A 72,089-nucleotide genomic window follows, 5' to 3' on the forward strand; every position below is an offset into this window, starting at 1 on the left:
GTGGGATAATCGGAACTATACGGACTGTGCGGACAGACTGCATGCTGCTGGTGATGATGATGCGGTGTTGAACTGAGACGACGCGCTTGTTCAACCGGTGAAAGAGCTACGTTCGATTTCGTTGTTGAATGCAAATAAAGTTCGGATTGTTGATGGGCTTGAGGCGTGTAATGCGTTGTTGGCGGTGGTGGCTGTTGTTGTTGTGGTTGTTGAGCATTGTAATTGGTGTGTGGTAAAGCATTGGGATAATTTAGTTGTCCAATTTTTAGTTTATGATGAGCATAAGAAGATGGTTTGATATTTAAACCTTCATATACCGTCCCAACTGCACTAGCAGGTCTGGAAGAAGGTGAAGTCAAATGGTGATGCGGATTTTGTTGAATTGCACTTGCCTCGCCCCTTGATTGTGGACGTCCATGATGAGTAGTTTTTGGCAACGGAGAACTTCGCGTATAGTAGTCTTGCTGTAATGTTAAGGCCGGACTAGGCGAACCATTACGCGATGTAGATGAATGGTGAAAATGTGGTGACTCGTTACGGTAGTGTGACCTCTGCGGATGGTACGAATTTTGAATATCACTATAACCGCTCTGCGTTAAATGTTCAGCACTTAAGCCCAACATTTGGGCAGCATATTCCCCTTGAGTTGCAATATCGGCCCCAATGTAACCTTTACCGTCTACACGTTTCATATGATAGATACGTTGTGAATGTGGTCTTTTCTCCCGCTCATACGCATCCCATTGCTCGTTTAGCGATCGATAACACAGCATGCATGTCAACACATACATTTGATTATTCGTAACTTGCGGCACCCCTGTGGGCGGTTCATGACGCTCCAGAAAAGGAAAATAAGGATCGCTCGGTCTTTGGTAATTAGCACGAATGCGTATATGCTCATAGCCGCCTTGACCACCGCATACATAGCACAAGGGTACTACTTCCATAAGCTCCGGCCCAACTGAATGATGGCTGGTAGGCCTGTGGGGTGATTCAATGGCAACCGATTGTTGTGGATGGTACTGATGCGGATAATAATGGGCAGTCGGAGCGTAACTACTGTAATGCTGCTGAGGTGTTGGCGTTCTGCAGGGATTTATTACATTGCCACCTGCAATAGGTGGAGGTTCAGCCGGCGGCAAACCCCCTGTGCGTAATTCATTTTTTATATAAGCTTTGGCTTTTTCCATCATTCACAGTAGTTACTGAAACCTGAAAAGCGGAGCAATGAGTAGAAACAAATATGAAAATATATTCAATTATGCTGTGGTATGTAATCAATTTTTTTGTATGGCATTGTACCTTGACCTAAATAAAGTCCACAACTGCCAGATGGATGGATTTCAATGACACTATAACGGAGGTGTCGTCGCCTTAACGTTTACCGACGTGTTACCAAGAAAGTTCACGCAACATTGAGACAACTAAACAATTTCGCTTATCACTCATTTAGGCACTTTTGTTGTTGCCGTTGCATACGCGGTTATTTCTTTTAAAAATGAAAGATGACGACGACGTTGTTGTTGTGATATCGTAAACATTTGTAAAACATCCAAAAATAAACGAACAAACTACAATAGCCTTTTTAAAGCTAAACAGTACGCAAGTAGTTAAACAGAGCGCGAGATTTCTGCATCAATAGGCAAACATACATAAACACACATATGCATATACACAAAAATTGAAAAATAAAAAAAAAATAAAAACAAAAAAATTGCAACAAAAATTTTTTTATGAAGTGTTTGTTGTTGTTACAGCGTGTGTGCATTTGTTTGTGTTTAGTTAGCTGCATTGAAAAAAGAATAATAAAATATGAAGACAAATGCCACCCGGAGAGTAAAGTTGGGGAAAATATGTGAATGAAGTATATATGTGCATAAAAACAAGCAAACACCGCCTCATACAGCAATAAGAGTCCATGTATGCATAGAACCGTTGTAAGGGCCACAAACAAAAACCGAATACCATTTAATTTAATACGGCTGGAGGGACGATGCACATTTCTATATATTAATAATATTGTAATTAATCAGCACGAGAAAAAAATTTCAAAATTTCAAAATTTCAAAATTTAAAAATCGACACACGCATGCACACACATGCAACACAACCATGCACCAATATGCTTTATACAAATTTTTAAAACCCACTTTTCTATAAACACACAACACAGTCGTCTTCATTGTAAAATGTCGAGCAACCAGTCCACTAGTTAAATATTTCAACAGTTTTTATATATATATTTATAAATGTATATACACACACGTATATATATATATATATATATATATATATAAAATTTCTGGTATATTTTAGTGATGGTTAGTTTTCTTTGGAGGTTGCTATCATATTTTTATAATTATTGAATTTTTTAGAAATTCCTGACACGAACATAATTTTTTTTTCATTTTTTTACACTCACTTTCTTTTCGTTTTTGTTTCGTCACTCACGTTGTAGATTTTCTTTAAAAATACTTGTAATTTCTTAATTATCAAACTGCTACTGTTACTCTAAATGTTATTAAAGATTTTTACATAATTTATAATAACTTCTTTATTATAATTTACAGTTAATTAAAATTTATTTACTAAAGTTTTTCTCTATTAAATTCTTTAATAAAAATCTACGTTGAACTTTTTTCATCGGAATTATGGAACAACAAAGAAGATTGCTGCAGAGCGCTGCCACATGCCGGCAGTTCGTCCTTGATTTTAGTGTTACCAGTGTTTTAAATTAAACCCAGAGTCGTTAACATATCCCATCAAACATGTTCAAGTTTATAAAATCAATCTATACCAAAAACCTAAACCATATTTCTTATCTTATATGCCATTGATTAAAAGAGAAACTTAAAAATATATGCTAAATATAAAATGCAGAAAGAGAAAAAACTAAATAAAATAAAATTTAAATTATATAAAATTATTTTTTTCCTATAAGGGCTTATGTATTGTGATGGCCCTTATTTACATTAGACTCTAAAAAATAGACTAAACTTTACCTGCTAGTAATTTCGTTGTTGAAATGCTTTAGTGGACCAATTTTCATCACAATATATTAAAAAAGAAACGTTTTTTTGATGGGACTCGGGCCCAAGAGATATATCCAAGTATTTCAAATCACGTGGTCTAAATTTGGTCAGGACGATTTCTAAGCCAATTTACTATTATGAATCGATTTTCTATAAAGTATTGAAATTTATACCTTTGTAGCATATAAAAATTCAGCTTTCGTAGGAGAAGGGGTTCAATATAGCAATCAATCAAATCTTCGTATCAATTTGCAGTCTCGAAGTACTATTACAACTCAAGTTTTGTCGAAAAATCTTGAAAATTCCATTTTTTTTTTTATGTAACGACTTTTCAATATAAGGCGATATATGGGGAGTGGTTGAGAAAGTGAATCTACCTGAACTAAGTTCTACATTGTGATTCTTTCCATAAATTAGGTTCTATATTGTGTTTATTTCCACAAATTAAGTTCTACATTGTGATTCTTTCATTTGAGACCTGGAGGTTGAACACAAAAATACATGGACGGACACTAGACGAAAAGGCAGACAGATCCATAGGCAGATTTCAGAATCAGGCTGGTTAGAGCAGGTAGAGAAGAATCAGGATTATGTTCTGAATCGATCGGTGTAGTAAGAGGCGGCTCCGTCTCGTTTTGTCTTGTGGGCTTCCCTAAGTTTGTCTGTGCGCCTATTTCTCTTGTTCTCTTGTGTTCAACCTGTATTTTTAGTATTCGGAAGCGTGTTGGTTCAAAGACGAACAGACGCCCGGATCAGACCATTTTTCCGACCACTTCCCGTACAACGTCTTGTTTTGAAAAGTTGTTATATGATTAAGTGGAAGGATTCATTTTGTCAAAACGCTTCCAACGCCCAGAAGGGATCCAGAGATAACGTCCATATATTCTCGATAAGCAAATCCTGAATAAAATTCTGTCCGTCCGCGCAATATCTGTTGTAAGCATTCTCCTGGCCGCAATAATGAAGCTAAATATAGCAAATTGGGCAGAAACCATGAGAGCTCTTGCACACAGGCCGACATTGAAAATGGGTCAAATAGGTCGGAGGACACGCCTATAGTACCACGTAAACTAAGAACACCTCTTTTTTTCAAAAGGGATGACAAATTGTGTTTTTGCTTGTTGCTCGTAAACTAAAGCAGATAAACCTACGAAAATTTGGACGCACATAGTATGCTGTAGTACCTGCAGGAAAATGATCATGCCTACTCAATATCATAATGCATCAATATATGATTTTTATTTCAGTGCCGTTATAACGCGCAGAAGCAATCTTCAGAATCGCCACAAAATATATAAATTCTTGACGAGTTTCAAATTCGGAATGCAGGTAAGCATATCTGTCCGCTCATCTATCCGTCTGCCTAAATGTGTAGTGTCCGTTATAAAAATTCTTGCTTTCGCAAAAATGAACATATCATATATAAATTTGCAAAGAAATTTAGGAATGACCCAAACTTTTCAACGCAAACGACTACAACGGCCACACGCCCATGCAACAGAAACTGTGGATACTTTTGCTTTTCGCGGTTTTTCGCGGTTTTTGTTTGTTTGTCTTTTTTAAGATAACGTTGACGGACATAAAAGATTCTGTCACGACTGAATACGATTTTCTTGCTTATTTTTTTACTTGAATTTAATAACTTCCTCGTATATAACTGTTTCATTGTCTTCCTCTGCATCTCAAAGAAGTTGTCGAATGTGTGTGTTTTTCTTAAACTGTCAGAATTCTCCGTAAAATTCTGGCCTCTAACTTTATTATCACGTCTTTTCTTTCTTTTGCAAATTTTCGACCCATCATCCAACCCATCTGAGGACATTTACTCACTTGACGTCAAAAAGTGAACTCGAAGAAGAAAATTAATTTACTAGAAGTGATCCATGTGCTAGAATAAGCAAGCATTGGCATGTTGACGGGCGTGGAAGACGAATAAGTATGAAAACTGAGTTTTCGAGGTCGTAACCACTTACCTTAGAACCTGAGTTGCAGCAACCATTCTCCATGTGTTTCCAAAAAAAAATTAATAGACAGCAGTCTTCTCATGACTCTTTTTGCACAAAGGTCACACCGCTACCCCTATGTACGTAATTGTTTTAACTTGTTTACAACACACAGATCTCGAGTCTAGAACTTATTTTGCATTCATATGCAACTGGCTTTGAAGTGGCCTCTATGTTGACTGCCGAAACGACATATTGAAGGTTTTCCTGAGACAGTTTTCTCCAAATAAGTATGCAAGTTTATTTCCATCTGATCTCACTTTAAAGGTCATAGGGATTGCATATCAAAACTGATCTTATGAAGATTTTGGCATTTTCCGATTGCTCGGTGTTCTTATGCCTACTATCGAATGAAGCGAGTATGTTCATTTTGTCAAAATGTTTGCAACACAAACAAGGTAGCTTTAGAGACCCCACAAACTATATCGATCTTTGATCAGCATCATTGTTCTGACTGCAAAAGTTAAGTTATCGGCCTTAAATTTGATGGAAAGTTTGAAAGTCCTTGCGCGCAGGCACGGTCCAAGTCGGTCGAAGGACACTCCCTCGAGTCGAACGTAGGTTAAGGGCACTTCGGTTTTCTAAAGGGAGAAAAACTGCTGTTTTGGTCATTACTCGCAAACCACAGTCGAAAAACCTACAAAAATTTGCAAAAAAAGGGAGAAATTCGGCCGGGCCTATGTAATGTTACATCGTATCAATATTTCTCTTTTTTGTCAAAAATTTTATAACGCGCAGAAGTAGGCTTCAAAAATCCCCTACAGAGTGTGCATTATTAATCACTGTCAAATTCGTAATGCACCTAATCATGTCCGTCCGTCCGTCTGCTGGACCGTGCAGTAGCTATGACAAATTTTTTTAGGTTAGCAAAAATGGGGCTATCGCCTGCAAATTTGGGTGACTGGCTACGATCAGGCAAAGGACGAGCCTACAACGCCATACAAGCTGCGAATTTTTTTTGTGGACATTGTGCTCGATAAAAGTCTGCACATATGTTTAATGGAAATGGAAAAAATCAGTCACGCCCATCAAATATTACAGAGAACGTATATGTACTTTTTTTGTTTATTTTTAGTTTTCTTATGGTGGGTATAAAAGATCCGGCTACAGCTGAATATAATTGTAATTTGTTTATTTTTTTCCTTGTTAAAATCTGGACGCATAGCTTTGTGCACATGTTTGGCAAATTGCCATGTCTTGTAAAGAATAACTGTTCTTTAAGTTCTCTGCCTGAAAACTTACTTTCAAAATATTTTAATATTTTAATTTGCTGTAAACTGAGCCCACATACATTTCCCAGGTACTTTTTTGACTTGTACTTGTACTATGTACTTGCTGTATATATATATATATATGCATACACACATGATAGTTTTTGATTGTGCTACGATGCAATCAAAGGTTAGGACGAAGGGGCTTTACTATTTAAGCTTGTAACCTTGGACTCAGTTGGATGAATAAAGATACATTCATGTTCTGATTTCCCTATAAAATCAACCCGATCGGAATATTTTAAGAACGCAATTATTGTTTATATGCATTAATTAATTTATTTCATTTTTCTTTTTTGCTTTTTCTTTTTTTTTTTTTTTTTTAATATTATTCGGCATACAATTGCACATAATCATAAAACTAAGTTATGGTTTTTTTTTAATTTTGCATTGTTTGGATTTGTGTTAATAATTTAAGATTTTTAAATTAAATGTTTATTCAATTTGTTGTTCTTTGTTCAAATTACACTTTAAGAAAGTGTGTAAATATAAACTATGCGAATACAAACACACATATATACATATATATGTACGCATACATATAACATGTTATGTATATATATATTATATATATTACATTATATATAGACTATTATATAAATATATATATATATATACATATATATATATATATATAGTATATAAACAGTAAAAATAAATACTTATAATAATTTATAAACAAACAAGTTAAACACGCAAGTGAACGAATGAACGCTCAGCAAATACAGAAAAATAAATAAAAACTTATTTTAAATATAAAAAATAAAACAGAAAACAAAAAGAGGTTAAAAAGCAACGAGCACATGAAAAATGATTTATGAAAGGCGCGCTGAGAACAAACGTGAAAGAAAATTTTAGTAAGTTTTGTTAAAACTTAAATGCTACGTTAAGGAATTCAAGTTACAAATCGTATATATTTATATATATATTATTTGTTTTTTTTTTCTGAAACTTCAATTTAAATTTTATATTATTTTAATGTTTAACTGGGCTCTCATTTATGTAAAGAAACTCTTTTTGGCTGCTGATGTAAATATTAATGTTTTGATCCCGTTTACAGTTAACTGGTGATTGATTGTTGTTGTTGTTTTCCTTTGCATTCTTTAATTATTATCAAGTTATGGGTACACAAACCCATTCCATGAAACGAAAGAATAGCGAACAAAACCAATTCTAGGCTGCTGAGGTTACTTTACTTCCCTCCGAGCGTTGCTGTTGTTGTTGATTGTCGTTTGACATAAGATGATTGTGTTCGCTGGTAATGGGACTAGGATGTGTACGTAATTCGGGCGGTAAATAGATTTTTACAACATTAGTGATGTTAACACGACAATTGGGACAATTTTCACATCTGTAATAATTAAAAGAAAACAAGAAGGGCATAAGAGACACTTTTCTTCAAAATTTGCAAATAAATTTGGAAACTTACCTAGCAGCACATTGATCGCAAGCCATAACGTGACAGCAAGGATTAAACATTGTATTAATGGCGCGATCCATGCAAATTTTACAAGTCATAGCCTCTGAAATACGTGTATCCACGCAACGTTCAATGGCCGCTTCGCGTTCCTCCTTTTCACGTATTACCAAATCCAATTTACTGGTCATGGATAAGGCGCCATCTAAACTGACACCACTACTACAAGAAGCCGAATCGTCTGACGTATAACCACCGGCTGCGCCGTTACCATCGTTTACAGCACTAACTAGTCGAGGCAAAAGTCTACCAAGGTCATCGGTTACCGTTTCACTTTGTACCGAAGTTTCTATGCCACGTTCATGAAGAACACGTCTCGCCTGATCGTGCACTTCACGACTGGTTCGTTGTATATCAAATACATAACGTTTACCCAATTCCGTGTCTTCTTTGAACATGGAAGCTATGGTGCCTTTGAGATCACGTGTAAATTGATTGGTTACAACGCCGCGAACTTTATCGCAAACATAGAAAGCATGTCGCTCCGTTATTGAACGGTATAAGCCAGCTGCAATAGCATGCTTAGGTAATTTAATCTCAACTTCTCGCCGATCATTATGATCATCAACGTATTCCAGTTTAAAAGTACGACGAAATGATTTAGCAGCCGCTATAGCACTGAAAGGAATGCTGCAAAGGGAATAAAAGAAATATTTTTTTTTTAATATTTTCTTTTGAACAGAAGCATTCTTTTAGCGTCCACACCTTTAGGCATGTACATATAGTTCTAAGCTTTAACAACATGTATCAAATATTATGGCCGCTATTTAGACGAACAAGGTCCATTTTCCAACTAAGTCAATTTTTGCGATCATGCGGTCAAAATTAAAACAACGGTAGATTTGATTTCGTTGTTCCGCTCTGTTATCCTAATTAAAATATTTATGCCTTCCAGTGTGTCTACAGGATATTTAATGTAATGTGTGACAAATGTTTCTACTGGACAAACTAATAATGTTTGAGGTCTGCTCATTTTTGAAGTGTTTAGAAGTGTTTAAGACAATTATATAATTAAGTTGAGGCGAACACGTTGCCTTAATAAATACCTAAATTAACTCATCATCTTCGCATGAAAGTCTTTCTCTACGCCAGCAAAAAAAAATATACGCACGTAAGCAGAGAATGACTCGGTGCTGTATCCATATGTAAGGTTATTATATGAGTAACCGTTCTAGGCGAAGTGATGAGGATACTTAATAGCGGGCATTGCCTACTACACTGTTTTCGGAATATTTCCCAATAGTTTTTCTTTGCAGAGCAAAACCGGGCGATCGTGACTACAATAGGCTTGCCCTAATTGAAATATTTACCTCCTCTCGAATCTGTGTTGGGCATATGACTTAAACTTTTAATGAGAACATTTTTTCTGCTAGGGCGTATTTCTTCTTACTCTCAAGTTGGCTTATAATTATCTACTACAATCTAAACCCCGGTTAAAATTCCCTAGCTCAAGTTTTTTAAAATTGCGGGATTTGACTAAGTTGCTACAAAGTATTTCTATTTTGAGGCATCAGCGATAGTTTTTTTTCAATTTGAAAGAAGTTTTTACAATTTGAAAGATAACATGATGTCCTTTTGGTATTTAGTAAAAAAGTCATTCTAGTTGTGTTAAAATGGTACGGAAGGTAGGTTTTTCTGGATGTATACAACACTTAGAAGGGCTAGACTCGATTTTTAATACACCAATTGATTCAGAATCAATTTTGGATCGATCTAAGCTCGTCAGTCCGTCAGCCCGTCCTTTTTTATTGTGTTCAACCTACAGGCTGCAAATTTTTGATACTTCTGATCGGATCGCTTTTTCGATCACTTTCCATATAACGCTTTATTTTGCAATATAGTTATATGAATAACGATGGAATACTAATTTTAGAAATGAGTCGCACATATCACGAGCGGCATAAAAAAATACAAATATGCATATATCATGACTTAAACAAAGGGCTATTGTCAAACGATAAATGATTTGCCTAAAACAAATGTTATCTCTTCTTCTTGCCCCTTAGCAAAATATGTTTAAAATAAGCTTTGCTTTTGATAGCGGGGCGGTAATGGAATCTTATAATAAACGTAACTCACTTATTTATGCTATCTCCTATTGTCACTTTAACACCATGCGCTCCAACGGCTATATCACATCGTATCGAGCTTTCATTGGCTGTAACGCCACAGAAAATCTCTTCACCATAACCGACTAGATCTTGGATTTCTTGTAAAAGCCAATATTTTGCTGATTTTGCTGGCATTTTTAGGGTAAATAATTTTCCATGTTCGACAGCGATTTGTCGTAAAAAATCATCAGGTAATTCCGAGTTTTGTTCGTTAAAAGGCCGAATCAGATAGTCTTCATAGATTCTTAACGGTGACGATATCAATAATTTCTCAATAGTTTCATTATCATAGGCAGGTGAAGTATTGGTCGTATTGGCGGTAGACGATGATGAGGATGTATTATTGGAATTTGAAGAATTTGAACTGGTTTTGTTATCGTTACAAACTTTGGTATGGGTTTCGTGGGAATAAGCAGCACCGCCGCTATTAGCCGTCGCCACCGCTTCCAATGATAAACGCGAAGTTGAGGTCAAGGATAAACTATTGGCTGCATATGAGGTAGATGCCTGGCAATGAACATTTTCAATATTTTCCACAGATTTTTGCTTCGATAAGCGACGCTTTTTAAAGGACAACACGTGCTCTTTATCTTTGCCAGTTTTATGTGAACATTGAGCATGTTGTTGCTGCTGCTGTTGTTGCTGTTGTTGTTGTTGTTGGTGTTGCTCTTGTTGCCTGAGTTTTTCTTGTTCTTTACGTATTTTCATCGGACATTCACACTTGAGAGATGCTTCGGTAAAACGTATACCATCCGCTTGGCACATTAATGCCGCCAGCTTGGCGGCATTCGTCCAATTCCGAGCATTTAAGCGACCTTCAAGTAAATCAACTTTCGCTTGCATATAAAACAAGTTACGAGCGCTCTCTTGCAATATAAAGTGCACGGGTACCCAGAATTTAACGCGCAACGCTAACATTAATTGTATGCCACTGCCACTACTATCACAGGTTAAACGATTACGCAAATTAATCCATTGTCGTGTACGCGACTCTTTTTGATTCGGTGACCAATGCTCTAAGCCGAAATATTCCATTTCACAGATAATACCCAAAGCCTTGCAAACCTAAAAAAAAGGAAAATAAATAAATAAAAAATTATTGAAAAAAAAAAAAAATATATATATATATATATAGCCGAGAAAATCTTCAACTGCTATCAAGGTCAAAAAGCAAACGTACGCGCACACAAATTAAATGCATTTAATATCCTTTTGCAAAATGTAGGCAAACAAATGTTTGTAACGGAATAAACGCTATGAACACAACACTTATCACAGTACACTGTCGTAAGCGTGCTTCGGATAAGTATCACCTACCTACCAGTCTCCTCCCCCGCTCATTTGCACACACACACACATGTACACACACACACACACACATTTGTGTTTCTCTCCAACAACAACCTTTTAAACACAAGCTCTTCTAACTTTGAAAATCATGAAAACAAGAATGAAAACAACAACAAGAACAACAACAAAAGAAATATCAACAAAGTATAAAATTATCAACGAGTTATTTAAGTGGTTCCCCCCTCTAGTAGGATCTTATCTTTCATTTTTTTTCCGTTTTTTTTTCCTTCTTTTAGTACATTTCTCTTTGGAATATTTTCAAAAACTAAACATGTGAAGGCTGCGTTCTACAAATCACATAATGTGGTGGTTTTGTAAAACCATAATCATAATCATAATAATGCTTACTCGTTGGTACTGAAGCTGACTATGACATGCCCAAGAGTATTTTATTTTATTCCTTTTTTTGCCATAACCGTAATAGAGCCTATCTATCGAAAGTGCATCCATTCTAGTGCTAGAATAACATCAAGCACTGGTTGTATTACCGCAATTTAAATATCAACAATGAAAAAATCCAATGACACGATAACATTTGTTCTAAAAAAAAAAAAAAAAAAAAAAAAAAAAGATAAAAAAATAGAAGCAGAAGAATTAAGGAAAAACATGACACTATTGGCAGAGCTTTATGGCGGCAGGCGTCGGCTTCGAAATATTGATGCAAAAAACGAAATTTCAATTTAATGGATTTTTCTTGTTTCTTTTTTTCCCACATCATCTTTTAAAGCGTCGTCTACATGCCTTGGGAATCAAATCGAAATGTATTTTAAATGATACGTTATGACAGCGACATTTAATTATTGTAAATGGAGCGAAATAAAATAAAATCTTTTTTACGAAATATTATGTTAAGTGAAAAACTTACAGAGTGCGGTACACCTTACTGCAGAGCAGAGAAAGAGACATTAGATGGCTAAGAAAATGGAAGCTTTTTATTAAGTAATCAAATGCAGTCTTGATTTCCGTTTCGAGTCGTTTCTCAATGTAATAACGCTATCTATAACTCTATAGAGAGGAGTAAGACATCAGTGTTTTGAAAGAGTAAAGGAGTCATGCAGCAATGTTCCGCAAAGCAAGAGACGTTTTTCTTTTTTAATAAATTATTTTCCAGTTTTGGGAGGATAGCCCAATTCTTTCATTAATTGGTTGCAATGTTCTTTGGTTTCTTCTCAAGTCGAAGTTGAGTGCTCTTGAAGCGAAGAAATTGGAAATATTGTGGTATGATTTTTTAGGACGTATATCGTGCGTGGCAGACATGGTCCCCACACATTTTCATCTATTTTCAAAACTAGAAAATTTTTTATTAAATTAGGCTGACAAAAGGGCTGAATTTTGGTCCACTTATGTTTCAATTTTTTCTACATGTAAGGTAAACAAACCGTGAAGGCGACCAAAAATTAATATTGTATTCCTTGTCTCCGTTCTGCAATCTTCTCAGAGCATACTATCTATGCGATGCAGGCTATACTGAATGCACATTGCCTTAAAATAAACGGAACACTGTCAACTCATGCGAAATCAACAGTTCATGTATTTCGTATTGAACCCACAGATGACAGTTTCTGAGATACACTGGCCCACAACTTTTTTTCACTTATTCGTGTGAAATAATGACGACCAGAAAGAAGGGAAGAAAGATTAAGAGATAGGGAGGTGGCCGAGTTCTGCGAACAAAATTCTAAAATTATTGCATAAGAAATGGTAAAAACAATACTTTTTTACAATTGTGTTCACACATGCGACCTAACGCTTATTGAAAGACAAAAACTCATGATACGTAAAGACTTCATGACATGAATTGTTTAAAAATCGAATATGATTCACATATTTTCGAGTTGTGAAAATGATAGTTTTTTTTATGGCAGTTTACGTGCAGCACAACTTCTTGTCAATATGCTTTCTTCTTGTGTCGTAAATAACAAAATTAACTGGATCCTTGAGTGTGCTAAAGCTTATCGATGCAAAATTTTTTGATAATCGCTTAAGAGTGTATTCGCAATAGCAGAGATAAATATGTCTCGTCTCTATGATTATTGTTACGATATCGAAATCATTAAGTTTAATATTAGAAGTGCATATATGATACCAAAATGATTAAATATTTATTCATTATGCCCTATACCACGTATGCAAGTTACAAAGATGTAACAAGTTTACGTGGATGTATGCAATATCCAGAAGGACTTGAGATAATACTCGCCCTTTATTACACCGATCGGTTCAGACTCACTTTCGAAAGCTTCACTGACCGTCTGCCTATCCAGAAAGGCTTGAGGTAGACCCACTGTTTACTATACCGATCGATTCAGACTCACTACCTAACGCCTGTCTACACGTCTGTCCGTCAAGGAGGACTTGATTTAAACCCATCTTTTACTCTAGCGATCGGCTCAGAGTCGTTTTCTCAATTCATTTTCTAAATCGATATAAACTTGTCAGTCTGTCCGTCCGTCTGCTGAACACAAAAAGCAACTAAACAGCTTTTTTCTTATATCAAAACTACAGGTCGCAATTTAAGGGATACTTTGCTGAAATTTGTTGAAGGCTATTGAAAATAGTTCGGATCGGAAATTGTTCTTTACATATATTTAAGGCATGAGAGAAAAAAAGCGCTTATTTACGGACAAAATAACGGGTAAGTAAAGTACGATAGTGCCATTTATGTGATCAATAGAAATTCAGTTATTTTGTGTTACATCCAGTGAATACTTTGAGATAAGCTTGTAAGAGCTTTTAAATCAGTTTTATTTCAATTCTATTTTTTTTTATCTTTATTTTTCAATTTATTTCACGTTCTTTTTTTTTTTTTTATTTACACTTATATTTAATATTAAAATTCTTTTATATATATATATATATATGTTGTTTTTTTTTTATATAGATTTTCATAAAACTTTCTCTTTTACAAGAGATGAAAACATGGAATTGGAAATAATCCAAAAAATTGTGCTGAAAATGCCAGAAATGAAAAAAGGAAATAAAATAAAAAAAACAATTTATAAAATGCATTTTATTTTACAATGTCCTCCATAAATTCAATAACCTCAATATTGCTCAACATACATTTCACCGTAATAAGCAGCAGCAGCACCAGCACATAAACTGAATGAAATGTATTTTCTTTGTATACTAATTGATCATATTTTAGTCGACTATGAAACAACGATTACAGAGGAGTAAAGATTATAAAATATCTGAAAAATGTTTAATTTATACTTAATTTTTTTCGGGAAATCATTGAAAAGTTGTGACTATGTCGTATTATAATGAATTCATTCACGTTTTTCATTGACGTTTTCAAGTATACACTTATGCTTTTTTTGATCAAACTGATCAGAAGCATAAAAAATTTTAATTTTTACTTTCCGCTTCGATTTTTCCGGGTGTTTTAATAAGAGTACGTTTAAGTTCAAGTTAAATGGCAGGCAGATAGATATGAGTCACCTTTACCAAGTCGATGGTTGCACATTCTCATGTCTCGCGTGCTGTTTGACTTTACCTGGTCGTTGCCGTACTGGATGTTGAGATGTCGGTAAAGGCATAACATATACCGATTAAGCACACATCGACTCGGCTGCGGCCACCCTCTATCTTTTTCTCGCGCTCCCCACTTCTTACACGTTTAGGAGAACTGCCTTGGGTAATTGATCGAAATTGATTAGGCATCACTAACTCTCTGTTTCCACTTTTCAGATTTTCGTCATCGGACAGCGACTTGGACACCAAATTTTTTTTCACTTTTTATTTTGAAATAATCGATTGCTTGGAAACTTGTAAAATACTTAGAAGCTCCTAACCTCTTTTGATTCAATGTAAGCGATTCCGTACAAAAACACAAAAGTGATGAATAGAGTCATTAGGAGAAATCGCAGTTTAGTTCAAAATTTTTCTTCTTTCTCTAATGGAGAAACAGTGCAAACATATGCTTAACATGAAAGGAGATTCTCTTCATCGCACTAGGATCAGTAAACGCCACGACACAGACGCTGAAATTAATTTTCTTTTTTGCTGATTTAGTTAATTCATTTGAGACCGTAACAAGTTTGATATCACTTTAAACTGGAATTCATTATTTCTTTGTCATCAGTTTATTTTGGCATACCTTCTACAAAATTAGTGGGAAATAAAAAGTCTATACATTTAGCTAAAGAAATATAAAATTTATTGGTTTCTCTTAATTGCATCTAATAGATTGGTCATCCAACTTTTCCTCAACGCGAATCGTGTCATTTATAATATGTAATGCTAAGGTCTGGTTAAAAAGGATATTATATGGACAAAAAGTGTCATCATTATTATTATTATTATCATAATTTATTCTGACTAAACAAATAAATTGTAGAACTTAACGTGGCACTGATGAGCGCTAGTAACCAAGTTTCAGGATTTCCTGCAGAAGACATCCATTAAAGGTTAAGCTTTTTCTAACGATCAATATTAGACCAATTGGAAAAGATCTTACGTATATGTATTTAGAGCTTTGAAACATCCCTTAGTCAATATATGTGACATTGAGTTGTGGTAAGAAACACCTGTGTCACATATATGTGCCGATTGGTAGCGAGCAGGTCAGCATTAGGTTCTTTAGCCATTTTCAAGACGTCCACAGGCTTAAAGGCTCCCAATGCAAACTTTCGAGAATAGGAAAAGTTTTGGCATTCGTAAAGTGTTTGCTGAATCGGAAGATTTAGTCCCCCAAAAGACTTTAAAAGAGAAATTGAATTATAACTATTTCTGATCGCTTGAAATAAGATGATAAATAGTTAACTTCTTTCCGGAATTCATTAAAGCTCGGCGCTTTTGTATTCTTTTTTTTAAGGATTGGTATTATCGCACTAAAAATACTTCAGTTTTTTTAAATTTCTATGAACGCAAACTAAAGCAGCGCTTTTCCATGTTCTAAAGGTAGATTATTGCAAGGGCATTTAGCGCGGTGCGTTGAGGTACGAGGTAGCATGTCATTTAACGTACGTACATCTTCTGGCCTGCTTAGGAGGAGTGACCGAGAAGGTCAGGAAAGCTAAGAAATTAGTCGTAATAAAGGTTTATTTCTTGGACAGATCTCTTTGATTCTTACGTGACAGAAAAAGCCATCTTTTTATACCCACCACTGTAATTGTATTTTTTTCATAACTTATGTAACATCCAAAAGAAAGCTTCAGAGACGCTATAAACTGCACTTATTCTGGATCAGCATGAAATTCGGAGTGGGCTTAGCCATGTCTGTCCGTATGCGTGTCCGTGCCTCTGTGTATTGTTGGCACTCTCTTCGTCGCGAAAACGAACACATCCATCTCGAATTTGTGTAGAAACATTGGAAAGTATTTGCACGCAGGTCGGTAGTGAAAATGGGCTGAATTGGTCACAGCAGAAAGACGCAGTGGGGCATAAACTGGACGGAATTCCGTTTTTCTTAACAAAAATTTGTGAGTTTTTGCTCGTTTCTCGAAAATGATTAAAGTCAGAAGGCTGAAATTGTTCTCGTTTACTATACGAAACACTCTACTCTTTATGTCGAGAAATGAAACAATCGGTCATGCCCACACAAAGTTACAAGCAATTAAATTTTATTTTTTCGCTTTTTGAGGTTTTATTCTTGTTTATCATAAGGCAATGATCCGCCTGAGTAGCCGAAGGGGAGAAATCTCGACTAGCAAGTCAATGGTCGTGGGTTCGAATCTCAAGTGCGGTAGAGTTTTTAATAAAAGCCGATAGCCTTAGATGCTAGTGCTTTTAAGAGTTTAGTCTTAGAATTTATTTCTGTGGCGAAATTAATAATAATAATAATAATATCATAAGGCAAACTAGACAGAATTGTCTAAAACTATCTTGTGCGCACTCCTCAAACGAAGATATATAGTCTTCATAAAAATAGGTTAATTTTAAAGGAATATAGTAGACACCACGATTATTTCTTCGTTAATAATACCAGCGATATGGGTATTAAATAAAAGAGAACTTGGAGACTAGAATGTGAAAAGCATAGTGGTGTGGTGGATATACGAGGTTCGGTCCCGCCCAATATAATTTCCTTACTTGTATTTCCTATGCTGGGATAAGAAACAGATTTGTTGAATCGAAGCAACCTTAGGTAAATTTTATGTTCGTTTTCGAATTTACTCACAAAATTTTCCCCGAACTTAACATAGCTTTTTAAGTAAAAAAAAAAAATTTTTTGTCTATGGGAGCCATCAACATCTCCTATATACATCAGCTAACTTTAGTATGGTACTTTCTCTAGATTTCTTGAAATAATTTAAGAGTGTTTAAGTTTCTTATGCAATTTATGAAGGATCGTCTCCACTCAGGCGAAATCATTTGTAATAAAAATGTCGAATTGGACACAACTTCGCTATTCTGTGCAAGGGCATTCTATCAGAATTAAATCCTAAGAAATGTAATTAAAATGAATTTTGATTATCTTCACGAAAACTAAATCAATAAGATTTCCGTTTAAATTTATAAACCAAAAGATTGCTAGGATTGCTTTAAATGAATCCCAGTCTTCACTTAGGCTGATGCTATACATATACATACTTTCAAGCTAAACTTGTCAGGTATGCGTGCAAAACTTGCTGCTTTTGTAACGAGTGTAAATAAGAATAACAGCAAGCGGTTCTACTTCTTTTTTTTTTTCTACTTCTTAATTACGATTACGTGCAATACAACACAAGCATGATTAAGTGGTATTCCTGCATAGGAGCCTGCAAAAGCTTATTTATTACCCTTATTACGTTACGTACAAATGAAGTGGTTCAGCTTGTCCTTATGGGGAATGTATATAAGTCATGAATGATGACAATAACCTTTAAAATGTCACGTATCACGTTGTATCATTTTTATCGGTAGATAATCATAACCGCAACAATAATAAAGACGGTAAGGCCAAGAATGTATATCCCACACATGCACACTCGCAATCATAGAAAAAAGAAAATTATACCGAAGTGGGAACAAACGCCAACAAATTTTACTCAAATGCTTATACATTTCGCTTTAGTTCGTTTGGTATTTATAGGCTTCAGCATTATTACAATGCTAGTGCTCTCCTACAGCAGTAAATTATTTTCCACCGGCCTTAATTTATTTTGTAGAGAAAAATAAAAAAAAAGCTTAAAAAAAAAACCACATTAACAACAGCCATTAATACGATCACTCGTAGAACGCGTGCCATTAAGCACGTTACGTTTTCAAAATGTAATGATATAAAGACAGAACGAGAAAGAGGGAGAGAGAGAGAGAGAGATAGAGAGATAGCGTCAGTATATACGTATAGATAAAACTAAAACAAAATTAAAGAAAGAGAGAGTAAGGAAAAACTATACAAAAAAAAGCCCAATAATTTTTTTTTAGTTTTTATCTTTGTTTCTAAAAATCGATTTACCCTAAAAGAAAATTATTAAAGTCGTATTATTTTACAATTATCTGTGGACATTAAAAGAATTAATAGCAAAAAAAAAAAACTATATGTAAACAAACTTCTCTAATAACTTCCTATGACGAGCGAGTTCACAATGTGAATAATTTTTATATAAGTAACTATACAATGAACGTATGTACAGATGTATGTATACAAATTTTAATATACATATCTAAACGTATGTGCACGCATTCGCTACACATTATTAAATTAAACACTCGGTCGGTGTATTTATTTACGATGACGATCTCAATGAAAACAAACGTGAGCAACAGCGATCAAAGTCCACATTTTGTTTGGGTCGTGGTCCAAAGTCCAAATCAAAAAACAAAACATGTTTTCGTGTTTTTACGTTCACGTATAAGTGAATGTGTTGCGTGAGCATGTATGCGTTCATGTGTGTGTTACACTGCTAATACATTCTCCCTAACTAACACTATCTGACTTACCTACTCAAACTATTTGGTTTTATCTCTATTTGGTTTTTGTCTTTTTTTATTTTGTTCCTCTCTGCGAAGGGGGGACTCTTTTTTTTTTTTTTTTTACATAAGCTCTTAAATTTAACATAAGCTATTGAATTAAATTTACAGTTAAGTTAAGACATGAACATATTCATTCACTCACTCACTCACTCACTCACTCACCCACCCACCATTTTCCATTCTCCTCTCCGATAAAATAGACTTCTATTCAATTATCATTTTTTATTTATATAAAACCATTACCGTAAATTGAAGAGATGCAGTAGAAAGAGTTCACTGTTGATTAATAATTCTCTTCTCATCAATCCTCTTTTTATCTCTCTCTCTCTCTCTCTCGCGCTCTCTCCCTCCTTTTGGATATATAGTTTCTATAAATGGCTCTGTGCATTGTATCATGTCTGCTAAGCGTGCAAGCAATCATCATTTTACACAAGCAATCCACATTAAAGACATGATACACAGTCGCGATCAGTGTATGTAGATGAGTTTGCATATCTTTTTTTATATCGGAAAAAAAGTAAAAATAAAACAATGAAATACAGCTGTTTTCCCGTAATAGTCTCATTATTAATTTCAGAAAAAGAAGAAATAAAATAAAAATCCTTACGTTTTCCTAAGAAATTTTTGCAAGCAAAAATAATTATTTAAAGCGAACCTGGTACTATTTATGTAATTAGATTTTAATTGTAAGATTTAGAGAATAACATCATTTGAAATGTAATTAAAGTTTACGATCGACGTTAGCTTGTCAGCAGTAAGATACAACGCAGGTTTGACGTGCATTAACTTGGAAAAAATAAATAAATTTTACAATTAGAAAGTTTTCTCGAGAATTAGGCAAAAAATATTTTTTGTCCTCTGGTCTTGTCGGCAAAAATCCAATCTTTTAAAATATCTGGTAATATCTTTTTACCATTTTTTGCAGATATCGTTCAATTAGTTAGGAATCAGTCATTCGTAAAAATTGCCTTCTCGCTCTTCTAAACATCTTGATCTCGATAAACTATTTTCGATTGTACTCTTAGTAAATCAAAATCTTCCACTTGTGGGCTTGTCAACTGCTTTTAATCGCAAAAACATTGAAATATTGATCAACCTTTTATGTTAACTTCTTAGTGATAACCTAATCGTACTGCGATTCAGCTATAGGCTATTTAAGGGCATATTTTATTCAATATTGTTTTCGCTCCCTCCATGAAAACATAGGCCTGTTCATCTAATAATTCTTTTACTGCATAGATATTTTAACTTTTGAATTTTCAGAAAAGAAAAAACGAAAAATATTCTTCGAATCTGTTTGCTGAAGTTTGTAGTTTCTTTTATTCATGTCTTTGTATTTTGTAAAGGATCTGGAATTAATGGAAAGCTTTTTATCTTAGGCCCGGTTTATCTTCTCATGACTCAATGATTTCTAAGTAATTAATAAACAACGTAGCATAATATAATAGTTCCCTTACGTCGAAAATAACCGCGTAACAAAAGATCGATCATTATCACGAGAAAAAAAGAAGAAAACATATAACATAATAAATATAGCAATATGATATTTAAAATAAGGTCACTAAGGAAATTTTAGAATGAAACCGGTTATAGCCTTCTTAAACTGAAATACCTTTCGAGGTTGTAAATATAGTAAATGAATATAGCAAATGTCAACTGGTCTTTACTGAAATAGTTGCAAATAAACAATAATGGTACTAATGAAATGTATACCATATTTACGGGTACGAAACGAAAATGAAGTAGTATTATTATTCAGTGACTCTCTAAGCATTTTCACTTATGCTATAACCGAAATCACTTTATATCATATTCTTGAAAGCTAAGAAATATTTTAAGGATTTCAAATATTATTTACTATGCATAATTATAACCGTCCCATAACTAGAATCGTCCTATTTAATTAAAACTTAAAATGTATGTCATAATTGCGGACATGAAAAAGCTAAAATATAATGCCTATTTTCTAATAGAGAGAACAATTTTACGGCCATTATAAGCAAAATTTTAAATAACTTAAACTCAGTTTTTTTTCTTTTTAGGTGAGAGAATTTAATCGTGCGACGTATTTTTCTTGAAATTTGTATTAAATGATCAAATTGTTTTTGTCTAGCAGCACGATTGACAATAAGTAACAACCTGAACTTTAGATAGTTATAGTAATATTCTTCAATAAAAGTAAGTGCATAGGTTTAAAAAGTACTAAATCTGACTCATCCTGTGATTAGTTTGGGATTTTCTTAGCTGTGAAATATCAGAAAAAATAAATACTTAAGCAATTATATGAATCAGCCATCTGTCATGAAAGTTCGTTTTAAGCGAACTTTTCAAACAAAGTTAAGATTGTAAAATGCAAGTTTCGTTCTGTCTTCATGCGCGCACACACACACACACTCACACACACACACACATACACACACATGTAAATATGTAACTTTTGAAAAGATGTGTTTTCATGGCTACATTAACACCCACGCCTGAATTTTCATTATGCCCGATTTACGTAAACTTTATAGGGAAATTCGACAAATGCAGAAGGATTTTTCAACGCATTTAAACAGGTGAGCTCATAAATCATTTGATGAACTGAAGTCATCGTAATAGTCTAAAATAGTGACAAGAAAGAGCAGACAATTCCGTTAGTAATATTTACATAAAATGATATACAAATTATAACTAAAACGTTCTTTTAGTGCATAAACATTTAATCCATTTCAGTATATCGTGGAAGCAACAACATATTTCACATCAGAATAAATATCTACGTAGAGATGGAGAGTGGGAGAGGGGACGGGGACATTTGGACATAACGTTTATCAAATCGCTTTTAAGAATCGTTTTAGGTTCCAGTCCACTTCATACCATTTCACAGGGTTGCAATTCACACAATTTCATTTTACACGATTGCTTACGCTTATCCAACGTCTTTGTCGACCGTGTAGGCTAAGATACTTTCTCTTTTTCCGTACATCTCTAGCTTTGTTGTTATTCTTCCCTTTGCTTGTTCCTATTGCGAATAGCGATCACGCTTCGTTTATTTCAAAAAACTTTATCTCGTTTTGCGTGTTTCCAAACGTAAACTAGAATTCTCAACGATTCTTGATTGAAAACCCTTTTGCTGTTTCTAAAATTTCGTGGTTTTGTTTTATGCAATCATATCATCTGTGTAAGTTGAAGCATATGTGTAAATAGGAGATGAAAAAATGTTAAGAAAAGTTTAAGTTTTACGCTTACTTGCCTATAAAAAAAAAACCGTATAAAAGTTAATTTGTATAAATCGTTTTGTTTTAAAAATTTTCATTTTACCTCCCTTGTTTTTTTTTTTTTGATTTTTTTTTTTCATTTATTCACACATTTTACCGCTGATGTCATCAGCCGTACCTTTATCTTAAATAAAAGAAAAAAATATTCGTTTTTTTATAAATGTAGCAAATATTGTTTTCTTATTTGTACAAAGGCATAAAAAAAACTCAAACAAGCATACACATATACGCATACACACATACACACACAAACACAAACACAAAACAGCTAATATAATAAACTTTGTTTTTTTTTTTTGCATCCATGCCGCTAAAATTCTACAAAATATGTGCATATATGTGTGTGTCAGTTTGCGTGCATATAAAGATGTGAGTATATGTTTTTGTTTGGTTGGACTTTGGACCCGTTGGTATTTCATTTAAGAGTTGTTGTGCCGCAAAATAATTTGTATTATTGCTGCTGTTATTACCCCCTGTGTTGGTTGGCTAGTGCTGCTCTGGTTGCCATGCTACGGTCCTATTATTCACATTACTGATGGTGACATTATTGTTGTTGTTGTATTTATTTCTCTTCTTTTTTTTTTTTTTCTTGTTATTTCTTATTTGTTTATACACATATCATTATGGCTGTTCCTTTGCAGGCTACAGCGCTGCTGTTATTAATTGCTTCTGCATATATTTTTGATAAACTAAAAAATATTGAGCTTTACATTTTAAATTTGTGAAAGCCTGAATGTTTGCGAATTCTCATATATTAAAAATTTAACATTTATTTTTCACTTTTCATACGATCACCTTAAAGCTCAATACTTATAGTAAAGTTTAAAATATATTAACAAAGTATTACATAATCAAATAATAAAAAAAGCAGTTAGACCGCTTTTCTTCTGCAATAAAGAGAACAAAAAAAATAAAATTATCAACAACAATAATACGATCATAACAAAGCATCAACATTTTACATAATGAAAAGATATACAAATGCCCGGCATTAAGGGCACTCTTTAATTATGGAGAAGTTAAGTTTTTATTTATTCTATAGATTTTTTGTATTCATTGCCGAAGAAAAAAGGGTACACTAAATTTTTATTCTTTTGTGCCAGTTTACCAATAAACAGGTTCCATTAGAACGAAGATTGTTTAATTGGTAGATTGTTTAAAATTATTAATTAAGCGGAAAATCAAATTTTGGTTAATTTTTTCTTTTCGTCAATTTGCGCTTGTGCACCCATTTGTGATATTTGATGCTAATAAATGTTACTTCTATTAAGAGCGTAATATTTTTTAGACATCACAATGTCTATATGCATGTACATATATATATATATATATGTATATTTATACATTGGTCAATTGGAAACTTAAAGAATATATAGTTTTTTGAGTATGAAGTTTCACACGATATGTCGATCCGTCCGTCCATTTATTGACTTGCTGTCTTTTAGTAGCATATTATCTTTCTTTTCTTTTTTTATATTTAAAAAATTATATCGACTTTGCATTTTATGCTTATATTAGTTATTCATACCAAATATGTTCAGTAAGTATTCATTGGACGTTAGGGTCTTCTGGGGAAAATATCCACCACACGACACTAAGAAAATCGTTACATATATGTGAAGTCGAGCTGTGCTAAGGAACGGCTATATCACACATATATAGCGAATCAAGACGAAACATTCACAATACATAAAACAAAAAAATTATACTTATGTATAGCAGGTTATGAAATTCAGTAATTATATTTCATTATCTAAGATTTAGAAGGTCTTCACGATTGTTAAAAAAAAAAAAAGATTACCGAGATATTGATGATGATGATGATTAATGACGCGATCGAAGCAATCTGGCTACTTCACCAAGTTTACTTTAGCAAGTTAAGATGTTCGTAAAGAGTGTGTCGTTGGGCTTATATCGACAGGTGTTAAAATAAATTTTACAAGAACACGATCACAACTCTTAAGAAGCTTGAAACAGTAACGGTTTCACTTTAAGTGGATTAAATTTGTTTACTGTTTAAAGAATTTATGCTACTGAGCTACTAGCGGATACCAGATAAACAAACGGATTGGCTCCATTTCGCTCTAAATAGTATAGAGTTTCTTGTTGTTTCTACAATGAAAGCGGTTCAGACCTGAACACGATATAATTTTTCTAAGATATAAGTCGCCGACTTTTAAAGAAACACATTCTTAGCCAAGTCGAACCATTCGCTGATGTGATCTAAACATTTTTCTTGATCCCCGAAACGTTAACGATTAAAGTCCTTTTGAGCCCAAAGAGGGCTTCCTTCGCCATAACGAGCTTCTTGATAGATCGCCAAATTTTACATTTACTTAAAATACTTCTACAATTGCATATGAATTCAACTTTCTATTCTTTTTAATTTTTTTTTTCTTCTGCTTTTTGGGCTAAACGTTTTTATTTGATTTTCATTTATTTAATGATTTGTATATGAATGCGAACTGGTTTTTATCTGTAATCGTAATCCTTGAGTTGAGGGTTATGGAAATCAAAATATCTTAATATTTATTGCCACATTTATAATAAGCATTTAAGTAAACACTAAAAAAAAAGAAGAGCTTTAATCGTCTTGGGGCAAAATCTTCGACAACCATCAGCAAAAGTAAATATGTGAACAATATGTGTTGCTTTGTTTGTTCATTATCGATGTTGGTGTATTCGAAACATTGTTGCTTTCGATTTTTAAATAACTCTGGTAAACATTTGTAGTCAAATTTTAGCCTAAGTATACATTTTCTATAGAAATAGTTAAAAAATTTCTTAGAGCATTCGAGCATTTGAATACAATGGAACTCTCCATTGAGCAGATAGGAAATCTTCCCGCGATTGAAGTATAAATACGCGGCTGCCATGAAAAATGACATAGATCATATATAAGTCGATGTCAAAAGCTTGATATCTATTCTAAGTGTCTTCATAGTCCAAACAACCGATTGTAGTGCAACTTTACATTGCGCAGATAAGCACAGGACCGTTATGAAAATCGGTAAGAGAAGAATAAATGGATTGCTTCAAGAGTCCAAGACAACCTAACAGACGCTTGAGGTAATATCTTTATGGTCTATACAACCGATTGCAGGTCTACTTTACATTATGCTCTGAAGTGTAATTGGGCTACATACACAGAGCCGCTATCAGATTCCCCGATAGAAGGATAAATCGATGCTTTTAAACGTCCAAGACAATTTCTATAACCTAACAAAAGGATGAGATTTATTTCAAGCCTCTTTCTGGTGTATATATATAACCGACTATAGGGCTACTTTACATTGCGCGCTTAAGTACTCCTTTCATTGTTGAGAAAGGGCAATCGCAGGGCCGCTATGAGAATTCCCCAATAACTCCTGGACGGCAAATCTTCGTTCCCGTTATGAATAAGCTGAAAAGTTCAAGGCTTTACAACTTAACAAAGGTTGACTTTTCTCGAAAGCTATGTTATAGGTCACGAATGGCAGACTACAATGCGGCAGCTATTGAGATATAAAGGCATGCCGGCTTTGCGAAGCATAAAAGTTCGGCAACAAATACATCAGAGGATCATCGATGTCGCCGGGCTAAGCAATCTCAAAGGCTTCATGCTATTTCTACAACCTACCAAACACAAAGGCTAATTTAAAACATCGTTTGTGTTATGATTCAATAATTCAACGATCGTATCGCTATTTTTACTATTCTCTTCCTGTTCCACTCCGGAAAAACCAAGTCAACGCCTCAATCAAATTTACCGCAATTCCTTATAAAGTAAATGATATGTCATTTATGTTACGCCATTCGACTTGCCCGGGCTACAAGCATACTTAAGCGCCTAACAAACATAAGCTCAAATATCTCAACCTAGGCCCAAACATACCGTCACACCGTCACGAACCTTCTATTCGTAATGTGATCTCGCAATGAAATCTAACCAATGAAGGCAATCCGCAAGACATCACCCACGAGGCGGACGAGATGTATCGATAAACTGTAACTGAATTTTAATTAAACTTTAATAAAATTTAAAATAAATTTTCCTTACTATTGACCCGAATTTATGAACAGACGGACTTTACGGTATCTTGGTTGCATATCTTTTCCGTGTACGCATTAATTTGACTTGAAAAAGATTTATTTTATGGCATTTTATTAAACATAAGCGCAAGCCATAAAGCTTCAGACCAATGGCTATTACAACATCAACTACCCCTTCTACCTGGGAACGATAGGGATGTTAACTGCTCTCTATGTGCAGGTTTGTGCGCCTTTGAAAAGACATTAATAAAGTGAAGACATTTTCATATCCTTGAAGGGATAATTTATGTAATAGTTCTCAATAGTTGCCCATATTTCACCTGAACGTAACGGATAATAATAATAATAAACAACGTGTAAGTACTTCGATATATTAAAGGTAATAAAATTTGTTTATTAGAACTTTAATAAAAAAAAAAAAAAAAAATGAAAATGAAAATGAAAATAAAAATAAAAAATAAATTTATAGTTTTGTTTACTCTGGCATACGAATTAAATGCGAGAATTTATGGTCAACCTTAAATTATATCATTTCTGTTTAGCACGTTTACAGGATTGTTGCTTTTGTTGCTTCTGCTGCTATGGCATCGTTATTTTGTTCACTTGAAAAATAGGCTAAAATTCCGTTTATTATAAAATATAATACAATAGGCCTGTGCCAAGCATGCAGTAAAAACAGCATGATTGCCTACCAAAAGAAAGAAATCCTCAATAATAATACAAAATTTGCAAAATCTATTCTTATATACAATTTATGGTTAGATTGCATGTATTTGTATGCACGTCAACAAATATAGTAACAAAATTTAAATTTATGTTTTTTCATATGTACATATATATGTATGTTTAAATCTCGTTTGTTCTCTTTCTTTTTCGCTTTTGCTACTAGCGGTAGTTGAGTTGAAATAAAAGCAATCCAAACTGAGAGAAAAAAAAGTAAGAAAACAACAAACTATACACAGTTCCTAGCCACCGTTCAAATTATAATGTTATGCATTCGCTTTAATAAACATTAACATAAATATACGACATTCGTCTATACATGATGTTCGCAATAGTGCTGCTATTAGTATTAGATTCTGGTAAATTTGTAGGTGAACATTTTTTTTTTTTTTTTTTCACTGATGATATGCATACACCGCAATATTCATGTAGGAAGGCAGGCGAAAAAAGAAAAGTGCACTCAGTTCAAGTTGTATCTTGACGACGGTATAAGTATAACGTCAAGTTTTCCACATCCGTCGCTTATTTTCAACTTTTTATTTTTCTTAAAAAAGCACTAACAGCCCCGGTCGTATAAGTAACATATTGTATTATTTTCACCTACTATTAGCGTAGACATAAACCAAACCATATTTATGTATGGCACCAATGCAAGGGAATAGACGATAAAGGAGATTACGATTTACAAGGGAAATGCATTCACTCTGAGCCTACATTACAAGAAACCTTACATAGAATCAAAGCTGCAGGCATTTTGTTCGCTCACCTACTCTAGATTTTTCAAAATAAGTTTTCCAAAGTGAAAGCGTATTAGAAAAAGAAAAGCAAATAAGAAAGATATTCTTGGAACATTTCCACTTTCTGTTTTGTTTTCTAAGTGAACTGTCACTGAACTGGGGATATATTCCATTGACGCAACCTTGAAGGCAAGAACGCAAGCATCGAAAATTATTTATAGAGAGGGTGAAAGAGTGAGTAATCTCAAAGGGGAAAGCAAGGCTTTTACGAGTAGATTGCACCGGCAACTCCATAATTAATGGCTGACTACGCTAAGAAACCTGACTAATCTTTTCAGGGGAATTTGTCAGTGAACAAATGTCCGACAACTCTGCCGACTTTTGCAAGTTTAATTGGTCAAATTTCAATAAATTTCAATTACTTTGGATGAGTTGGGAGGCGGAATTTTTTAATTCTAAAATTAATTCAAAAATAAATGCTGTATAAAAAATGTCCGGAATGGTTGTAAGTTGTAAGTCAAGAAATAATGTTTTTCAAAATTTATTTCGAAGCCTTAGCTGTGTTTTCTATATATATATATATATATATATATATATGACTTGTAGGCTATTTGAGAGATATGTCCTTCAGTTTCTTAGGGAGCCCTCATGTTTACTGCAATGGCATGCAACCGGCAAGCGAATTTTCAGTATAGGAAAAGTAAAAGGTTAGAGTCACATGTGCATTGATTAGTTGACCTTAGAGTTATTAACGATGTTAAAGAAAATTAAACTCTTCTTTAATCAGCCATAACTAGGATCCGATTCGTACTTAAAATAGCAGCCAGAACGCTCATCTCATTACCGTACTCGCCAAAAATCACATTTCTAAGTTAATATCTAGAGACATCTTGCAGGTTTTATTAACAAGTTTATCATTTCGGAATCGTTGAACGGAAACATATATATAAGCTATGTGCACCTTTACGCTTTTTGCATCTCTTCGATCGATAAACGATGGATAAGGACAAGAATAAGAACCGAACCTGGCGGATAAGGACATGAACGTGAACCGATATAGACTTCTGTATATGAACAAGCATATAGCGATTGAATTGCAAGGTAAGTTAGCTTTCTGATCTTTGAATTGAATCGGATACCAAACAATGAGGAAAAGAGCTCACCATCTTTCTTTCATAATTAAAATAACAATTAACTAAATTTTTCGCATTGAAATTGACCTCAAAAGGAAAATGAAATGAAAAATATTGTATTAATGATAATCAGCTTCCAACGACATATTTTAAAAGGAAAATTTCTCATATTTGTTTTCATAATGAATAGTAAATTTTGCCGTAAATAATGTCATAAAGTTTCAACTTTTCTTTCGCGTGTCTTTATAAAAGAAATGCATGACACAGTTTTTGATATTTTATAATGAATATGCGAATGTCTCAGTGTATGTAAGGGCGAAGTAAAAATAAAAAAATAACAAACCTATAAAGACATTTTACAACTTGCACGATTTTTACTGAAATATTTTTCAAATAATATTTAGCGTGAAAGAGTTGCCGGTGAAAAAGAGAACGAAAGATGAGAAAGAAAGAGTCAAACATTTTCTTTTTTTCTTTAGTAGAGCTCTTAGTAATACATCATAACAGCTTTTAATAATATATCTGTTCGGTAAATATTGTTGCTATTTACCAAACAACATCAAATAAGCAAGAAATAGACGAAGAACTAAAACTTCCACATATGCTTTTAGCTCAAATCTATCAAAGACAATAGTGATTATTTGTAATTGATATGTAATAAAGAAAGCTATAACTAAAATGGGGTGGGATAACGTCAGGCCAACCAGCTAACTATATAACTAATTTTTGCTCTTTGTTGAGCTCTGAGTACATCACATGTCTTAAAATCTTCAAGTGTCTTCTCTTCTCTTAATTAAATTAGACTGATCGAAAGCCTGAAATAATCGTCATCTTCTGCTCGTCTTTCCGTCTCTAATAGTTTTCCATTAGATTGCTTCGCTAAAAAGGCCTGCAGCTCTACCTTGCACTCGTTTATATGAATAATAAATTTTCATTCACATTATCATTATCATTATAATTAATTTAGAGCAATATATGTTAAGACTAAAGTCCTAAAGCACTGGCCTATAAGTCTTTGGGTTTTTTTGGAAAACTCTAGCGCACTTGAGGATTGGATGAGCATTAAGTTTTCGGTCGAGATTCTTTGCCTATTCGCCCATCCAGGCGGGTAAATTTTTAAACTAAAACTGTTTTTCTCAAGTGAAATTTGTTCGGCAACTTGCTCACAGTGCAGAATTTGAATTATGTGAAATGTACGGCCAAGAAAAGAAGAGCAACTTAAGTATCTATAGTAGGAAGTTAACGTTCAATGTTTAGTACAAAAACTTTATCGCAGTTGAATAGTATGAAATGCAGTAGAAATGCTTGAAAGGAAGCTTCTTCTTGGGTGGACTGACTCAATCACATAGAAATATGAAAAGTGGAGTGTAACGAATCACGTGTAAATGAAATTTACTTTGACTAAAATACGTTTACTAAAATAAAAATTTTAGCTCCGCACAGGAAATTATGTTTACTTTAATATACGTTGAACTATATTATAGTAAGTTAACGATAAGAAATTTGCTAAAATTATTTCTGTTATATCCAAGGTAGTATAAGTTATCTTTCAACCTTACTCGTTGAAATACAGGTCAGTATGTGCTGTGAAAAGTTTACACACATTTTTCTTGCAACTTACGGTGAAGCCTTATGGTCAAGACAATCATAATAATAATAATTCTCATGTTCAGGAATAAGTTTTTAACTGACTTTTTTCTTTCATTTAAAGAAATTGCGTCTTCCAACCGTACAATAATAAAAAATATTGTATTCAATGTGTTGTTGCATTGTCAACAGCATATTGTATGATAGCAAAGTAAAATAAAGTTATTAGAATTATTAACTAAAAAAGAAACCCGCATAGAGTTAATTGTTGCCTGAATTTTTAATCAACAAAGAAACCCGCATAGCGTTAATTGTTGCCTTGTTTTCCTGCACCGAAGCCTCTCCTTTCCTTAACGTAGAATTCTTATCTTGATTACTTTTACTAAAATTTATTTGTCCCAAAGATATCAATTCTCGTGTTGAAGCGACATAAGCATTAACAACTAAGATCATCAACGCTATAATTGGGGTGGATAGTTAGTTTAAAATTTTTGCCAAAAAATTATACTAAGGAGAAAACACAAAACCTTGAAAAGACGTAGAAAGAGATGGAATAAGATGTAAGCCTACAGATACCAAGAAAGGAATATATTTCGTTATCTTTCTTCACCAAATGGTAAGATTTGATTATGGCATTAGAGAAGATTTTTGAAAGGAAACTTTTTCCAACAGAGCTTCAAATTAACTAAAGATTTATGTTAGGAACCTACGTCTGAGGTAAGTGAAAAGGAAAAAGAAAAATTTTGTAGGGAGGTCGTCGAAAAGCAGGCCATTTCCCTTCAGAGTCATTATGTGGTCTACCGGACAGCCGAGTAAACTAGCGGAGAGTCGTGGCTCCCAAATCAGTGTTCATGGGTTCAAATCTCACTGCGGTTTGCCCTTACATGGTTCTACTTAGTTGGTAAAGACGACACGCTTATCGATTGGGCACATATACTGCAGCCACTTCACGTCTCTTTCTCTCTTTTCTCACTTCTTTTTGCCCATCACCCTGTTACACGTCACGATGATATGCCCTGAGTGATTGGTCATATTAGAAAAGAACAAAAAAAAAAATTATGTGAACCTAACAATGTAGAAAAAATATTAGATTAGATCGTTTCTTAAATACGGACTTTTTTATATTACTGATCCCTTCCCATATGTATAGCCAGTTCACAAGCAGCAAAATCCCTATAATTGTGAAAAGAACACGACATACCCATGGACTTAGATAACGTGGTCCGTCGCCATATTCTTTTCTACCCATAAGCTATTCTTAACTTTTACATAAAGCAGACAAAATTATTACTAAATTAAATTAACTAATAGTAAAGACAGGATTATTGAGTCCGAATATGCGAAAACTACAGTTACCACATTAATAAGTACGCTTGCCTCTACATACGGTTTATTGTTTAGTATATATTTTTTTGTATATATTTTTGTATTTCGCATGTTTACTATAGGTCTTTCGAATATTCTGCATTTGGGCATATTATAAATATAATTAAAATTTTTGCTTAATATTTATAAATAATCCTCTTGTCGTTGTTGTTAAATAAAAATAAATGAATAAATATGGGACAGGTTTACTTACATAATTTTATATACATATATATACACTTCACATCTCATTACACGGCCACGTGTGCAGTGAATTAGGTACAGTGCTCTTACGTTAATGTAAATACGAAAAAATAAAATTAAAATATATTCTGCGCATATATGTGCAAGTGTGGGAGAAAGTGATTTTATATTCGTCTCAAAACGTTATCAAGGTTTTAAACACCATCGGCTGCACTACGTTATGCTGAAAGTACTGTACGCGCATTGGCGGATTATTCAATAGTGCTACAAAAAATATATTCTATATTTGTTTTGTTAATAAATACTCTGCGAAACGTTTTGCTAAACAATTTTATTTTAGTTTTCAAAATGTAATGAAATATAAACGATATGAGGAAAATTGTATCACTTCAGTTTTTTGCGCTTAATTCTACGCCCTAATCCGCATGTAAATAATTTATATTTAATTACAAAAATTATGAACAAGAGCTTAAAGGCGCGGTTTCTTCCTTAAACATACAAGTAACACATTAAAATGTTCAAAAAACCGATCACTAAATCACCTAAAAGGAGAGCAAAGACACCTCCTACCAACTACCTTGACAAAGTTTTGTAAACTCCCTAATAGAGATCTGTTAAGTAGGTTTGGGATTAATATGTGCTTAAATTTGGAAGCCTACTCCGTTGAATTTAGATAAAGGAAAAAATTTCTTTATGAAAATAACTTTTAAACAAGGTAAACAAGTTCCAAATCGGATTTCCAGAACTACTCTTACCGAATTTCTGAAATTTTGGTTTGTTGGCATAAACCGACTAACGTAAAACTGTCATATTCGGTACTCTGGTGCATCTAACTTAAGAAATTCCAACAATATTCGCCCTAACAAATACCCACCCGTTCGCATAGTCGGCTTATGACAGCATAACGAATTTCTAAAATTTTCGTAATAATGGTTTCGAAAAGCAAAATTTGAATTTGTTTAGCCTGTTTGTTCACACAGATTCATGATGTGTCCGCGAAAGTAATTTACCTTTTCTACTTTGGACGGATTGAGCGGAGCTGCCAAGGCCAATCATATCTTAATCCTAACTGCTGAGCAAAGCACCGTTAGAGCGTTTAGGGAGGTTAAGATGGCACTTTTCGCTTATGCAAAATAACCAAAAGTTATACTTCGTTGTCATGTAAACTTGTACTTTTCATGGGGGTCTTCTAAGAGAGGACGCCTGAAGCGTGGTACACATCAGTAGATTACATTTTTATTTATTCTTTAATTATTTTCGGCATAAAATAAGGCAAGTTTAACGTTCTTGTTATACAAAGAGAACTTTATGGGGGACAAAAACATTCAAGAAATAGATGCATGTGGGCCAAGCCTAATACAATAAATTTATCCGTCAAGTTATTTTGGTGGAGCAATTTTCAAAACTGGAAATTCGACACTTTTGCCATTAGAAAGCTTAGTTTCGATGAGACCCCTTAGATGGGATGAGGTACAACAAGTAGATCTACCCATATTTGTAAAGTTAATTTTTAGGCGAAATAATTATTGTGAAGTAGTTTTCATTATAGAATATAAAAAGGTTACTGTGTCAATATACTATTGCTTGGCAAGTTTTGGAGATGGATCTCATCCAATTCGTTGTTGCGTTAAAACACGTCGGTATAAAAGTCAAGATCGAAATATTTTGAAAATTGCATTCTATAGGTTCTACATATAAAAATGTATAGACTGACCTCAGGCAGACGAAGGGACATAAGGATTAGCACAATCGTCGGGTCTATCTTAATATACCCTTTTACCTCAAGTGATGTTGGACACAAATAGATGCAATTCTTTCGTAAGCAGAGGAAAATAGTCTAAAATGTATGATTCACTTAAAATATGATTTGCAACTACATCGGGGATCGAAAATTTGATACAGAGAGAGAGAGAGGCTAAAGTGTATGCTTTTTCTGAGGCGACAAAGTATTTAAGTTTCTTCTTAAGTTCTTCGACTTTGTTAGTTTTATTTGGCTTGTAAATAACAAGACTAGTTTTAGCATTCAATTCAGCATTTAGTTAGCTCTGGAATTGAAATTGAATTTTGCGTTACAAGAAATTTATGTTTGCTAAGTAGGGGCTCATTTGGTCAATCGATTCAATGTTTACTAATTTAATTAATTCCTCGAATATTGTGCAATAATTGCTTTTGCAAATGACTAGAGACGACTCAGAATAGACATTTAATTATTACACTTTGCAAAGCATCTTCAATGGAAATAACTAAATAAATAAAATGAAAATGGAAATGCAATTGAGCATCTGTATGCATATATATTTGTGTGTGTGTAATTATAATGACACCTGATATCAAATAATTAAATTTCCTTTTACTTAAAATTTTATACCCGTGTTCTATGGCTTTCACAATATGATTTCTTTTACGGTTTCTGATTTCAATAAAACACTTCATTTCACTTTTAAAAGCTTACACTTAAATCGGAATAAAGTTTAATATATAAAAGCATCCACTCAACTCTACTGCTTACATTTAAATGGGAATAGAGCTTAAGTTTTAGAAGCCTTAATGGCTTTTGCTCAACACAATCTCATCATAAGCATATGTTGATCGTAATGCGATAATATTGCGTTATTAAAGTTTGTCATAGTGTTTTCAACTAACATTTCTCAAAAAGAAAATATAAAACAAGTGATAGTCCGGCTAGGCCGACTATAATGTACACACACCCCACACCACATTGTCTAACACAGCTCTTTTTTTTTGCCATCGAACACAAAAATTATACGCTGCTTTTATATGAACCTACTATCATAGACCTGTATATTGCAAAATAAAAGAGGTCTTTGCGAAGAAAAGCTTACCTTCCTTATGATACGAGCTCAACTTCACGCTTCAGCAAAGTTAATTTTTATATCAAACTACTATTATGGATCGATTTTCATCGTAAAAGATTAAAACTTAGACTTTTCTGCCTTAGAAAGCAAAAACTTTCGTGCAAATCCTTATAGTGGGGTAGGGCCAAAAATAGGCGTAGATCGTCCAAACTTGGATAAACCGCCCGCCCCCATAACAGGTTTAAACTTAAACTTACCGGCCCTTAAAAACAAAAATTCTCGTAAAAACGCTTATACAGGATAGTATCCAAAAAGTAGGCCAAGACAGTTCAAATTTGATATAGTGATTTTTTTTATCTTAAATTACTGTTACGATCTGTTTTTCATCATCAAGTATTGAAAGTTATAACTTTTTGTTATATGAATTTCAGTTTTCGCTACTGGAGAGGGTATTCAAAAAATTGCCCCAGCCGGTCCAAAGTTGCAATACCAATTTACAACGCCGAGTTACCACTACTTCGTCACTTTTGTTGAGAAATTTTGAAAATTGCAACTTTTCTGACTTGGTCAGGTCAGTGTACGTGTAGCTTGAACACAAATTTACATGGACATACAGACAGACAGGCAGACGTATGGGCGGATAGATGTAGATCGATTCAGAAAATAATTCTGGATCTGTCGGTCCAATAAAAGGTGAGCTTGTCTTAAGCATTTCTCCGTGTGACATACGTCTGCACAAACTTAATATACTCTCTTAATATACTCTCTGCGCCGTAAGCGGTGTAGGCTGTAAATATACTTAATGTGAGGTTAAGGTGCTAATGTGAAAATTAAAACTAGCGCTCAGTCTCATTTCCCACTTCTTTATGACCGTCGCTGTGTTTCATCTATAGGAGGCATCCATCCCTGAGTGATGGAACATATTTACAACAAAAGAAGAAAGAAAAGGTAACGACATTTACGCTTTAGTCCTTTCAATTATTCAACTTTGTCTTAAAATGTATTTCCCTTGAACTTGCGAGATAAGCAGTTCTTTTCTTAAAGGGCAAGCGATAGATGGATCCAAGTGTGTTTGCCAAATGTAAAAATCTTGGCAAATAGAATACAAATGTTCTAAATAAAAAACAAATTTTTAAAAAAAAAATATTAAGCTGAACTGTTTGGCATTTTGGATGAGTTTCGTTTAGACAGACATAACGCTTTAAGAGAAGATTCCACCAACATTGTCAGGCGCATATTGCTGAATGAATTTGGGAATTAAGCGCTAATCAACGCAAAAATTAGGTTTCATCTCAACTATAAATAGATCTTGTATAAAAATTATATAAACGCAAGCATTTTTCTTCAATTTTTTTCATGGCGCCTTTATTTCTAAGCAAAGCTGCGAATGATGATAAGTGAAAAAATGTAGTTTCCTCGTAGAGAAATATGATGGCATACAACTATTGTATTTGAGCATGTATATATAAATATATGTATATATGTATATATATGTATACACAATTATTAATTCTTATTACAATAAATTTCTTTACATTTATAACAATTAAATGAGAAAAATTGATGCACTAAAATGCCTTTGTTGCTAAGTTTATATCATAGAAGAAAAAAATAATTATATAGTTTTCACTTTTGTTTCCAACGGCACAACGACAAATTCAATTAAAATTCTATATAAAACTGAAAAGTGCATAAATCACAATGCTGTACACACGTACATGTGAAACATATAAGAAAGGTATACAGCCTTAAGGATGAATCTTGAATGCTGCTTTTGAGTGCAGAAGACCGCCTCGCCAGGGGCAGAGCTACGAGGTAGCTACAACGGGGGAAGAAATCTCTTGAAACTATTTTAAGCTATTAGTCATTCAGGGCCAGTTACGCCCCACTTTTAAAAAAGAGTTCAGAAAATTGATTTAAAAGCGTGTATGCCGCAACTGTGAAGTTTTCATTTACAGGCAGAGAACGATCTCTCACAAAGGGCTTAAATGTCAGTTTGAAAATTCCAAGATGACTTTCAATGAGTTTCAATGCTTTTCCGTTGGTAGCTAAGAACGCCAAATACTCAAACGTGATTAAATGATCTTAAAATCTTGCGCAAATCACGCAGAGACTCTCCGGAGTTTATATAATATACATATACATGTACCTGTACATTGCTTATGATTCGTACTGAGCTGGTTCCTTATTTTTTGTTTAAGAAAGTCTTTGGCATTATGAAGCCAAGCTTAGCGCTTAGTGAAGCATGAAGAGGATAAGCAGAAATACCTTATTAGGGACTCGAATTCTGAATAACTTAGTATATATTATGATAATTTCTGAATGACTTGATATCTTGATATCATCAACTTGAAGACAAGTTCCGGTTTTCTATGCTAATTTCCTTTTTGTTGACTTTTGATCGATAATTTGACCAAGGGACGGACAGAATCTACCCTTAATTAAATATTTTTATTTACAGTTTATTAGTTAAGTAAACGACATGATAAACTTAGCATATGCCATCAAGTTTTGGCGCTGACTATAAAAATTGCCTGAACTTACGGCTGCTTAGGAGTGACGATGAATTCTTGTGTAGATAAGCATTAGTATACGTAAATTTTTGCATAAATAATATATACACACACACACATATATATATATATAAATTCTAAAAAAGAATAGTTTTTTTTATAGTAAATTAAAAATGTTATCAATTGATTGTTGCTTGCTGCAGGGATTGCCAAGCGAACCTTTCGAATATTAAAAATAATTATATTGAGATTGTTAAGCGATATAAATTTCAAATCAATTGATTGATTGACGTGTTTTTTTTTAACATTATCGCAATTAAATGAATATTTATTTAATTGTGTTATCTGTACTCTTACAAAGATTTCCACATAGTATTTAATAGAAATTTTTCTATTAATAAATGTTTTTTTTTTTCTATTTACATATTCAAGCAAATATTTGAATAACAGGTTTTAAGCGTTATTTATATAAATAGTCGTAAGAAAAAAAACATTTTTTTGAACGTTTTCCCTTCAAGTTTTCCTTTTATTTTTAGTTTAGTTTAGTTTAGTTAATAACAAAACTCTCGTACACATACATATGCTTTCATAATTAATTGCACTTTTTTTATGTGGGCGGTTTAGCAGTGACATAGATGTGCACTTGTACCGTATAGGTGGGTGAATGCTTCGTTAAAGGCATCTAGATCGTTTTTTTGTTTTTTATAGCGTGACATAAATCCATTAAAATAAGTTTCAAAAACCTATGCAATGTACGTTCATATCGTCGTCGTTGTTGAATATGCATTAATGTGAACATTTATTTTTTTTTTTTTGTTTGTTTTTGATTAACACAGGATACTCATAGTTGACTGCGTATGCATATACGACTGGCCTGGTATTTTAAATTGATTCGACGGTGGCAAGCTTTTACAAATGACTTTCATTAAAAATTTAACTGAGTACTTTTCTTTTTCAACATTTCTTTTTGTTTTTTTTTTTTTTTTTTTTTTTCGCTTTCATTTGAATAGAATTTTAATTGTATTGTAAAAGTTCCTTTTACACTGAATAACGCTAGTTTGGCCAAAGTATTTTAATTTCAAGTGAGCGCTTGTAACTAATATTATATAAAGAGTGAAAACAAGTAAAAACACCATAAGGTAGGCCACGGTTCACTATTAAATACTCTAACACTACCCTATAAAGATTTTACAAAATAAGGCATTATATGGGAAATGGTCGAAACAGTGGTCAGATCCAAACCATTTGCAACAATGCTGTGCCTTGGCCTAGAACACCCTTGTGTATCAAAATTCATGAAACCTGTAGCCTGTAGCTTGAACACGAGAAAACAAGACGGACGGATTGAGAGTGAAATTTAGATTGATTCAAAAAGTGTTTCTAAATCGATCGTATAATAAAGAATGTGCTGAACAAAAAAGACAACGCAGACAGAGGAACAGATAAAGTTCGGAAAGTGATTCTAAATCGTTCGCTATAGTAAAAGGTGCATCTATTTCAAGCCCTTGCGGGTATTGCCTAAATCCTCACGAAGCGCCTTCTACCACAAATGCTATAAGAAAAACATGATAGTCTTAGTTCCTAGTGCTCATCCCACTTTTAGTTCTAGATATTATTTTTTGGCCCAAATAGATTATAATAATAGCAATTAGGGAGAGAATTTAAAAAGTAGTTTTAAGGGAAATTTAATAAAAATATGAAACGTTTGTATAAGTTGGCGGCTCCTCGTTTTAGAATGCAACAGCGTGATTTTCTATCATCAGCTTTTCAAGAAATTCCCGCTCACTAACAAACACCATTTCACAAATACCGACTAAAGCTTCATAAAACATAGCTACTTAGTAAGGGATTTAGTCACGTTGGACCGTTTGTAAATCAGGTGCCATTGCAACTCCCAATACCAAAAATTGAAATAGAAATCTAAAACTCAGTGCAGCTTTTTTTTCGTTTCTTATTACGACCAATCACCTCAGCAATTTCGTCTGTACTTGTAACATGATGGTGATCAGAGAGAAGTGGAGAAAGAGGAGAGGATGGACCGGAGAGGAGGTTGAAGTCTAATAGACCTGTGCTTAATAAATAACTGCATTGCCTTTCCCCATATGATTTCACATATTAGTTCAGCACAGTTGACTTAAAAATTTGTATCTTTCGCCCGCAAAAGAGCCCAAAAAAGATCATAAAAAACTCAAAACTTATAAGACCTTTAGCTTAAGGACCGCTTTTAGCTTCAGATCGAAAAGGATCATCTGCCGGATAGATATTTTCCTAAAAGTTGCGACCTGTAAGTTGAACACAATTAGGCATGGGCACAAATCGGACGGGTAAACAAGCTTAGATTGAATCAATGGTAACGGATCGATCAGTATAATAAAAGATAGGCCTAAAAAGAAATGGTGGTGGACAACTCAGATCCGTTCTTAGCTTAATCAAAATTTCTCACTTCTGCCTTGCAGATTTTAAAGCTTAACAAACAATATTGAAATTTGTTTTTTGACAGAAAACTTTTCAGTACGAAAACCAATTTCGAAAAACATGATTTCAGATAACCGATTTCTAGAACCACTACTACTGCCTTTCTTTGCTTTCCCATCTTTCGCAGTAGTATTCTTACCATTCGATCAAAGGTAACAAGGGTGTCGTATTAAGTAGCCTCCCTTTTTACAACAGCTGCAGAATGCGGGAACATGTTAAACAAACTCGCTTTTTATAGCACAGCAGAGTATAGGGTATTAAATTTTGAGGCTTAACTGTTTAAGCAATTCTCTTTTATTATATTGTTTTCGAACTGTAGAAAAGGCGTTTCAAGTCTTAATTTTTATAGCAATGACAAAAAGTAAGGTGGAAATGAGAAAAACATAAGGAAAAAGTCGTATTTCTCTAAATGTCTTGCAATTAAAAGATGAAAAAAAGAATTTATTCTTCTCGATAAGAAAATAAAAATCTTTGTGACTCGACTTTGCTTAGTGTGAGTGAGGGAGTGAGTAAGTGAGTACCAAAGGCTGTGAAAAGAAACCTAACAATTTTGTAAATTTTAAATTTTTTTAATCTTTATTTATACATTTAATCCTTTAATCCGTCTAAATTAGATTTTATTAACCAACCTATGGTAAGATAAAACCAATAAATCATAGAATGAACTTTTGAACAGTTTGACCATAAAAACCTTTAATCAATTGTACTATTATTAATAACATTATTAATCTATTTTATTATACTTATAATCCATTCACTATAAAAGTTTTCTACGCAGCCTAAATTAATTATAAATAGACAAAAATAAGCAATAAGTAAGTAATAAGTAATAATTAATATAGATTCTATTTAAAGGCTACAAATTTCACAATTATTGGCGTCGATTAATTACGAGTTGATAAACAAAATTTATACCTTACACCACCACTTGTCATATTGGGGTATATTAAGTTTGTTTGGATGAGTGTAACATCGAGATCTGTTTTAGATATTCTCACTCGTTATTATATCAATCGTGTTAGTAGTAGTATTGCCGGAAATGACTTTCTGAATCCTATTGTCTATTCCATCTGTCCATCTGTCCATCTGTCTCTGTGTAACTGTACGTTTATGTTTAACCTATAAGTCATAATAAGTGGAATATTTCAATAAAATTTGGCAAAGCTATGGGCCATCTCGAAAGTAGATTGACGAGAGATGGGCCCTTCTTACAACCACTCTCACTCATAACGACATATTTCAGAAATTTCTTTTATGACAAAAGAGATTTTTTTTTACCAATAAATATGAGTCAAAAAGAGTGAGTCATTATGAAAACTTGGAAGGGGATGGATTCGTTTAAATATCAGTCAAGTGAAAGGATTTGGTTCATTTTTCGAATCTATACATGTTACAATATAAGGAATTGGATTTTTAATACTTGACGATAAAAATTGGATAAATATAGTGATTTGATCGCGGCATGTTTGGACCTTAAAGCTCGATTTATCGAACTCATTCCGCTACAGGGATTCCACTATAGTCTTTTCACTTGTTATATCCATTAAGTTTGTCCGGACGCATCTAACACATTGAAGGGTTTAGGGGAGGCTCACCTTTTGTCATACCAATCGATCTAGAATCATTTTCTGAATCTGTCCGTCAGTCCATGAGTTTTTTTTTGTGTTCAACTTGAAGGCTCCAATTTGTGAGCTATGTTGATGACATTAAGTATATCGACACGTCTCTATGCAGGATCGGTCCACTTTTGCGGCTACTACCCATATAGCCTCTTATTTTGAAAACTTGCTATATGCCACCATGGGCAGCTATAATCTTTTCATTTGCTTTTTTAAAAACAAGGGACTTTACTTTAAATGTACTTCTTCTTCTTTCTTTGTTAGGTGAAATAAGGATTCTAACTTATTCTCTTAACTAATTTCATTTAGAGGCTAAATCTTTGAAGAAACGGTTATTTGTTAAGCATACATCTCTAGCATCGACTGAAAATTCAATTCCGCCTCAGATTAAGTTATTTATACAATACTATGATAGCTTTAAAATTTTTAAATTCATCGTTTTGCAACAGGTTGTATGTTCCTCTTTACGCAATGCCTTAGTCGAAATATCTGCTTCATTGGTATAATATGAAGTGATCACATTTGACTTTACTTTATCCTTTAAGTAATAGCGACGAATGTCCATGCGTTTAGCAGGTTTCATCGTTAACTGAATTTTCGCCAAATACTGAGCACCTTGATTGTCGCTTTGGGTCTACTATATTATAAACTTGTAATGAACTCCGATGAAAAGCAGCATCGTTTGTACCTTGACGCCTATCGGTGTAAACTGATTGAGTCCCCGCGAACGACTTGCGATCAATTAGAGTGCTCGAGCAATGGTGTTTCTACCGCTGCTTTTAACGTAAGGCAATCCTTCAAGTTCTTCGTAGTAATGCGGTTGAAGTGACTTAAAACAGTTATAGTATGAGATATACCAGGCCTTCAAATATTGTCGACAAATACATAAGATTTCCTATGAGAGACTGATATTTCTTGCCATCTTCTCCTGGAGAGTCTTGATTTTCACCTGGAGGTAAGGGTGTCATAGCAGGTTTACAATCGCTCATACCCCATTCCTCTAACAATTCTTTCGAATATATTCCCTGACACTTGATAATACTTCCTGTTTCATCTTCGCGTTCAACGCCAATTCCAAAGGAGTAACTTAAAGTTCCACGGACATCAGGGGCACACTTACTGCCTACTTTCTAGTAGGGCAAGTTCGTAGGAATGGAGTTTAGACTTTAGTTTGGTATTATATTTATTCCGTATATTGACGAAACATAAACACAATGTTCCGTTTGGCAAGGTTTGAAAACCAAATTCTTTTATACATATATGTAAGTTTTAATTGCTCTTGTTTATTTTCAATCCTTTGTTTTGCTTTATATAACATTTTGATACGCTTGTTTACCTCGTTAAAACCTTTCTATCGTATATCGTTAGATATTTGCATGTCTCGTCACTTAGAGTGAGAGCATAATCTTTACGTAAATTACTTTGCTCAGTTTTGATGATAACTTTGGTTTGGATATTCTTCATATCTTACAGGCGGCATACATGCCAGCTTCAGTTCTAATGCTGTTCGTCTTTTTATTAAAGTTTATCCACGGTTGTGTGGATTTTTGGATCAAAAAAAGTATTCAGATTATTTTTAAAATAAATTTGAACATTCCTAACAAGCTAAGCAATATTCAAAGTCCTTCAAGCTATTTCTAAATTCTAAATTGCATGCAGCTTTTAATTTAAAACTGCTCCTCCAAGTCATATACAATTTTATGAATTTTGAAAGCTGTGTAATCGAATGTGAACAAGAGAAGACAAACATAAGGGTGTTACTAATCGTAGATAAGATTCCAAAACCAAATTTATTTAATTTTTTTTTTGGCTCATAATCCGCCCCGTGCGCTTGACCTGCATGAGAATCACAACGGTCCAGCCAAAGTCGGTGGAGTCAAATTTCAGTGCAATAGAGTTGAGTTGATTTTGGTCGTAGTGACTAGGCCACTATCCCTTTATCGCCCGCGAACAGCGACCAGCATCAAAGTAATTGGCCATAACAAAAAAAAAATCCTTTTTTTAACCTCCATAAACCCGTTCGTATATATATGTATGGTTTCTTGCGAAACACCAATTGATTACCAAATTAACGATAGTTCGTTCAGCTGCCAGTTCCGAGCTTGATGACGAATACGTTATTACTTTCCTCATAGAGTCTTTATAATTTCTTTGTTTTGTATTAAAGATTCAAATTTTTCTTTTTTTTTTTCTATTAAAAGTTATGAAATAAAAGCCGTACGTGAGACTACGTATGTGTTGAGAATTTTTGAACATTGATATAGAAATCAAAATTTATCGTACTGGGTTAGAGAGATAGGAAGGTTAGATAAACTTCAATTTTCGCCAGAGAGTGAAGACATCTTCGTACTAACTGCAACTGAAGACGATGAGTATTAACAAGGGTAGGTTCATGTGATTTTTGTATCGTGGAAGAAAAACAAAAAGAGTTATTTGCACAGATCTATAAGTGCAGAAAATTTTCTTTAAATCTGTCCCTTAACCCTGAACTTAATGGTGTGGATCTACATCGTATCTTTGCACATCGTTGTCAATTTCATTTTATTTTGAATTTTTTTTGTTTAAATATTTTTATCAAATTAATTTTAGAATTAAATGAAACTTCAGTGTACACAATTGGCAACAATGTGCACTTAAGGGCGAACACCTAAGAACCCAAAGCTATTTAATAAGTACTTATATCAGCTCTTTAACTTGTTGTTTTGCTCGTAGACTTAGAATCATTATGCAAGTTATATTGTAAACTTCACAATTGTCTCTAACACCTATAAAATATATTTATGTTAATAGTAGGTAGAGCCTCTAAAGGTACGTTACGATAAGATAGCGAGAAAGCAAAGTTCTTTTTCAGTTCCCATTACCAAACAATCTATTTACGACATACCTTTTGTAACGGCCACGAATACAGCATAAACACAAACGTGTCTAAATCGGCTCAAAAACTTATAATGATTGAAAATATACACGTATATATATCATAAAGTCTTTGAATTATTAAAAAATGTCCGAAAAATAAAAACCACAAGTACTGTGATGTTAGAAACGCGCAACTTGGGCGTTTCTATCTTTTTTATTTCATTAATCGGGCGCGAAACGAAAGGTTGTTTTATTTCATAATTCGCAATAATATCTACTTTTTGTTTTTATTATCCAACTGTAATGAGAATGTACTTAAGGTATTTTACGACGATAACGTCTAGTTTTCTAGGCTTAAACAAAAGACAGAAACAAATTTCAACTTTTCATGAAAGTTATTCAACAACAGCAGCATGGATGGATAGACAAACGATGTGTAAATTGATTCTACCTTTTGGAAAATAAATATCTTTTAATTAAGAGAATTAAGAAAAGCAAACACTTTAGTGTTTGCCCTCAAGAAGCACTTATTTACTTAAAGAAACCAATAGTTAGTTGGATGACGACATTACCATATATTGTCACGAGTGCCACAGAACTATAAGTTTAGCAGAAACGTTCAAGGATTAAAAAGCATATCAATCGTCCTATTGGTCCTATTGGTTTGCATTGATAGATGCGCAAGAACAAAAAGAGTCTGAAAACGTTCACAGCACTCCTACGTAAAGAATAACCGGACATATGTATCTACGAAGCGATACATACGCACGATACGATGTAGTGAAGTCTTTTGAAATGATTGAAAGATAAAGTGATTAAAGTACAACAATGACAATAATGCAAAAACAATAGCAATTAAAAAATCAACTCACGTATACACAATGAATTTATATAATAATATGCTCATCGGTCTACTATTACTCCCTACCTTTACATTTTTGCTGGTTCGCCTTAAGCTTATCAGTTGAATGTACTTTAAACTGATTGTAAGGTAAGTTTATAAATAAATGTGTTTGCTTATATATATGTACATGCATACACATACATGAAACCATAGATAGATGTGTGAACAAAATATATATTTAACTAAATGTAGTAAAAAAATTAAAGTTTTTACAACCGCAACGAAGCATTAAAAAGGAAACCAATTGAAAACAACTCGCTAATCAATCCATCCATCAAAACACACACTATACACTTGAACTTTGATCGGTATAAAACTCAAGAAGTCACAGTCTTTTCCCCCCTATAAACTTGATGTAGTGGTTATAGACCGAAAGAAAGAAAGAAAAAAAAAAAAAAAAAAGAAAAGAGAAACAAATAGAATGAGAGGGTGCCCGTAACGAAAAGAGAGAAAGAGGGAGAGAGAAAGAGAGAAGGAGCGAAAGAGTTAATGAAGACAAGAAATATAAGGAGTTGTTTCCTTTTTCTTTCTTTTTACGTGTTTGGTGCCTGTTTGGCTTTTCTTATTTTCTAAAACTAGATAAAAGGAATGTTAATAAGGCATACCTTTTCCAAGCATTCTTGGCCGATGGCTTTGGGATCCAATTTAACCGCTTGTTGAGTACCGTTGGGTAAATTCACAATGCACCACATTTTCTTTTCTTTTACTTTTATTGCTTATTGTTTATACTAAGGGGAATGTTTTATTTTTAAAATTTTTTTTCTTTTGTTTTTTAATTTTATTTATATTATATTTAAGCTTGACTAGAGAGATTTTTCTTGTTGTTGTTAATACGTTAATATATATTTTAGAATATTGCGTAGATAAAGATTTTGATTTTATTTACCGTTGCTTTTTTTAAGGTTACTATTATTACTACTACTGGTTGTTGTTGTATTAGCAAATGCTACAGGTTGTTTTATAGGTTTTTATTTTGTGTCTTTGGTTTACTTTTAAGTAACTTTTTCAAGCTATACTTGCGTCGCGAAGTGTAAGTTTCTTTTATAGTTTCTGAATACTATTTTGTTTTTCTTTCTTATTTAGTAAATTTCTCTTTTAAATTAAATGTAACCAAATTTTAAACTGTTTTTAATGAAACAGATTTTTATAAAAAATATTAAATATTTTTGTTGTTGTTGTTGTAAAGCAACATTTATTAATATTCGTTGCATTTCAAACTAAGTATTCTCACAATAAATAATTTAGGAATAAATTTTTTATTTCATACCATTTATTTATTTATTTATTTTTTTTTTTTTTTCAAAAAATGTCAACGACACTTTTAATAATTCCCGTCGAGCTCGTTGAGCTGTGAATTTTGTTTATAATTTATAACTTTATTTATAATTGATAAATTCTCTTTTTTTTCCCGCAATTCCTTATTGAAATTGATTTTGAATGAAAAAAAATGCACGAAAATTATTTTTCAAAAAGAAGTACACAATTTCCATAAAATTTCCCGACGTTGTTTTCGTTTGCTTTTTTGCTTTGAAAATAAGCAAAACTCAGCGAACGTTGTGTTTTTGTAGCAAAAAACCAAAGCAAAAACAAAGCGAAAAAAATCCACTGCGAAGCAAATTTCACTCTCAAGTAGGCAGTCATAAGAGTACACAGCAAAGCAAACAATACTCGCAAAGAGACATTTTTACGCTCAAATCGACTTTTTACTCTCAAAAACAAATTCCATAAGAACACACATCAAAGCAAATTTTACTGTCGACGAGCAACATAACCGGCAACCTCTGTTAAAAAAAATCAGTCAAACGGACAATTCCTGTTAAAAATAATCTGAGACGTCTGAGTAACTGTGTACTGTAAAGTGTGGTCTGCTGAGCTGCGATTTGAAAACGCGAACAACGACTTGAGTCGTGAGTCTTACCCACTCACCTGTGCGGTATCAAAAGATATTCCATAGGCTTAAGAGCAACGAACCGTGTGAGCAAGCCAAACGAAGATGTTTGAAATCGGACTTGTAAAATTAATGTAGTTTCGTAGGTATTGTATGGAATTAGGCAAACACGTGCAAAGAAGACGAAAAAAAATCGAAGACCAGGGAACATTAAAGTGAAAGAGCTTATAAGATAGAATTTATTTATTTGTGAAAAACAATCGCTGGGATTGGAACAACGAAATTTTGCACAGTTTTTAAGGTCAATAACATTTTTAAGGATTCTGGATATCCGAGCGTTTACTCGAAATGAAACAATGACATATCTATATAGAAATAAAAAGTTAAATAAATTTGTGAGATTTTTTTGACATACTTTAAAAATAGTTGTAAGTTTTATTTAACCACATAAGAAAATTTGTAAGAAAATTATTATGACATATCAACCAACTAAGTACTACAAGCAAGAAAATCCTGGATTAAGGAATATAATATTATAAGCATAAAGATAAAGAACACTTTTAAAGGCAGTCTATTTTAGCCCCGGGAGATATAAAATAATATAATATATACGTACATAATGATACATAACATAGATAGAAAGCGAATAAAAAAGCATGTAAACGCGTAAGATCGCTGTGTGCTGACATCTGCCAAAGAAAAATATTGTGATTAATAAATTTTATACAGAGAGATGACCACACTTACATTTGGCCTATGGAATTATCGCATCTGCTGAAGCTATAAGTGGAGGCATATGCTTGCTTTTTAAACTAAAATGAAATACAAGTATGTAGATAAATTATAAATAAAAGTAAGTAAGGATAAATGCAAACTTACCTTTGACATGCAGCTTAAATTGCATCTATCGGGGCTTTTAATATAAGATGGCCGTTTCTCCCTTTGCTCGTCAATCCGTACCTCTCTTTGTTCATTAATCTATACCTCCCTTTGTTCGCCAATCTGTACCTGTACAGACGCTTACTCTCAGATATGACCAAATTCATAGTCGTTCCTTTAAAGCAAACATTTTAATAACACAAGAAAAATAAGTCGCAAAAACGTAAAACGCTTGTGGAGATTTCATACAGTTAGCTGAGAATATACGTCACCGTGATTTAGGAGGCTTGGTTTGAGGTATGACGCGTGGATAAGTCAGTTCCGGCCTTAAGAGCGACAAAGGGGCAAACCAGACGAACACATCGATTCCATCAAGGTATGACAAATATAAATCCATTTGTTGTTCTTTATAGTGGTGGAGAAAAGGCAAACGAGGCAAAACGATGTCGCTCTTCGTCGTGATTAAAAACGCAATTCATTGATATGACAAACATTTCCATCCTCAAGACCAAAAACGCAGAAACAAAAATAAAAAAAAAAAAAAACAAAAGAAATAAAATTATATAAAAAAAAAAAAGGATTTGTTGACTTTTAAATTACATGGCCGTAACAAGAGTAACTCGTGAAGTATTACATTGAAAGCCGATTCCTTGGAAAAATATGAGAATGAGGGATGTTAAATGAATGGATGGCTAAGCGGACGGAATATTACATAGAAAAAGTTTTAAGCGGATCTACATTCAGATGCGCGAACGGTTAGGTTGAAAGACGGTTAATTGAATGAAGTCTGAAGGGGAATATTAAGAGAGGACGTTTAGGCAAATCTTTCATAACGTGAACGGTCACTTTTGAAATACAAGTGGATGATTACCCGGAGGAATGAATTGATAGGTTGGCCGTTAAATGGGCAAACGGTTGAACGGCCGGAGGTACAAATGTATAAACAGTTAGACTAAAAAACTTAGAGAGGTAAACGGTTATGCAGACGGACGTTTGGTCGAATGGTCCACACGATGATTGGCAAGTGCTGGATGATTGTACATGAAATGGTCTGATAGATATATGGAGAGAATTTTAGACGAATGGACAGCAAGCCCTATCAATAATAAATACTATGTATACACATGTGAAGTAAGCGCATTTTCTAGCGCTATTTATACGTAATGGACGAATATCCATATTTAATTTATTCGCTACATAAATGCATGAAAATACGGATACAAGAACATTTACGAAATTTAATTAACATGGAATTCTGATTTTTTTTCGGTAACTAAGTTGCTTTACCACTGACAAGCTGTTAACATGTGTTTGTTGCAAAAGGAAATCCGATAACGATCTCATGGTGTGTATAATATTTACTCCGACAAATTTTATGTATTTACGGCACAAAATTGAGCGGCTGAGGCGCCGCAGGAATAATAATCGTAACACTCCAAACAAACGGCGCAGAAACCAAAAAAGCAATGGGAAACAAATTAATATTCAGATAAATATGTAATATAATTATTTCATTAAATTCATCTCCCCTTGTACGTCTCCTGAATAGTTTTATACAATTTTTATAGGCGTGGCATTCGATTTTATCCTATTTTCAAAAAAAGAAAGAATATTCTCTTTCCATATATATTCACCCAAATTATAAATTTCGGTTTTATACACGGGGCATGCGCACAAGCCGCAATATTCAATTTGATAGACTCGCAAACATGGGTTTGTTAAGATTAATCGGTTTTATGTTATCAAATATGTTTAAATTATATAAAGCATATATTATATATGCTTAAATAAATAAATATTTAAAATTGTTTACTTCTGTATTGCTCTCTCAAACGCATATTTGATTTTCGAAATGGAATAATACGATGTATGTATAATAAGTAAAATTATTTAAAGCAGGACCGTTTTGCAATTTTTAACTCTTCCTCTCGAATATTTATTTGTTTAATTAATAAAATTTCGCTCAAGAACAAGTTATTAGACGAATGTGAGTTACAAAATAACTTAAAATGTAGAAGAAATACTATAAATAAATTAAAGTAAACATAACATCAACATATAACATATACCAGCACTCAACAAAGCCCTAAATTAAAATACAGGGACATATATTGATGAATGAACGTGTGCTTATTTCTACACTATTATTAGTGACAAATGAAACACAAAATGAAATATAAAGCAATATTTTAATTCAATTTACGTGTATTGTACAAGACTCGAAAATTCTTAGCAGTTAGTTATGCAATATAATGTTTTTAACATTATTACGGAAAAAATGGACACACCAAAAAGAGGGTGAACATTTTACTTGGTTCGGCATTGTGGTAGGTGCAAGATTGTAAAGTGTCTTGAGATTCTACTGGGGATGGGAATATTAATAAGTTCTAATAAAGCCGGCGACAAAACATCTCCCTTTATTAGCTTAAAGACCAAGATTTCAAGAAATATTTCACGCCTTTTTTCAAGCGTAAGCCTCAACCTATTAATATACGGTGGAAGGGGTAGCGTAGGATCCCAGCCCAAACCTCGCAAAGCAACCATCAAGATCACCTAAAACTGGGAAACATAAATGCTCTTTAATATATCCTCAATCTATATATCCCTGAAATCTCATAAAACCTGAATTCATAAAGTCTCAGCTCAAATGAAAAATAGAAAAAAAAAATTTAAATTTTAAAAAAGCTAAAATTAAAAAAAAAAAAAACATAAATTTTTTCATCAGTAGATTTTTATGGTGTGTAATTTGTTGTGTAAATCGCTGAAGCACCCTTCCGGTTGTTGCAAACATTTTGTCAAAATGAATACACCCTCATCCACTTACCACTAAAGTCAAAATTTAATAATTACTTCGACGCACTAAACAAATGTTGCACTATAATTTTGTTAAATTATTTCAATGCACTGATTAAATTTTAAAGTATCTTTTTTTTTTTTAAATTTTATTTTTTTTTATTTTTTTTTTTTTGATTCAATTTTTTCTTCTTAATTTCGGTCAAAACTTTACTTGGTTGTGCGCTTTGCGAGCTTGGCAAATTGATTGATGGAATTGAAAATTTTAAAAACCGTTGGCCAGTTTTACACAAAATCCTTTGCGAAGTTTATTAAAAATTCACCATCCGTGGAGGATGGATGATCACAGAGTTTCTTTCCATAAATACCCATTATGGTGAAAATAAAATCTCACCACATTTCGCATGAGAGATCAATGTGAAAATTAAAACGAAGACTATGGTTGAATAAGCCCATAAACGAATCTAGATTTTCCAATGCTTGCGAATCAATAAAGTAATCGGTGAATATAGCCCTCCTTGAAAAAGAAAGATTCCTGCATTTTATTAATTTTAATTTCATAAAATTTAAAGAACACCGTATTAGTCAATTTGAAGGAGATATGAGTGCGCTTCCAAGACAAGAGAAGAAAATAGTTGAACATCGTCATTCGTAAGATGTGGCTGGATTGAATCATCGAAAGGATATATTGGTGTACAGGATGAACAGAAAGAGTACACGATCTGGTTGCGGACGTCCAAACCTAAAAATGAGTCAGCCAAAAGAGAACATTTAAAGTGAAAAACGTGGTACATTTAAAAATATGCAGACTTGTGAAATATTCTTAATTGTTACCGGATTCAGAGTCCCCGAATTCAAACTCTGGCATCTCTTGGCATCAAATTCATTCATGCTTTTTTTATTATTTTCTCTATTTATTATTATTCTCAGACACTTGTGGCATTACATTGCTTCATATTAATTTGGCGACTTATGAGAGTAATTCGTTTTAGGATATTTAGTTAATATGCTAATCTTCACCGTTTTAGACTGTTCACTTATTTATTCTTATTTATTCTTTTCTCGCTACAGTATTATAGTATTAATACATTCACTCGATTTTCGCGTAACACTTTTAAGATAAACACTTTTACACAAATTTCAAAGTAAACAGAGATTCAAAATACTAACCAGCAAACATAACAACCTCTGTTAAGGATAATTGGACAAACGGACAATTTCTGTTAAAAATAATCAGCCAAACAACAAGCTCTGTTAAGGATAATTGGACAAACAACATTGTAGGTAACTATAATAACTATAATTTTTTATTTTCTTTGTATATTTTAACACTTGCAAAAATTCTTCCAATATAATAAACCTTCACGTGCGATTGTCAAATATATCTGGCTAAAAAACCGTTAGCATAGAGTTGCTTTTAATAAATAAGAAAAATGGTCAACGGTCAATAAAAAATCTTTAGCACAGAGATGGTTTTAACAGATATGAAAAAATGGTGAATAAAAAATCTTTATCATCGTTATATGAAATTGGCGAAGCCGGCTAAGAAATTCTGTTACATCGTAAGAAATTCTGTTGAAATGACATAGCCGGGTAAGAAATTCTGTTAAATCGTAAGAAATTCTGTTTAGTCGTAAAAAATTCTGTTAAGTCGTAAGAAATTCTGTTAAAATGAGAAAGCAACAACTAATATAAAGCATATATATATAAATAACTTTTTAACTTTATTGAGAATGTTTGGTTACTATTAATAATACAATATTAAAATTATTTCATTATCTGCCATAATATATTCACAAGGAGTCGATCCATTTGGCAGGCCCAATACATGGATTTGTGTCCGAAAATTACGAAAAATCGAAGAGCACAAGCTCTGTTGCAAATAACCAGACAAATTTTATGATTAATTATATACCTTAAAAGAATTTTACTCAACTCAAAAAAAAATGCAACTTTTTCAATGAAAAGAATATCTTGCACTTAAATGTTGTCTAACCTGTAATGCAATTTAATAAAGACGTTGTGTGGATGTGTAGTTAAAACTGCCAACTTTATTTTTTTAACGTATGGTTTATTGCGTTTGCAAAAGCACGAAATCAAATTTAATAAAATAAAAATGCGATTTCTCTCTTCTCTCTATTTATTACATGCAACCTCTTACCACACTAAGCTAGATTCTCTTTTTTATTCGTAATGACTGCCATTGTAAACTGATTATATACTCATGTATGGTGTTCCTTAAGAGTACATTTTAGCGTTTATGTTGTTTCCATTTCGGCGCTTTTTCATGTACTCTTACCGATTTTATTAAGCTTCTCTTTTCCAAAAAGAAATATTTGTTTTATGCGTGAAGCTTATTTCACAAATCTATAAATTTGTTTGTTTTCTTGACTTTTATTAAATGCAAGAGAACATTTTTATGTTAGGTCTACAATTGCAAGGTCATTAAATCCAACCATAAAGAAGTTCAACAATGTTCACTTTTATTTATTTTTTTGTTGTTACACTTTCTCTTAAGTTTATTCTCATCAATAGATCAACGTATGAATATCTGATACCAAGTATAAAATAATATTTTAACTTATGAAACGAAATAATTTATCGTTTATAAAAATCATAATGATCATTAGTCTTTATTTCAATCACACATTTTGGTTTACTTAAATACATAAAAAATAGAGAAATTATATACAGCTTAAATCGATTCGTTTTATATGTTCGCTACATGTTTTAAATGAGTTCGTAGAAGAAAAAAGTTATTTGGTCTTTTAAGGACATTAAGGAAATTAAAAACTAAATTAATACCTAATAATGTATAGCATAGCAACACCAGGGAGTAAATAATTCATTTTCAAATTTTTATACACATAATCTTTAAATTATAAATAATTTTAATCAGGACAAAATATTAAGTCCCTTTAATCGTGTCCGCCAATCCAATCAGATGCCCGCTCTTAATGACGACTACCTTTCGTTTCCTAATGAGACTATCTCTTCCCACTCTTTCGGGCTGACTAATTTGAAAGGCCATTGTATCTTTTTGAAAACAATTTTTATTCACTAAAAAGTCTGTGGACATATCATTACGCTTCGCTGATTTCTTCTGTTGTTATAATTGAAAAGTTCATTCAACAAAACAAGTAAAAACACTACAATGAGCCACGGCCCGCGATTGAATACCCTGCACCACTGATGCATTTGTTCACATAACGACTTTTTAAAATAAGGTGTTATGTGCAAAGTGCTCGAAAAAGTGATTTTATGATGAAAATTGGTGCTCACTAAATTAACCATAGGAAATTTGGTTCACGTAGGTTCATGTTTTAGACCGCACCATATATAGCGGCTCTCATGAAAGCAAAGCCTTCTATGGCGTCAAAGCCTAATGGTTAGTTTGTTATACCAGAAGCAAGTAAATAATAATAAAATCTTTGACAAGTAAATTAAATTTGCTAAATTTAAACCAATTTGACGTTAGAGTACCTTCCAATATGGGGGCTTTTATAAAAAATGTGCATTTTTGTAAAAAAGTGTGTGTTTTTTGGTATGTTATCATGATTGTGGTAGGCGAATTGATGTAGGGTAACTAATGCTTGACCTTACTCGACTATGGCATTCCTTAATTTTTTTTCTAATATGATCAGTCAATCAAGAGATGCTCCCTATTCGCGTAACGCGGCCACAGTCAGAAAGAACTAAGGAAAGAGAAAGCACGAAAGAAACAGAGAGACGTAGCCGTGAGTCCAAGCGACAAATGTTATGCTTTTACCAGCTGAGCGTCCACTGTAACACAATCGAAGTAACCTTTAACGCACTTGGGATTTGAACCCTCGAACACTGACCATTTAGTCGCGATTTTCACCTACTTGGTTATTCATGCTTGTTTTTAACTTACAAAAGCTTACCATTTTTACACGAGTCTTTATGTATGCTCTTCATTAACACAATGTCGTTTCAGCGATATAAAATAAAATTCATTCGCATAAAAAAAATCGTTAGAGATGAAGACATTATTTTTTTTTGTTTTCCTGGTTTTCCAGGGCTCACATTAACTTTTATGAACTTTACAGCAAGTTAATTTATTTGCACGTAAATAATTACATTCTTAGTCTTATAATGCGTTTCATTATTTATATTTTTCACAGTCCGCTTTAATGGAGCAGGGCACGTTTTGTTTATATGAAGACAAAAAAAATAAAAAGTAAATAAATAAATTGACTTTCAAATCGCCTTTTGGCTTTCTATGCCGCTATTAATTTTTATTTATTATTTTTTTTAAATTTAAAGAAATAAAACCGTGAAATATTCACATTCGTGGTCATCAAACTCGCTTTTCTCTTCTTCCCTCATATGACGCTTGAAACCATATGAATACGATAGATTGGGAGAGAGAGAGAGAGAGAGGGGCAGAGAAGCATTATCTTAGTTATGGAAAATAAAGACGCTGCACTCAGTTAATAAGATTTTTAGAAAAACATAACAAGCTAATCACTAAAGAATACCCACGACGGGGCAGGGCGCGCGTACGTTTATTAAACCAAAGTCGTACATCAAAAATATTTACTTCCGGGGATAGATTCCTATCAAATAAAATAAACAAAATAAATGCGCTGCGAACTTACAATTGAACTTCGAATTCATGTGAAGTGGTGTTCAGGCCTTTCTATCCTTAAAAAAAAAAAACCTTTGCACTATATTGGCAATAAGTCCAACTTGTCGTAGTTAATAATTAACGAAAATGCGCACGTAATGAGTTTCATTTTGCAAAAATGGTGCAGCGATAGATTCGTAAAGACATTTCATTGAAATTTATTGATATACATCGGGCAACAGCAACAGCTGGTCTTTGACTTTTACAATGTCACCTCGGAAGATCTTTAAAGAAATGCCTTTACAACTTACGAAACAATAAGGTAATTAATTAAGTCCACCGCGGAAGGATAGGTGTTCACTTGTATTGTCAAAATATTTGCAACATCCAGGAATAAACTTCAGAGATTGTATAAAATATACATCTTCCCGGTCGGTAACGAATTGCAAATTGATCCGCGAATGTCCATCTGTCACCTGCGTAGGTAAATGTCTAATAAACATTTACTTCGAGCTTAACAAAGCTAAGATATCAACTGCAGATTTCTCAAGAAAACACACTCGACTTGCAACAGGGTTAGTATTGAAAATGAACCAAGTCGGTCAAAAACACAAGCCTATAATCCGATTTAAACTAACAACATTTCTGTTGTAAAAAGCAAAAAAAAAAAAATTTTTTTTGGTTATTACTTACAGAGATGAATCAGAACAGACGCATATTTCCTATATATTCTATGGATGACCCTACAAAATCAGTCGAATAAATTATTCCCGCCCACTCAATATTATGGAGTAATGAGCATTCATTCTTCTTTTCTTTTTTTGAGTTTTTAAACCAATCACCGAAGGATGAGTTGTTTATTCATTTTGCCAAAACACCGAAAAAGATGCTCCAGGGACCCCATAAACGTGTATACATTCCTGATTAGCATCATGTTCTGAACCGATTTAAACATGTCCGTCCGCTCGTCTTCGTAACGTCTGCGTAATGTCTGTTCGTCTGTCTCCTGACCGCAAAAATTAAGCTATCGACTTCAAATTTGACAAAAACATGGGAAATTCTTGCACACAGCTCCTTGTTGTTCGAAGAACACGCCTACAATAGTACGTCAACTGAGAGCACCGTTCTTTTTTAAAAAGAATAAAAGCTTCTTTTTTTTCCTCATTACTACATAAACTACATCAGATACAAATCAAATCAATACAGCAGATTAATACACAAAAATGTGAACGTATATTCTACCGGTGACGATGTAGCTCCTGTAAAAATGAACCATGCTCACCCGATAGTATAGCATATAAAAATTTACTTTCATTTCAATATCTCCATAAAGCGCAGAAGCAAGTTTCAGAAATCTCATAAAATGTTTAAATTCTTGACCAGTTTCAAGTTCGGAATGCACCTAAGCATGCCCGTCTGTTCACATGTCTATTTATCCGTCTGTCAGTCCATCCATTTGCCCGTCTACCAAACTGTATAGTTTCAAATACGCAACGAAAAAGGTAACGACTAAACTTTCCAAAAGAGTTTGAAAATGACGCAAGCAGGTCAAAGAACACCTTCACGTTCATATACCCCAAACCAAAAAATTTCCGTGTCTTTTGTTCGTTGTTCAAGAACTACAGCATATACACGATAAAAATTTCCACAAAATTATTTATACTACAAGAATATCAAAAATCAGTCACACCCATCCAATATTATGGATTGGGCAAATTCATATTTTTCCTGTTTTTCAATCATTTATAAGATGATGGTGATGGGTGTAAAAGAAAGAAGAGAGAGGCAAATATTATTTTTGTGCTTGTATTTCGTTCCCAAAAAAAATGTAGTTATAAAAAAAAGTTTTCATTGCTTGCTTCTGAAAAGGTGGTTATGGTTCATTAAAAGTTCCGCAACGAGCATGAGATGTGAGTGAGACTCCAACTCATCTAACTCCTGCCCATCCTTTATATATGTATATATATAGAGCATATTATATGTATATATTATACAGCAGACAGGTTCTGCCGTGTACAAAAGGTACAGTGTTAGTTTAAGCGAAGTCAACTCTAGAAAATTTCTAAAGTAAACTTGTGGACCCTCCCCCAAGCACATCAATTGTACATTCTAGCATTTTCAACGTGAATGAAATTGAAAATAAATGGAATGAAGAAGAGAAAGGAAAAGAAGAAAAACAAGAAAGTGAGAAAAATATTATGTTGAGAGAAACTATGTTTCACTTAAGAAGGCATTTTCATAAATTATTTTACTGAATACAACGAATGACGGTAAATTTTATTTGGAGAACGATGGATTTTGAGAACGATCTCTTTTTAAAGTTTATGTCATCATTTTGATAAGGAAAGGGGAAAGACGTCATAGTGCATGTTGTGGTTAATAAGGGCATCGTCTAGAAATGTAATACCAAGGTAGTGAGCGCAGATTAACAATTCTCCACAAGTGCAAGATGAAAAAACACATGAGCACTTCGAGCTTAGGACGGTAATCAAACACTAGGAGTTTCGAAAAAGCGTCAAATATCAAAGAAGACGTAACTTTTTAAAAATCAATAATTAAAAGAAACTATATATTATTTGGGGAACTAGAGACTTAAGTTAAAAATATCCAGATAATTATACCAAGTCCAGGTAAACAAAATAAATATAAAGTCAAAAAAGTCAAAAAATTACGGAACAGACGGAAGTATAGAAAATACATCCCGCAGAATTGCCAACCTGGCAACGGTTCTCGACTAACTCCATTATGGTCGGGATTCAAATTTCAAGCGCGGTAGAGCTCTTAATGAGTCGAGGCCTTACGTTCTAATGGTTTAAGACTTTGGTCTTAGAATTCATCTCTATTCATTTCAAAAAAGTTAATAGCAATAAAAAAAATTAATTTAAAAATTGTCCACACTTTTTCGAGTTGATAAGATTTTCAAAATTAAGTAATTAACTTTTAATATAAATGCGCGATTTTACAAGCGAAGAGTATATAATGCTTTTTGCAAAGAAAAAAAAAGAGATGACGGACGCAGATGAGAGATCCATAAAAATCCAAAGAAAAGTAAATACTAACTGTATGTAGACTCTAGCGGGAGAGTGTAACTTACTCTCATTTGCTCTGATTTTTTTTTTGCTTCTTTTCGATTCAATTGCTTTTGCCACGCGTAAGAAAGACTCTTTGTTTTTAAACTTTATTTGTAAAACATCTTTTATTTTTATTTATATTTTTGTTTTCTTGCTCACCGTACACATCCACCAACTCATTTAAAGAGCTTTACTTTACTTTACTAACCGGTTTGTTTGTTTATATGTAACACAGTAATAAATTGAAATTTCGAACCCGTATATAGAATGTGTTAATAATTTATTTAATACAAGAAAAAAAAAATACATAACCATCCGTTGTGTACTTTCCCACATGTCCCTTGTTCATATAGTTGCGCGCTCGTGCCCATATACATCTTTAAGCTCTAATCGACACTACGTACGTCAAGGCCATACACAAGGGTTCAAATAATTTTTTTGCAAATTTTATAACAATCGATCCAAATTTTTCTTGTTTTTTTTAAGCTTTGAAATTTGTTAGCACTACCTTATCTTTGTATTGCATTTTTGGTGTTCGCTAATGTACGTGAGAACAACACTTAACCTATATTTACGTAAGTAAGGGTCAAAAGATTAATACATGTATTCATATTCATTGTAATCGTTTCATGGTTGTTTGCATGAAATTTAACATTTTCTTTATTCTTTTGCAAGTTTCGCTATGTAACAACTGGAAATAAAGTGAGAATGAAGAATATCATGACTGCAAACAGTCTTACTGGTATCCGGGATGTGTATATATAGAACGTTGTGCAAAAATTTTATTCAAGGGCAAACACTCTTGCTCCTTAGGAAATGCTTCTAAGTGGCTTTCATCGAAATGATATTTCAAATGCTATGGTTTTCCCAGCCGTGATTTTTCGTAAAGGCCGGCATGTATATTTCCATCAGTTTTTGTATCCATAAAATGCAATTGCGCTAATTTCTCTGATCTTTGATTAATCGAATAAATTCGTAAACATTGCTTTACACATTTGCCTATATCATGCTCCAGCATTATATCATCGTAATCCAAATCGATGGCTATGCGAACATTTTCGGAGGAGGATTCAGACGTTATTTGACATCTTTTCAGCTCTTTGCGTGAAGATCCTACATGTAAGAGCAAATCCTTTCCTAATCATTCCTTACGCCGTTGCTTTTGTCGATTTTTCTATCGTAAACGCCTTTCTTTTCGAGTTTCCATATATTGAGCTAATTTCTTCTGCTTCTTTAATTGATTTTTAATGCAAAATCTACATCAACTTTTCTATGAAAATAAACGAAATCTGGGAAAAATTCTGCCCACAAGAATATCTGAAGAATATCTATGCCCTCTTGAGGAGGTTGACTCTAGCATATTTAATTTAGCATTGCCTGTCGATCCACCTGCTGGAAACGAAGTCACTTTCTCAATATTTTATTAACCATACCAAACTTAGCACTTCACGTTGCCCCATGCAGCTGAAACGACACCTTTAAGGGAAGAGAAGAATATTATAATCACCCTGCAACAATTAATTCCGCGTTGCCCATTTGTCCAGTTTTCTTTGTCATCTGCCCTTCTACTCTGTTAGAAACAAGAAGTGCTGTTATATTCGTCTTAGATCAAATCTTTTGATATGCTCAGCTACATTATTTATAATACTTACCTAAGAGGTAGAAACCATATCCAATCACTTGAAATTTCGTGCATGTATTGTATACTTTTCAACTCTTTTTTTCATTTTTCAGTCAAACCAGGTCCTTCCGTACACATGGCGCCTTATTAGCCAGATATGTACATATGAAAGGTGATTTTTTGCGAAGAATGTGAAAATTATAAAAAATATTTTAGTCAAAGTACAGTCTTTTGAACCTAATTAGTCATTCAATCATTTCCGTACAGTTTCCTAAACACTAAAACTAAACACTGTTCGACAAATACGTGGCGCATCGCTGCAAACTGCACAAATAGCTAATATCCACACTAATACCCCCCCACAAACCTGTCATATTCACACTAGTACCTTCCACAAACCTGTCATATCCACGCTAATACCTTCCACAAGCCTATCATAACCACACTTGAATGAATTATGATCAAAATACTCTTCACAAACCTGTCATACCCACACTAATACCTGTCATAGTCGCAATGAATAAAGTTTGGCGAGTTAGCTGTAATCGGTTGATTTGAAGGGATTGCGAACGGGTTTTGCTGCATGGAGCAGCTATTATGTAATCAATGACCTTGCATTGACTTCGTTAATAAGTCGTCCGTGTTTTGAACAGTGAACGATTAAAATTGATTAATCGTTGTTCTTAGTGTTCTTCTATAAATATTCCTGTTCGATAATTGCAAATGAAGTCTTGTTTCGATCTTCGATGTCGAGGAATTAAGGAAAAAAAATTTTAGATCTTTTTCGAAACTCTCAGCAAAAAACTGCATTTTGAAAGAAATGAGTTCTTTAATAAAAGCCGACTGTGGCCGAATCTTCTAAATTCACCACTTATATTTTCAGAAGAAAGTTTCGAAAAATTTGAATTTTGATACTATGGAAAATTGGACCGACGTGGATGGTTTTGTACGAATTTTTACCATTGTAACTATTGTAATCAACGAGTAAAGAGCAAAAAAAACAATATTTTTGCTTTCGTAAATAGATGTGTTCCAACTTACGTAGAGGTGCCGTTTGACGGATTTATCCCCTTTAGAATTACAGGAACTTTTACTTTTGAAAAATTTGAAACAGACAATTTAATTTTGCGGACATTAAAAACGCAGGCACGCGGAAATTCTAAGATCAATTCAGATTTTGATACTCTGTAAGGTCTTTCAAGATTTCTGCTAAATGTTGCAAACTGAATCGCATAAAAATTTGAAACAAATACCTCTTTCTAGACAATGTTTCGAAATTGTAATCGCAACTTTTATAAATAAGCCCTTAGACAGACAAACATGTATGAAACGTTTACGCCGTTCGCTCCGATCGAAACTGGATTCTTACGCATTTTTTTAAGCATTGAAAACTTATGGTAAATGTCATGCACTGCGTGTTATGGATGTAAACATTTTATTAAGCGAATATTTTGAAATAATTTTCCAAATCGCTTCAACAGTCTAATACACACTAAGGACAGCCCTCGCTAGATTTCGTGTTCAAATAAGCTAAATTTTACCGAATGCTGGCCCATTCATTTTATTTAGCTCCTTTTCAGCACTGTGTGGTACCCTGTCTATGCAAAAATTATTTATGGATTATAATCTACTTTAGGCTGGTCAAACAATGGTTGCTATTGGTGCCCGATATCGTGCTGTTGTAACCTAGTTCTTTCTGTCTAAATTCGACGACATTGACGTGAACAGCACGTTCAATACAATTACTTCATGGGACATTCTCTGGTCTCACATGTTGGTGATCACAATTTCGATAAAAGAGTCAGCAAAGCCAAGGAAGCTATTTGCCCAATGTGCTGTTGCATACATAACCCTATTCTTGGTGACAACTCATATAACGTGAATTGCAAGATTTTTGCCGTACGAATGGTGTGTACATAACTCGCCATGAATGTAATATGATTTTTTTTTTAGTTGCACAACATAAATGCAAGCTTAGCTAATGAACGCGCGCTACGATTACTTAAGCTTTGCAAGAAAATCATTTTCACTCGTCTTCATCATTTAATTAATCAAGAAATAATGCCTGCTTTAAAAGGTCTTTTATAACCAAACTAACGTCAATGTGACAGTGACCAACTATACTAACTATAGGTCATATGTACACACATGCCTGCTTGTGTAACAAACGCACAGGCTAAACCTTGATAATCCTCCTTCTCAGTATTATTCAACTATAACGTGCAAGCACAAGAACTTTACAAAAACAATTAACACTTAACGCATACATGTATTGGCTGCTATTTAGTCGTTTGATTTTACATGAGCTTAAAGCTTTAATGAAATCTATTTTAATGAAAGCAAATTTTAAAATTAGCATATCGCGCGTACCCTGAAAATCCAACTGCCTACTGTGAAAAAGTTTCAAAAATCCGTGAAAGTGTCTTTTAAAAAGAAAAACAATTTATTTTTAGAAACTGAAACTATACATATATATATATGTATGCATGTCTGAAACACTTAACTTAACGCTTTCAAAGTTCGTTTTAAGCTAAACTTTCTCGTTTAATTTCTCACATCTTTCTTTGCCTGCAATCACCACCTCATACATCATTTGTCAATTATCCAATTCATGCATGAACATGTGCACCGTGTATGCAAATTGCTTGCAGCACTTGGATACAAGCAAGGCAAACCAATCGATAAAATTCTTTCTTCTTTTGCAATTGAACTTTGTATGGGTTTGATTCGCTTAAGTTCGTTCGTATTCAAACCAGTGCAGCAGGGTGACGGCGCAATTACAAATTACAAATACTGGGATCTCTCTGGGCATGTATTGTGACCATAACAAGATTACCTTCACTTTCTTTATAACATTTTATTAATATCGATTATTTTCTTTTATTTCACTTTGCATTGTTATGATGTAAGAGTCTCAACATATATAGCCAACAATACAACCTGTAGGTTAAAGAAGGTTTTACCTAATGCGAGAATATCGAATGCGTATACCTGTCGGCCAAATAGTTTCTAGCCTTGAAAATATTTTGGCATTGAAACATGAAAGTTGTTGATGCAATCATTTAGTAACCGTCTTAAATGTTTATGCACAAATCGATAGCAAACTGTGCCATGTGTTATTGCGAAAGACTCTACACGCATCGTGGAACATATTGTGCGTATAGTCCGGTCCCCTACAAATATTTTTCAATGTTTTAGATTTGCATGCTAAAAATGCTTAGATCCTTTACAAAGAAGGAATAAAAAAAAAAAACAAAGAAAATATTTTTTGTTTCAATTAGCAGGACAGCTTTCCATTGAATATATAAACACAAGACGGAAGATTATGCAAGGTCCTAAATACCCATAAAGGCCGGCTGCAACATCATCAAACGCAAGTTGAAAATAAACAAAAGCTGCGGGAGTTTCGATGAAAATGAAAAAAAGCTGTAGCTTGTTCTATGAAAATAAACAAACGCTGGAGGAGTTTCCATGAAAATAACCAAAAGCTGTGGGAATTTCGATGAGAATGGAAAAAAGCAAAAGCTGACGGAGTTTCGATGCAAATAAACAAAAGCTCAGAAAAATTCATCCCGCAACATATTTATTTTGTTTATGTTTCTATGGCGCGTGTTTCATCCTTCCGTATGGAATTTTTTACTAAAAACTCGATGTATGAATGGACGCATATTTATTTATTTATTTTATTAATGAAATTTAAAAAAAAAATAAATTTACAAATTTACATATCACACACTGCTTATTAAATTATTATTGTAATATGTAAAAGCATCCCAACCGTACAAATGAGAAAAATCTTATAATAATAATACTAAATAATACAGTAAAAGCTTATAATACACTTACAATATATAATAATAATAAAATCAATATTATTGCTGTTGCAGGTAAGCGAAAGAATGCTTCACAAAATTCATAAAATTCATTTTTATTTTAATTAATAAGTTATTTAGTTTAGTTTATTTTAATTAAAAAGTTCATTGGCCTGCTAAAGGTCAGCTCGGATCAGTTGGACATTAGGCGAAAGTATAATTGCTTGACTCGATTTCGCGAAACCCGAAAGGAGAAAAAGGCAAACTGATTATTTTAGTTAGTTTCGATTATAAATTCGAAAATTACTGTAAGTGAACTTTTCTTTACAGTGTATTCAATAAAAAAAAGCTTCTATAGGTTTTTTGAACACAATAATCAAGAGGATTAATTCAAGAAGATATGCCATTAAAAAGCTTTACATCTTCAAAAATAAACGCGATTGTGATGTCGTTGACACTAAAGCGCATTTAATTCTAAACACTTTCAAAAACATTTGCCTTAAGTTTTATCATTTTTGTATAGATTTTGCTGGAAATGGTTTATAAGATTATAATAGTCGAGGTTTTGTCGCTCTCTATAAAGAATTTGTAATAGAGAGGCAATTTTTTATGCAGAGATAATCCAACTTTTTATAAAAGTCCTTTAGTTCTGCGTACTGATTATGCATCTTTTAGTTAACTAGCTTTCGCTTCGACGAGTTATCTTAAAAGCCATTTAGTTTTGCATTATATATGGCTTCCGATTTTCAACGTTTATTACTAAAATATAAAGGGGAAATAAGAGGCAAATTTGTCGTTTATTTGTTCACAAAAAACGAACGTTTAATACGCAAAGTTTTAAAACAATGAAAAAGAAAAATATCCGGATGAGTGAGCAAGCGGGCGAAGCATCGCCATTAACAACTCAGTGGTCGCGAGTTTAAATCTCAAGTGTGGTAGAGTTTTCAGCCAGGCATAAGGTCTAAGTTATCCGGCAGCCTTTAAAAATCCCCACTTTGTATGGACAATCAATAAAAAAATGAAAACTCGTGAAAATAGGAAACGTAAATAATAATAAAACATCCCTGTTTTAAAGAATATTTATTGTAAATTTAGAAGTTATTTAACTAATTTATGATTATTGTGCCGTGCACCACTTGTTTGTGCAGACGACCGTCACACCCAGCAGGGCGTGAGACGGATCCACCTTTTATTGTGCCGATCGATTTCGAAAATGATTCTATCCATGTCTGTCCGTTTATCCGTCTGATGTCTGCCCAAGTAGTTTTCGAAATTTTTCAGATATTTTGATGAAATTTGTACACTAGCGTGTTTGAAGCCATGGACGAACACTATTGAAAATAGTTCGGATCGGTTCTTTTTTCCGACCACTCCCCATATAACGTCTTGCAATTTTTAAAACTTCTCGACAAAAGGCGCTGACATTCGACATTCCAAACTGGTGCAAGAAATTTGGTTCGGCTAGGTCAATATTTTTAACACTCTGCCATATAACCGTTCTTTCGAAAACTGAATCTTTATATAATAAAGAGATCTAATTTTCAATATGTCGTGATAAAAATTATTTCACAATAGTAAATCGACAACGAAATCAAAATTAACGAACTTCGATCAGCTACGTCTTTTTCCTGGATACTGGTGTATAAAAAGATTCTCGGGTAATGTAAACTCTTTCATGCCGAAGAGGACTAACTGTTAATATTTTATCACGAAAATTTCTTCACCACGGTAATTTGACATAAAGCTTAGATGGATCAACCCCATATAAGATTTGCCATGAATACTAAGCCTTTCAGGAAAAGGTTGAATTATTAACATTTTATGACAAAAGTTAGTCCATAGTAGTAATTTAGCACAAAAAATCAGTAAATTTGGACGATAATGGTGTATTTTTTTAGGCCAAATATAGGGGTTATCATGAAGAGCAAGAGCTCATATGGAGAAAAAGTCCACTTCCTAGTTTTTTATGGCGAAATAATAAAATTTTTAGGAAGGATTAGGTTTGCTAAATTTGAATCACACCGTGTTTTGTTTTAAGCATTCCGCAATATGTGGGCTTTTGTGAAAAGTACAACCCTGCATGAAAGCAATGTGTAATTGCCCTCGCCCAACTATAAATTTCTTACTTGTTTTGTACTAATTTCATTTCACGTTATGTTATTCGATTTAAAATTTTGGTCTTTATTCGATATTATTCTGCGGGATGCGAAAAATACGCAATAAACGCGGTTTATTTGCAATTTAAAATATGGTTGTCAATCGTTTAACACTAATAATACCATGACGGGTCAAATGACCCATTTTGAACTTTTGCATTGAAGATGGACGTATTATTTTAATACTTCTACAAATTTGACTTTATGACAATTCCTTACTAATAAATCTACAGTTCTTATACTATTTATATTTTCTTTTTGTTTTGTTTTGTGCGGAAGAACTGTGACCACAGACAACTTCTTCACAAGTAAATCTTTAGCAATACAACTCCTAGCAAAAAAAACTACGCTAGTTAGGACTATTCGGTCAAATAAAAAGGAATTACCACTAATTGCGAAGCAAAAGAAAGATAATATGGCAGATAATTATACTCTTACAATCTACAAAAGCAAAAGTGTGCTTTTACTTAGATCTAAACATAAATTTGCAACAGTAGAAAACAATGATAAGCGTTTACCTGAAACGGTTTCATATTACAATAAAACCAAATTTGGTGTAGATATGACCGACCAAATGGCGAGGAAATTTACTACAAAGTCTAAGTCTTGCAGGTGGCCTCTTCAAGTTTTTTTCAATATTCTTGACTTAGCTGGCATAAATGCCTGGGTTTTGTACAAGCAAACGACAGGAGATGATATCTCGAGACAAGATTTTTTACTCAAGCTAGCAGTAGAACTTGCCGCTGATTTTCGAGAAGCCCGTGGGCAACCAAAAGGAAAAACAAATACGAAACGATCGTTGCCCAAGTCTACTACAGATGCTAATGAACGCAAAAGGTGTCAATAGGATAGGAAATTGTAGCGAAAATAAAACCAACAAAATTTGTTCTAAATGTGAAAAATATGTTTGCGGAAGCTGTAAGATGTACACACTTATATGCAAAAAATGCGATGAGTAAAAAATGAAAAAAAAAAGAATTACTTTTTGCGTTTGTAATAAAATTGTCAATATACTAATTTGTTTAATTATACTAAATTTTTATTTCTTTGTAACATCCACATTTCATACATTTAAATAGGAAACATAAATTTCGGGTCATTTGACCCCCTATGGTAGTTTAGGCATCTATTAAGTGTTGGTATAAATAGTGTTAAGCAACTCTTTGAGTTTGTGAGCTGCGTCAGCGTAGTCCACTTCTAGGCTCATCCATTTAATGTCATTTTTCTTCTTTCTTTATGTCATTAATCAATACAAAATTTATGTTTCATATATTTGTTGTTTGCATATATGATGATTTCTTTGTTTTTACTCCTCGAATCATATGGTTTTGTTTACGTCTACAACCGTCTCCTCATTTTTCTTATCAAATAGTATGGTAAGCGATTTCCCATCGTGTTTCAACTCGAGATTTTTAAACCGAAAGTAGGAATCATTGTGCCAACCCCTTAAAATTTGCAAAGATTCAGAAAACCTACTTGACAGGACGAATCACCTCGCCATTCATTCGCTAGTTGAAGAAAAAGAGGACACAAAATTACACAAACGTAAATAGAAGCAAAATTATATAAAATTTGTAGTAAAATGAAATAAAGTGAAATAACAAACATTTTTAACAAGACAAGAAAAAAAAACAACTGAAAGCATTATAGTCGGGCCAGGTTGTTTACTAAATACGTTACAACACATTGTCTAACACAATTATTTTTTTGCCATAGAACACAAAAATAATACCCCGCTTCTATTATAATGTACTTATGGAAGCGTGTATTAAAAATTGGACCTCTGTGCAGATAAGGACTTAGTCTCCGTAAGAATGATTGTGTTAGAGACGTTCAAAAATTGTGGTACGCATTCAAAACTCAGCATAATTAATTTTTATATCAAACTACTATTACGGATTAATTTTCATCGTAAAATATTAAATAGACGTAAAGTCTAAAAAATAGGCCTACGTCGTCCAAATTTGGTAGAGTTAGATTTTATATCATATTACTATTATGGATCGATTTTCATATTAAAAATTAAAGTTTTCTGCCCTAAAAAACCCTTATATAGGGTATGACTCAAAAATAGGCGTGGGTAATCCAAATTTGGTATAGTTAATTTTTTTATCTTAAAGTACTATTATGATCTGATCTCCATCATGAAGCATTGAAAATTTGACCTTTTTACATGAACTTTAGTTTTCCTGTGATAGGAACTTCAGTTTTCGTTATATGAGAGAGACTCAAAAAATTTACTCCAGCCGGCGCAAAATTTTGAAATTTGAATTGAATTGAAAATGCCGAATTGCTATTACTTAGTCAATTTTGTTGAGAAATTTTGAAATTTGCAGTTTTTTTCTTTTACCGACTTTTTACAATAGCGTGTTACATGGCGAGTGATCAAAAAATTGAACCGATCCGAACCACTTGGAATAGCATTCGTCCTTGAGTCAAAACACGTCAGTGTACTAAGTTTTACCAGAATATCAAAAATTACGACCGGTAGCTCGAACGCAAACTTACATGGACAGACGTCAGCCGGACGAACAGGCTGAGATCAATTTTGAAAATGATTCTGGATCGATCGGTATAATAAAAAGTGAGTCGCTCTTAGGCTTTGCTGCGTGTTACCTACGTCCGCACAAACTTAATATTCCTGTTATCACAAATGGTGTAGGGTATGGTGAAAGTAATCGAAAGGATTCATCAGCTCAAGAAACGTAGTGCGTGTTAAGCAAAGTTTCAAGTGAAATATCAATACACAAGTATTTTTTTAGTTACTCACTTAAATACATTTTAGCAATAGATCAGTTACAAAGGATCAAATGGAGAGAGAATTATTTTTCTAACAACTTCTCTTATTCCAATTATATTCTTCCTTGTACAGTTCGTACTGGTTGGGGTAAATTTGGAGAACTTCTCTTTTAGGATTTCGCAAATACTGCTCGTTCCTACCATAAATTTTCTATTTTATGAAAATTTCGGAAAGGCTACCTATACCAAAGTCTTCCTTGTAAAAAAAAAATAAAAATTTTTCTCCGCGCATCAATGTAAAGATATGCTCATTATGTCATTCTCGATGCTCTTTCCCTTTCCTCATTATAAACATTTCAATAGTTTCCCCACAACTTCGTGATCTATGTCCACGTCCTTTCCTGCTACGCCAACATCGGTATCGATTTATTGATATTTCCAATGGGTGTAAGTCTCCAAACACTTTCTCACGGGTTACTTAGACGTTGTCTGTTAACGGATAATTTGCACGTTGTCTGCTAATGCTTTCGCAGCTCAGTAGATCTAAATGCAAAAATGAATTATCATCCTCTTCATCATATGTAATCTAACTCCACACGAAAAATGTTCGTGAATAATAATTTTGTCGTAAGATTCTCGAGCTTGCAAAAAAGATAATTCTTCCAAAAAATTTTTCAGGCTGTTCATACTTAATTTCCTGATTGTATAGCAACGACAGCAACCCTAATTTTTTTTTTTCTATGATCAGCCACTCAAGGTTCAGGAAAAGGTTATAGGAAGAGTAGGATGGAAAAAGGTATCTCTCATTTTTTCTGTGCATTAGGAAATAACTTTAAGTCTTAGTGGCGTTAAAGCTTACCCTAGTAACCTAAGATTTTTATGAGGTGTCCTGCATTTATCTGCTATATGATTTCTTGCTGAAAGAAAATGAGCGACAAGCTTAAACGTTATAATCGGGTAATATATGCAGTTAAGTAAAGTTTTCCTATTATATACCAAAAATTAGAGCTTGTTGCCATATAGAAGCTTATTTTCCGTGAAAGTCCTTTTATGGAGTAGCACCGAAAAAATGGATCAAATATAAATAATGCATATATCACAATTGGACTATACATGGTCGAAATTTAACGTAGTAAATTTACATATCAAATTGCCGAAAGGCCGACTAGATAAGAATCGCGATTATCAAGCCAGTTTTGACGGGGACAAACTTTACTTTGGTCGCAACCAAAATGACAGCTCAGCTACTAAGGACGCAGTGTTTGTGAAGGTTCGATATTGTGGGGAATATTATCAATCCCTGCGCAGGGCTAAATTTTATACTGCAGACTCGACTAGAGTCCAGAACAATGCAAGATCTGAATGGGATCTACAGCGCTTGGCTTCGTAGTATGCGTACTAATATTATAGCCAATGTTTTAGACCTGTCAATGTGACTTCCAAAAATGGCGAAAAATTATGTAAAGCAAATATTATCTTTATCAAAAAGAAGTCACAATGAAACGAATCTAATGATTTACTACCTCCTACCCGACTGGAAAGACACAACACTGTATTTGAGAAAAGAAATAATCAAGCGTATATGATGTATGAAAGTACGTCTGATGGCTTAAAGAAAGCAGACGCACTTGCGCTCGACGGTAATGATGCGCAAGTGGCCCCTGCTGATCAAAATTTTAATAATTTAAGCACTTATGCATTACAATCCTATCTTCCGTTATCACATTTCTACGTCTTTCTGCTCCTATTGTGAACTCTATTTTTGCACCCGTCATGGGAGTAGGGGAGGTATATTCATTTTGTCAAAACGCTTGCAAAGCCGAAAAGCAAGCTTCATAGACCCGATAAAATGTATATATTCTTGATCAGCGTCAAACTCTGCATTCCGATCTAAGCATGTCCGCCTGTCCTGCTACTTAAACATCTGTTGTAAACAATCTTGTGGTTGCAACAAGCTATCAACTTCGAATTTGAGAACACCTCTGTTTTATAGAAGGAATAAAAAAATTTGTTTGTTGCTCGTTACTCGTAAACCACAAAAAGAACACGATATAAGTTACCATTTTTACATGGAATATATTAATATATACTGACCCGCCTGAGTGGCGAGTCTCGACTAGCAACTCATTGGTCGTGGGTTCAAATCTCAAGTGCTAGTGCTTTAAGACTTTAAAGTCTTAGAATTTGTTCTCTGGCTAAATTTATAATAATAATAATCTTTTGTAATCTTTTTTGCGATAAGGATGATGGGTATAAAAGATTCGGTCACAACTGAAATTAATTTTATTATTTGTAGAACCCGCTACTGAATGATGGAGGTATATTCATTTTGTTTTTTTTCCATTGTATATGTAAAACTAAAAAGGAAGCTTCTTACTCAGCGTGAAATTCTGTATTAATTTTGGCCACGTCTGTCCGTCTGTGTGTCTGTGCGGTGTTTGTTGTTGGCACTCTCCTGCTCGCAAAAATGAAGATATTGAGTTAAAATTCCATAGAAACATCCGAAGCTTTTACACGTAGGTTGGTATTAAAAGTGGGCCTAATTGATCAGAGCAGAAGCGCGCAGTGGAGTGTAAACTGAATGCCACTTAGTTTTTCTTAACAAAAATTTTATGGTTTTTAGACACAGAAAAGTGTATATCAAATAAAAAAGCTTGGAGAGTAGAATGAGAAAAGCTTAGTTGTGGGCGTGCGAAGTCGAATTCCCCCCTCCCCCCAATGAATATAAATTTCCTGTTTCTTTTTTATACCCATCACCGAAGGATGAAAGGTATATTCATTTTGTCAGAACATGTGCAACTCCCAGAAGGAAGCATCAGAGACCCAACAAAGCATATATATACTTGATCAGCACCAAATTCGAAATCGATTTAACCATATCTCTCTGTCCGTCTGTATAATGTCTGTTGTTAACATTCTCCTAGCCGCAAGAATGAAGCTATCGACTTCAAATTAGGCAGAAACGTTGAACGCAAATTGGTATCGAAAATGGGTCAAATCGGACGAAAGACACGCCAGCAGCACCACGTAAAATGAGAACACCTCCTATAAAGTACATAAACAAGCTTTAAAATCCCTCTAAAGTATACAAATTCTTAGTCTGTTTGAAATTTACACTGCACCTAAACATGTCCGCCTATTCGTCTGTACATCTGTCTGCGCAACTTTG

At 33.4% G+C, this 72,089-nt stretch overlaps 2 protein-coding genes across 9 annotated transcripts in view; both read right to left on the reverse strand.

Moving 5' to 3' along the window:
- LOC119641136 overlaps positions 1-2,661 on the reverse strand; it is a 132,551-nt gene extending 129,890 nt beyond the window's left edge. Inside the window, exons 1-4 of one of the 6 annotated variants that reach the window (XM_038039599.1) lie at positions 2,452-2,661; positions 2,151-2,208; positions 1,303-1,630; positions 1-1,212 (exon numbers count right to left, since the gene is read on the reverse strand). The exon at positions 1-1,212 is cut by the window's left edge and continues 412 nt beyond it. In XM_038039599.1, the coding sequence (XP_037895527.1) occupies positions 1-1,193 (1,193 nt within the window). In that variant the 5' untranslated portion in view covers positions 1,194-1,212; positions 1,303-1,630; positions 2,151-2,208; positions 2,452-2,661. Of the gene's footprint in view, positions 1,213-1,302; positions 1,631-2,150; positions 2,209-2,422 lie in introns of those variants that run through there. The other 5 variants (XM_038039600.1, XM_038039602.1, XM_038039598.1 and 2 more) reach the window with 5 other exon arrangements.
- Positions 2,662-6,954: 4,293 nt separating this feature from the next.
- Positions 6,955-46,133, reverse strand: LOC119641313 (E3 ubiquitin-protein ligase MYLIP). 3 transcript variants are annotated; one of them, XM_038039901.1, is made up of 4 exons: positions 11,590-11,760; positions 9,860-10,956; positions 7,733-8,410; positions 6,955-7,654 (listed from the first exon to the last, which is right to left on the reverse strand). In XM_038039901.1, the coding sequence occupies exons 1-4, from the start codon at positions 11,689-11,691 to the stop codon at positions 7,477-7,479; spliced, it is 2,055 nt and encodes a 684-aa protein (XP_037895829.1). In that variant the 5' UTR covers positions 11,692-11,760; the 3' UTR covers positions 6,955-7,476. The 3 variants fall into 3 exon arrangements, with proteins under 3 accessions (XP_037895829.1, XP_037895830.1, XP_037895831.1); XM_038039902.1 differs by lacking the exon at positions 11,590-11,760 and adding an exon at positions 45,976-46,133 and having other exon boundaries at positions 6,957-7,654; XM_038039903.1 differs by lacking the exon at positions 11,590-11,760 and adding an exon at positions 19,387-19,629 and having other exon boundaries at positions 6,957-7,654.
- Between the last annotated feature and the right edge of the window lie 25,956 nt (positions 46,134-72,089).

Source organism: Glossina fuscipes, unplaced genomic scaffold (genome assembly GCF_014805625.2).
Source record: "Glossina fuscipes isolate IAEA_lab_2018 unplaced genomic scaffold, Yale_Gfus_2 147, whole genome shotgun sequence".
Lineage (NCBI taxonomy): Eukaryota > Metazoa > Arthropoda > Insecta > Diptera > Glossinidae > Glossina > Glossina fuscipes.

Excerpts from the sequence above, each read along its gene's own strand:
- LOC119641313 (XM_038039901.1), bottom strand. The coding sequence starts at position 11,691 with ATGGATGCACTTTCGATAGATAGGCTCTATTACGGTTATGGCAAAAAA. Across the intron at positions 10,957-11,589 it reads GTCAGCTTCAGTACCAACGA|GTTTGCAAGGCTTTGGGTAT; the intron begins GTAAGCATTATT and ends CCTTTTTTTTAG. Across the intron at positions 7,655-7,732 it reads TGCGATCAATGTGCTGCTAG|ATGTGAAAATTGTCCCAATT; the intron begins GTAAGTTTCCAA and ends TAATTATTACAG.